Source organism: Vanellus vanellus (genome assembly GCF_965231255.1).
Source record: "Vanellus vanellus genome assembly, chromosome: 11".
Lineage (NCBI taxonomy): Eukaryota > Metazoa > Chordata > Aves > Charadriiformes > Charadriidae > Vanellus > Vanellus vanellus.
In genome coordinates, this window is record NC_138916.1 from 16499380 (window position 1) to 16568094 (window position 68715).

At 52.1% G+C, this 68715-nt stretch overlaps 4 protein-coding genes across 4 annotated transcripts in view; 2 read left to right on the plus strand and 2 right to left on the minus strand.

Annotated features, from left to right (window-relative positions):
• AEN (apoptosis enhancing nuclease) overlaps nt 1-2652 on the minus strand; it is a 2772-nt gene extending 120 nt beyond the window's left edge. Inside the window, exons 1-4 of the mRNA XM_082488739.1 lie at nt 2647-2652; nt 1499-2175; nt 1008-1208; nt 1-630 (exon numbers count right to left, since the gene is read on the minus strand). The exon at nt 1-630 is cut by the window's left edge and continues 120 nt beyond it. Of these exons, the coding sequence (XP_082344865.1) occupies nt 427-630; nt 1008-1208; nt 1499-2173 (1080 nt within the window). The 5' untranslated portion in view covers nt 2174-2175; nt 2647-2652 and the 3' untranslated portion in view covers nt 1-426. The remainder of the gene's footprint in view (nt 631-1007; nt 1209-1498; nt 2176-2646) is intronic.
• Nucleotides 2653-23783: 21131 nt separating this feature from the next.
• Nucleotides 23784-37327, plus strand: DET1 (DET1 partner of COP1 E3 ubiquitin ligase). Its single transcript, XM_082488989.1, has 5 exons — nt 23784-23837; nt 24629-25741; nt 28746-28936; nt 30582-30773; nt 34561-37327. The coding sequence occupies exons 2-5, from the start codon at nt 24659-24661 to the stop codon at nt 34748-34750; spliced, it is 1656 nt and encodes a 551-aa protein (XP_082345115.1). The 5' UTR covers nt 23784-23837; nt 24629-24658; the 3' UTR covers nt 34751-37327.
• Nucleotides 37328-46491: 9164 nt separating this feature from the next.
• Nucleotides 46492-50530, minus strand: MRPS11 (mitochondrial ribosomal protein S11). The gene is made up of 6 exons (XM_082489087.1): nt 50466-50530; nt 50129-50248; nt 49810-49899; nt 48811-48940; nt 47305-47370; nt 46492-46862 (listed from the first exon to the last, which is right to left on the minus strand). The coding sequence occupies exons 1-6, from the start codon at nt 50507-50509 to the stop codon at nt 46755-46757; spliced, it is 558 nt and encodes a 185-aa protein (XP_082345213.1). The 5' UTR covers nt 50510-50530; the 3' UTR covers nt 46492-46754.
• A 41-nt stretch (nt 50531-50571) lies between these two features.
• MRPL46 (mitochondrial ribosomal protein L46) lies at nt 50572-53392 on the plus strand (the record flags this gene model as incomplete). The annotated part of the gene is made up of 4 exons (XM_082489098.1): nt 50572-50781; nt 51221-51413; nt 51992-52165; nt 52861-53392. The coding sequence occupies 4 exons, from the start codon at nt 50572-50574 to the stop codon at nt 53109-53111; spliced, it is 828 nt and encodes a 275-aa protein (XP_082345224.1). The 3' UTR covers nt 53112-53392.
• Between the last annotated feature and the right edge of the window lie 15323 nt (nt 53393-68715).

A 68715-nucleotide genomic window follows, 5' to 3' on the forward strand; every position in this document is an offset into this window, starting at 1 on the left:
GGCCCTGGAGGGTTTGCAGCCTTTGGGCATCAGTAAGACACCTCAGTCCTCCCACGAGAACAATTGCCACTGGCCCACCACCACAGCCATCGCTAGCCCACAGGGGCGAGCTGTCACCAGGACCTTGCTTGTCTCCAAGCACCAAGTGACAGATGACCACGGTGTTGCCACAGCGTTTATTTCTGTGTGACAGCACAAGACCTGTGTTTTCGGGCGATGGCCAGTGTCCCAGTGCCACCATTTCTCCTTCCCCAAGCAGGGCTGGGGGCATCTGACTCCTCTGCACTGCTGTCTGCAGCGGGGCCGGGTGCCGGGCAGAGCGTGTGGGGCACAAGCCCCAGGGAAGGAGGTCGGCAGCCACCTCCACCTGTGATAGCTGGAGGCATCAGGATGGCCCAAAATACACAGAGGAGACACCGTCCCCCATCACAGGCTGCTTGCCATCAGGTCCGTGGGCCAGTACCGGTCGTCCATGTACTGACTGCTGTCTGTGGTGGGGTCTGTGACAGGGCTGGGAGGCCGGGGGGGCAGGCTGCAGGCCAGCTCTGTCTCCCACTGCACCTCCACCAGTCTGTACAGCTCCATGGCAGTCTGAGCATCCTCCACCGATGAGTGCCCTCTGCAGCCAACCTGTGCAAAGGGGGAAAAGCCTCCTTAGAAAAGAGGGTTTGGCAAAAATCCAACAGGTCACCTTGTCTGCTTGCTGGGAAGGACACAAGTGCTGTGGGTTTTGGAGACAGCAAAGGTTCGATGCAACCCAGGAGATACATGCATCTCAAGCACTTTCTCGAGGGCACAGGTCATGTCCCTGCTTTACTGAGATGCTTTAATGGTCAGCTTGAGAGGTGTTGTGCTCCCCCAGCTTGACCATAGCTGGGAGCCCAGGACGAACAAGGTTCATCTCCATCTCATAGAGAGCACCCACGGAGATGGGGGGACCAGGCTGACCACATAGGCTCGCAGTAAACCCAGGAACTGCTCCCCATGTCAAGGTTCCTGGTGCTTACCTGGATCTTTTTCTGGAGCAGATGCCTGGCCAAGCTCTTGAGGGAGACACTGGCCCCGACGGGGAGCCCTGCCCTCTGGTTCAGCATGGGGATCCGGCTGGTGTCTCGGGTCCTGTCTTTCGGGTGGAAGTACTTCAGGGCTTGGAAGTCATTATGGATGGCGTGTCCTACCACAACCTTGTCTTTCAAGATCTTCAGGATCTGGAAGCGTCAGAAAGGGTTAGACAGGCAGTACAGCAAAACCAGCACCAATAAAGCATAAAATATATAATTTTGTGTTAAATTCAGTTTCTTCAGTTCTAGTTTTTTAAGTTCCCAGAATGAAGCAGTAACAAGTAACAACCCACTGCATGGCTTTCGAGGGTCCCTGTCCTGTGCTTGTCTCTGCCTCAGAGTAGCTCAGCACAGGCCACCAAATATCCCAATTTGCGGTCAGCAGATAACACTGACTTTTTAAAATTTGTTTTTTAAATTTCTCTCTTTTTCCTCACCTCCGCCTGAGCAGTCTTGAAGGGAATTGCGTTCTTCATGTGCTGCTTGGTGATGCCACTCCAGCGTGTCCGGTAGTCCACGATGGGGAGCTCAGGCTGGACGTACTTGTCATAGATGACATCCCCCTCATAGTTCACCACGGAGCACCGCGCCAGCTCGCTCAGCCTGCCCTGAGGACCGGTGCCCACCATCTCGCAGTCGATGGCCACGTACTTGCCCGGGCGCAGGAGTGGGGAGGATGTCCCCACTCCCTTGGAGCTGCCATTCCCCTTGGACAGCAGCACAGAGTGATGCCTGGCTATGCTGTCCGGAGAAGTGGATGGGGACAGGGATGAGGAGACAACCTGTTTGGGCTTAGGGACCTTCCTGCAGCATGGTGCTGTGGTGCCACCTGCCTTGGTGAGTGTGCTGCATGTCTCTGGCCGCACCACGGGGGTCTGGCTGTCCAGGCCATGGCGGGGGCTCAGCAGCCCCTTCTGCTCCAGCAGTGCCCGGCGTTCCATGAACCGCTGGTGCTTACGGCTCTTCTTCTTGCTGCGACCCTGCGGTGTGCTGGGACCCTCCGGGGGCTGAGCACCACTCCCTGTAGCGGGGCCATGGGTGCTCTGCGGGGTGGGTGCAGAGACCCTCGGGGCAGGCAGCAGCGGGGTCATCTGTCCTTTGCCAGGAGGCATCCCTGCTGGAGTGGGCACAGGGGGGCATGAGTGCCATGCAGCCCTCAGGGCCTCCTGTCAAAAGGGACCCAAACAACCCATGACAACCCCCCCGCTCCCGCGGTGTGTGCAGGCACGGGCACCCCAAGCAGGAGCTATGAGGCAGTGGAAGGGGGGACACGGACACATTGTCACACCCTGTCCCCACGCCCTTGCCCCCTCGTTGCCCGGCCCCCACCTGCCCCATTCCGATCCCAGGGCCCTGCCACCCCCTTACCGATCCGCATCCTCCTGCCCACCCCACTGCTCCCCCCCCGCCTGCCCCATTACGTACCCCCCAGGGCCCTATCCGCTCATTACCCGGGCCTTCTCTGCCTCACTCACGGTCACAGACCCCTGCCCACCCCACCACCGGCCCCCAAGCCTCTGCCCGCCCCATTGCCCACCCCTAGGCCCCTGCGCGCCCCCAGCCCCCCGGTTGCCTGCGGACCCACCGCTGCCGGCCCGGACCCGGCGCGGCTCCCACGTGTCTCGCCCGGAAGCCGCCGCGCTCACATGCCCGGGCAAGTCCCGCCGTGGCCACGCCCCCCCGCCTCCCCATTGGCTGCGTGGGAGGGACTATTTGCATGTGGAGGGGCGGTACCCGCAGCCGCAGCGCGGATAGGGCGGGGCTGGCACCGCCTCGCTATAAGGCGCCCCGGGTATAGCGTGGGGGCGTGCTGGCTCCAGGCCCAGGCCCAGGCCCAGGCCCAGGCCCAGGCCCAGGCGCTCCTCAGGGTTTCCAGCCTGTCCCACCTCTTGCCCTGATGTGTGGGGACCTGTCTGGGTGGTGGGTTTGCAGTGGGGATGCACACCAGGGTACCCAGCTGCCATGCCCTGGAGCTCCTGGTGACTCTGTGGGCATCCCTGCTTCCCTTGCAGCCCCTCAGGCTGCTCGCTGGGCCAGCACCACTCGGGTGGGGTGAGGTGGCACAGCATGGGGTTTGCATTCTCCAGGTTCTCCCACGGTGCTCCACAGGGTCGTGGAGGGTCAGCTCTGTCTGGGACATGGGTGCAGAATGGGTTTCAGACCAGCCTCTCATTGCTTCGCTCTCGAGGCTCACAAAAGCAACGGCAAAGGTGGTCAGAAGCAGAGAAGGACCACAGGCAGCCCCAGCCACCACCAGCTTGTCTCCGGTGTCTTTAGCATCGCTGGAGAGGCCGTGCACCCTAGGGCAGACTGTGACTTGTTGTGGTGGGATGAGCCATACAACAACAAAATCACTAGTCTTCCAGAGGGAGCCAGGCACTGCGTGTGTCCTTGTCCCACGGGGGCTCCGTGCTGAGCATCACCCTCTCTCTGCCACTGGGGGGGCTTGTGGGGATGCAGGACAAGTGTTTTCACCCTCCATCATTCCCCCTTTTCACTACCCATTAGCTTCTTCAGCCTGGTCAGAAAAAAAAAAAAAAAGATTTAGATCACCCTGTGATTTAATTTTTTTTCTATTTCTTTTACGTTTTTCTTCCAGCTAGTAAACCTCTTCCTTAAATCTGTTGCTCTGTGTTTTGCATCTATTGCTTCCGTCCCTGCTGTTCAGCTAATTAGTTCCTCCTAATGACAGTAGCTCAAGTGTCCCACAATAACTTGCTAGGGAGCCCTGGCAGGTCTGTATGTAGCAATTTCTACTCGTTTCTGTTATTTTTGGTGAAAGTGTGCAGCACAGCTCTCAGGGATGGTTCATTTGGGTTTCCTGGGGGCTCTTTGCCCTGTTTTTCTCCCCCTAAGAAGGGTGTGAGCTGATTGTCATTGCAGGAGTGGGAGCAAACTCAGGCCCCGGCGTGAGAGAAATGGGCTTGTGTTGCCTGTGGCATTTCTCTGCCAGATCGGGTGGGTGAGGAGATGCCATCTCCAGCTGGTCTTCTCTCTCATGCCCCACAGTGGAAAGGGAGATTCAAGCGCCTCGACCATTTGGTGCTTATCGATGGATGTGGTTGATGGCTTCTCCCCAGCCACATCACTGTTGCGCTCATGGGTCTGATCAGTCTTGGCTCATCCATAACAAACCCCTCCACCTCCCCTCATCTTTGTTCGTTGACACCTTCTTTCCCAGGCTGTATGTTTTGCAAGAGGCACGTGATTCCCCTTGGCAGTGTGAAATTTTAGCTGCACCCTCGTGATTACAAAGAAACTTTGACAGGAGAAATAATGGGCACATGGGGAGGAAGGGAAAAAGCTTTTTTCTGGTTTCCCAGGGCCATGATAGCCCAGGCTGCAAGGCAACAGTGGTGTCATTTTTCTGCCCTATTCCAGATGCAAGGATGGAGGTGGAAAAAAGTCAAAATAGCTTTAAATGGGTCCATCTGTGTACTGTGGCCTCCTCTGGTCCTGCTGACCTCTGGGTTATCAGTAGATGGTGCTCACATGGTAGATAGTCCTCCCTTTGTTAGAAGCCTTGTGCCCAACAGGGATGCCACTCATCTCTGCAAGGTCCTGAGGCCTCGCCAGCGAGGGAGCGTTTGGCACCAGATGGCAGAAATCCCATTTGGATTTGGCAGACGAGCCGGGAGCTGAGATGAAGGCAGAGCGCGCCAGAGCCCGGGAGAGGTTTCTGCAGTGTTTGCACAATTTGAAATAATAACGAAATCTGTAAAACTCTGGGTAGAGCACGACTAGAATAACAGGCTAAATTTGTCGGATGAATAATTTACTAGAAGTGATTGGCCCCGCTCCAAGCGAGACGAGCACCAGCCTGATCTCCGGCTGAGCAGCCTGGGTGGCTCTGTCCTCAGCTGGGAGCTGGTCCCTCTCCTGCCGCCTGGGCACTGCTCCTGCAATAAAAGCTGGTGTCCAGCTGAGGTGCCTGTCCCCAGGTCATTGCTGCCTGGGGCTGCAGGGCTTCTTGTAGATCTTGTGGTCCCCCTTGTCTGCGGTTTATTTTCAAGGCACTGCTTTGCAGAGCAGAGGTGGTGGCAGCGGGTGTCTGTCACCAGCTCCAGGCTCACAGACTCACCCATCCTCTGCCTCTTTCCCCTCTCCAGCCAATTCTCCGTCCTCAGCCATGGTGCTAAGCGGATGGAGGAACAGAGACATCTTGACATTTGGGATGGGAAGGGAGATGAAGTCCCAGCACTGGGAGGAGATGGCGGCTGCGGCAGCGGCAGCCAATTAATGTGATCATGTTTATGAATGCGGATCAGTAATTCCAGGTAAACTCCCCGAGAGCAGTGCCACGGGTGAACAAAGCCGCCTGCCCGCCTGGGAGCCCATCAGCGGACAGCGGTCCCTGACAGCGCCAGCATGTTCCTGCTGTGACTCTAAACCGCTTCATTTCCTGGCCCCAGCCTGGACACGTCTCATTTTGTCCCATATTACCACAATGCTGGAGCTTATGCTCATCTTTGCGGGGCTGGTTGCACCTGTGTCCCCCTCTCTGTCCCCTCCATGCCATCATAGATGGCTGGTGGGAATGAGGAGGTCAGGGATAAGTTGGAGAAGGCAGCAAGGACCTAGCTTTGCCTCTATAGGTGATGAGGGACTGCGTCACTGTCCTGGGCTTTGCTAGCTGCATGAGTCCTGCCTGTCACCCACTCATGGGTTGGGGCACCCCACCAGGGCTCCCTTGAGCTGCTCCCATTGCTCCAAATAGGACTGCGGCAGGGCTGGTTTGTGTCCCCCACCATCTAGAAGATCAAACAGAAGCTGGGGAGCTACAGAAGCAGATTGGGGCAGTGGCCAGCCCCTTGCTGGACCTGGTTTCTTTCCTTCAGGGAAAGAAAGTCTCATCATGAAGGGAGCACCTGGAAACACTACTACCATCCTTTGCTGCAAGGGACTGGCTTGGGTGGCCAGTGCTGCCTGGCTGCAGATGCCACCAGCTGCTGGTCTGAGGTCACCAGTGTGAGGACATCAGAACAGATAGGCACTGAGGTGCTCCCTGGCCTTTGCCATGGTGGGTCTCAGAGTGCTGCAGCCCTATTGCTCTGTAGCAGAGGTCCAGCATAGGGTGTCCCCCCAGGACCTCTACTTTGCCATGCCTCAGTCCCCTCTGAAGAGGGCAAAGTGTTTCATCCTCCAATGCTCGGCCAGTCCGTGGCTTCTCTGCTCTGCTCGTGCTCAACCACCTCAAACCTGAAGGGCAGGAAGGCAAGAAGTCTGTGGACATTAACATTGGCTGCAGAAGCCAAGGGTTTTTGCAACTCCCATCAGCGAGGACCTTAGTGAAGAAATGAGGAGACTCCATAGGGTCTTGATCAATGAGTGCTTTCCTCGTTCCTGCTTTACACCCCTGATGCTTCAGTAGTAGCTGCTCTTTGAGTTCTTCATCCTGAGCCAACTCATGCAAAACCTCCAGGCAGACTGTACCCCTCCTTGCTAAGGACACGGACGGATTAGGTATGACAGTGCCCACCCAGCCTTGAACACTACTCAGTGCTGAAAAGTCCTGTTTGGAAGGCAGAAAACCTTTTCCTTTCCGTTGGAGCACCAACAATCTTCCTCTGACTCCTCCTTCACCACTCCGTGGGAATTCCCTGTATCCCTCCAACACGGACAGACCTCCTCCTCAACCATGTCCCGGCAGGTGCCAGTGCTCCAGGGATGCTGCTGAGGATAAGGAGGGATGCTCCCAAAGAAGGAGGTGAGGGCAGATGATGCTGCCATACGGCTCCCCCCTCACTCCCCGCTTTCTGGCTCACCCCCAGGAGAGCAGTAAGCAATTACGGGCCACACAGAAGCTTCATTATCGCCCTGTCGTGGCCTCATTTGACGAGACGTTTTATTGCCAAACTTATTAAAAGTGAAACGTGCGGTTTCTGCGCAGCAATTTCCTGTCTGCAGCGATAAGCCGGGCTCTGCCCGCTGTGTAATAAACAGTTATTTTTATGTATGGCTCTGGCTGGGGTGGCGAGGAGGAGAGTGGGCCCGGCTCGTGTTAATTGCGATGGTTAATGAGATCTATTTTGGGAGCGATGTGTGAGGAGGTGTGCGCCCTCCCCCTGCCACCGCTCTGCGGTGGAGGTGGCCTCCGGTGGCTTTGTGCTCTGGGTGCTGGCAGCAGGGACTGGGCAGGGTCTCCTCCCCGGGGTGCATGGGGGCAACGTGTCTGGAGAGGGTTAATCCAAAACCCCCGTGACTGCCCCATCTCACCCTTTTGTCACAGCCGGGAGCAAATGAGGGACCTGCTGTGCACCCCCACGGCATGAGACCCCCTCCCCTGCAAGGGCTGTCCCCGAGCCCCGCTGTTCCCACCCCTGCGTGATGCTGGAGGGAGCCCCCAAACCCTGAGGCTTCACTACAGCCTCCCTAAATCTTCCTGTCTGTCTGAGAACCACCCCGTGTGCTGCGGCATTTGCCGGCGATGCTGGTGGCCAAAGCCTGGGGCATCCAACATGTCACCTCCCCACGGTCCCTCCTGCAGCAGGCGAGTGCGGGAGCGGCGACAGCAGGAGCAATACATTCAAAAAGGCACACTAATGTCACAGAAAACCTGTGTCACCGCTGGGCTGGGACCAGCAAAAATCTGATAAATATCAGCAAAGCTGATAAATATCGTTTCATTTGGTCAGAAACAAAATGTCCTCATTAGGTGTGCAGTCTGTATTTTGCTTTAATTATATCTTTTTAATACGCATTAAAGGGAAACAGCTTTTTTAAATGCAACATGTCAAAACTGCACTTACAAAAATCCTGACTGCATTTTTTTCTCCATACCTGGCCAAAGCTATTAGTTGAACTCAACCTAAAACTGCGTAACTTTTCCCAATAAACAATTTGTCAGAAAAATTCCTCTTGGCTCCGGGAGACCTGTTAGTTATTTGTCAGCAGTCAAAACCCTGTTGGGTATTTCCCATCTGACTTCTTTTCTTAACAGCGCCTTTATTGGTCTGGGAATTAACAGTGGAAGATGTGATGCTTGCTATTCATTGCAGTCATCCCAAATGCCACTCATCTCATCAGACCACAACTCCGCAAAGTAAAAGCCCCTCTCCTTTCTCCAATGCACCTTTTTTTTTTTTTTTTGGCAACTGTGGGTTATTTTACCCCCAATTTGCTCCTTGCATCCTCCCGACCCCGCAGTGTGCACTGCTGTCCCTGGGCTTGGAGCCACATTGGGTCCCCCCATCCCTGTCCCCCTCATCCCCGTCCCTGCTGCCCATCTAAGCCTCTCGCTGGGTAAACTCCCTCTGTCGCCAGCCCGGGCCCTCGTTAATTTGTATTGCAGCGTGTGTCGCGGGCTGACGTGTAATTAGAGCTCCTGAAGCCTGTCTCATGCTGTAATTGCCATGACAGGGGCCACAGCATATCCGCTTGTTAATTAGTAAACCACAATATCCCGGGGGCTCGTTGAGAGCTGCCTTAATTGTATTTCAGCTGGAACAGAGGGATAATTACCCTTCGCTAGCGCTGCCACTTTTTAATTCTTTAAAAAAAAAAAAAAAAGAAAGAAAAACCCAAACTGAGGTCCTCCTCCTCTCGATGACTGCTGTCTCTCCCCTTGGCCATGGAGGGACCTGGTTTTGTCCCAGGGTTGAAGGGGAAGGGCCGTGGAGCTCATCAGCATGTGGATGGAATGCCAAGAGCTTTGCATGGCAACACCCTCTTGGTCCATCCTTCAAACTGGTGGTGGCTGAGCTGCCCCTGCTCAGAGGGTGCTTCTGTGTCCCTGCACATGCGACTCCACTGGGAACCCCATTTGTGGGTGCAGGTTGGCTGCTGGGAATCCTGTTTGGCAGGAATCCCATCTTGGCCGGTGGACAGCCCCCGAGCATCACCAAGGGGCCCTTCCTGGACTCCTGGCATGGTTGGCTTGGAGGAGCAGCCTTTGTCCAGGGAGGAGCGAGCCAAGGTCTCCAGGATCCCCACCAGCCAGAGGGGCTGAAGTCCCCTTGAAATGCAAGCGGGAGAAGTGGGAGCTGTCACGGGCTGCAGGGAGGAGGCTGTGGATCTAGCAGGGCTTGGTGTAACTGTTGCTGCCACAAGTGCTCTTATCTTTCACATCCCCAACACACTTGGACCACCAGTGTTGACTGGGACCTCAGAGCGCTCGGTACTGGAGGTCTCTACTCTAGCAAACCCCATAGCAGCAGGGCCCCAGCCCGCTTGGCTTTGATGGACCCCAGAGGTGGATCATCTTCCTTCTCAATTTCCTTCTTGGCAAACCTCACCTCACTGGGCAACTGGGAGTCTTCTGGGACCTGGTTAAAAGTTTTCCCTCCATGGGAGGGATGTTCCTGCAGGGTATGAGTGTGTCTGTGTCTCTTGTAGTGGTCATGCGGGGACCGCGGATCTTGGGTGTGAGATGAAGGAGATGCTGAGGCTCAGCATCACCCGTCTGCAGGCACGGCAGGCTCCAGAGCCTCTCTGCACAGCACCACAGGGGAGCTATTAGGTGGTCCAGGATCTTGGGAGAAGGTTAACCTGGGAAGCAATGCTAATACATGACATCCATCCCCTTTCCTGTGCTTCTCCCCAAACCGACACAAAGAGCTTGGCTGCCATCAGCCCTGCTGATTCCTGCTGTTCAAAAAATTGTGTAATGGACAACTGGCCTTCAGGAGTCAGTTTGTGAATTGGTTTAAATAACAGGCCTGGCTCTCTCCTGGGAAGCTACATGGAGTTGAGGCTTGAAGAAAAGATCAGTACGGCAGCTCCAAGCACTAGCAAGAAGAAATAACTGAAGCAAAGAGCCTTGAACATAATTACAGCCTAAGAGCTGTGGTGGGAACTAGGCGACCCTGAACCCATCTCCCAGACTTTAGTGCAATCAACAGATTGACACTGCTGGGTCCTGAAGGCTGGTTTTTGGAAGCCACACACTGGGGCTAAATGCCAGAGCAGGCAGAGAAGCAGCACAGGTGCCCGTTCCAAAGGTTGGAGCTAGGAAAGTGTCTCAAATGGCATGGAAGAACCAGATGGAGGCAACCACTGGAACGCTCCGCACGTAATTGAGGGCACCTTCAAGGGTGAGCACGAGGTGGCTGCCCACCTCCAGGATGCTCTCCGCTGCTGCCATGCAAGTCACTGTCATTAGAGCTGGGAATGGGGTTTATAGCTGAGTAACCACAACAACTTTGCACAAATTAAACAACACACTACAGGTTAATTACATTTCTTACAGCTGCCTCCATTAACTTAGCCCTGTCATCTGCTGTCAGAAGTGGATGGAGCCCCTTTGAAATTCACAGGCATTGTCACTCGGAGGTGTGAATGGCTAAACCTCTCCTTGGGCAACCACAGCAGTGTGGGTATGGGTGGGAGATGCCACCCTCTCTGCTTGGAACCTCCTTGGTGCAGCAGATGAGACCAGGTGGAGATGCAGTTGTCCTCCACCAGCGCTGGATTTCCCCAGCTGGCTTTTCAAACCCACCTTCTCATAAGATGATCTTTAAGAAAAAGAGGTATTTTTGCAGCAGAGTTGCTCTCTCATGATTCCATGGGGTGCGGTGTGAATACAAATAAACAAAAGAACCCCTTTCGACAACATCTGAGAAAGCAGCTTCATATTTTTAAACCAATTTCCTTCGACCGTGTCAGGGCCTGTTTTGTGTTTGCTAGACAATTATGTGGCTAATGAGGACAGCCACGGTTACATCAGGCGGGATTAGGAAGAATAAGGCTACAAATGTTGCAGTGGTTAAGACAACCACTAACTAATGGGGGCTTGGAGGGCATGCCCCAGGGGCAGGCGGCTCCTGGCAGGGCTCCTGGTGCTGGTCGGAAGGAGCTGGAGCCGGCAGCGGGCAGCAGGCAGTGGGCAGGCTGGCCAGAAGGTGAGGGAGACTCCTGGTCCCTGCATGGCAGCTGTGCCCTTGGGAAATGAGAAAGTTTGACGGCAATTAGGAATATTTAGGGAAAGCCATGCCGAGTGCACGACCCTGAGGTCGTCCCATGGAGGCAGAGACGTGAGCCCACCGACCGCAGGAGGCACCAGCCCTTTGGGGCTCAGCAAAATGGGTTCAAAAGCAACGGGGGAACTGAACCTTGCGGCTGAGATCACTTAGAAACTGGTATTTTAGCTGAAGCCTTTCTGTCCAAAGTTTCTTATGGTCAGCATGGTGCCTTGTGCAGCGTTTCTGCAGGGCTACGGCTGTCTCCAACCCCTCTGAAGAGGGCGAGGAAGGAAAGCAGAGACAATGCCTGGTGCTGCAGGGAGACGCTGCTCCCCGGTTCATCCGGGGAGACACGAGCAGCCAACCATGGCCTTCAGGTGCCCTCCTCCCAGCCGCCTCTCTGGCCGCCTGCTCCACCACGTGCTGGTTCTCCCATCAGTCAGCCGTCCTGACTCTCCCGTGCCCATCAGACAGCTGTGCTGGTGCTCTCCGGAGGTGCCATAAGTCATGTTCAATGAATTCCTACAACCACAGCATCCCGCACCATTCCACTGGGAGAGCAGCCTGGCTGGCCGTGCTGCTGCCCAGAGAGATTTTGCTTTTTCACCTGAAGACCATCCTCCTCCTGAACACTATCCCACATTTTGTCTGCATCTTCAAAAGCCTCTCTGCTAAAGCAAACCAGGACGGGTTCCCCTGCAGATGGATGGATGCACAGCCACAACTGCTGCAGAGGTGCAGCCACATGTCCATCTTAAGACCTGATGGTCTTAAGGAGACCATCCAGACACAACAACTGAGATGTCAACCACCCTTAAACCACATTTCTGTGCCAGCACTCCAATGTACCTTCAGGTGAGGTGCAGTCACAGCAGGGCACAGAGCTGAGCATCTCATCCTCGTATCCCCCTTCCTCCCCTGTCAGCACCATCATGGAGCTCCTGCCTTTCCTCCTCGGCATGTGGGCTTGTGACAGCTGGGCACAGCCACCCTCCAAGGCTGGAGGAAGCCCCTGTCCCTTCTCAGCCTTCCTGCTGGAGAGCAAAGGCAGGTGGTGAGGACTCTGCAGAAGGGGAGCAGTCAGCTCCTTGCTCTTCCTCTCACCCTTTCTGTTGCCATTTTGCTGCCATTTGCAGGTTCTCCAGCATTTAGTCTCAATGGTTAGTCTCGGTGTCCAGCTGGCCACCGCCTCATGCCAAGGTCCAGTGGTCAAGGAGAAGCAAGCACAGCTCATGGAGACACCCTAAACCCTCTTGCTGACTCTGCTCCCTGCCTGGTCCTGGGGCCCCAGCCCAACCCCAGGCTGTTGCTACTAGCCGCAGACCTCGGTGCTGCAAGGACCCTGCTTGTCCCGTCACTGTCCCTGCTGTGGCCACCCTGCCTGTGCTTGCCACCCGCCTTCCTGGAAGAAGATGCCACGTGTACTGAAGAGCCTCCCTTGAGCACAGCCACTGAATTGCACTCCGGATGACTAATTTGCGCCCTAATTGGTGCGGAAATGAATGCCAGAAAGCGCTGGAATACCGAGAAGTGAAGCTCTCCATCTTGGCTTCCTTCAGGGAAATGGTCTTAATTAAGAGTCTGTCTTGCAAAGAGAGATAATTTCCAGCTACGTGTTGAAACAGGAGCCAGGATGGAGGCTGTGGCTGAGACCAGTGTCTTCTCCTTGCTGGGTCCACTTGGCCGTTGCAGAGCGAGGCCAGATCTGGTGGCAGGTTCCTCAGATCTCTGCATTTCTGAGGCTTGGCCAACACTGCCTTGACCTGCAGAACATCCCTATGGCCCTTGCACCTCCATTAATGCTCCTCAGCTCCAAGTGCACCTTCCCCTTTTTGTCCACACATCAGGCCCCATCAGCAGCAGCTCCCATCAGAAGTGGTCGCATTAGTTGCAGGAGGCCATTTTACCAGCCCAGGCTGTAGCGGCTCCAGTGGTGTTGACTCCATGCCTACGATCTCCACCAGTATTTGCATTATGGTTGTTCAAACTTCATATCACTCATTGATTAACCTTGGGCTCTACTTTGGGGCTTTTCCCTGGTATGTTTCCTCCGGACAAGCAATTGCATCCCCTCTCCCTATGGTGGCTTGTCCTGGTCATCCCACACATCTGGCACCTCTTCCTGCCCTGGCCGATGGGAGCACGTCAGGAGCGGTTGCACCTGGCAAGCAAACAGGAATGGCCTCATGTTGCTTTGCTGGGCATGCTGGACCCCACGCCACTGTGCCAGAACCACGGGAGACACCCGGCAAGCCCTGGCACTGGTGGGAAGGGGACTCGGGGGGGGATACAGGCTGCCATGGAGAGCTGCTGGACCTGGCGCCACTGCCTTCATAGCACGGCTGGCATTGAGACGCCCCAGCCCCTTCCCCTTCCCCATGGCCTCGCCGTGCACAGCTGTTCCCTTAGAAATAGCTGTTGCCATGGTTTTTCCAAAGAAAACACATCTCTCCCCCCCTTCCCCACCACCACCACTCCCCACCGCCTTAACCTTGTGACAGCAGTGATGACGTGGCTCCCTGAGAAAGGCCACTTCACGTAACTATGGTAACAATTAGCTTTCTCTTGATTTTACCTCGGGGGGGATGCTAGGGAGAGGGACCCAGAGCTGCTCTCCTGGAGTGGGTGCTTCCCCCGGCCTCAAGCCCGGAGCTGTGGCTGGCACGAGCCAGCTCACCACTGCAGCATCCTGGGCAGATGCCTCACTCGGACGTAGAGATGTCTGCAATCCCCCTTTATCTTGGGTGGCAGGGACATGCCCTCCATGTCCTTTACAGCAGGATGTGCCCCAGGACCCTATGCGAGCCCTAGGCATCTCAGCAGGGTTCCGCTGGCTCCTCGAAGCGCAGCGGCCAGTGTGGGGAGCTGGTGGGGGGAGCATCCCTCAGGCACGGGGAACGGTGGGAGCATCTGCATCTCCCAGGCGCATCCCAGAAGCGTGGGGGAAGGCAGGGGGGAAGCAGGCAGGTGTGCTGGAGAAGGGTTGGGAGCCAGCTGGGATTTCAGCGCTGGGACTGGGGGCACGTTGGGGGCATCTGTAGCCTGGACAAGTGGTCTGCAATGGTGCCTCCGCTCCCAGCAGCAGGCGGGTAAACACGGTGCGAAGCCGCTCGTTGGGTACATCAGAGTCACAGCTGCCGACTGCAGCGACTAAAATAAGCGTTTGCCTGCTTTTTATTCCTCTGAGCCCAGCAGAGCCCACTCAGCACCAGGAGCGGAGCTGGAGTCTATTCTTAGCTCTGCAGGGAAGGGAGCGGGAGTCCCTGTGCTGCTGCCACGCGGGGCTGGGGGCTGCCGGCTCCCATCCCCTCTGGTCTCCAGGAGCCTGGCCTGGCCCCAGGGGGACATTGAGGTGGGAGGGACTGTGCCCTGATCAGGACAAAGTCCTATGTTTTGGCCAAGGAGGATTTGGGGAGACAGTGGGAGGGAGGGATGCCCTAGCACCTCTCTCAGCATCGCTGCAGGATTCGGCATCCCTGGCGAGCGGCTGCAATGCAGGCGGCTTGGGAAAAGGGGTCCCCGCTCTTGCAGAGCTGCTTTTCTGCCTGGACATGGGGGGGATTGGGGGACCTCAAGTCACAGCTCCTGCTGCCTCCGGGGGGGGAAATTTAAGGGAAGTTAAAGGGTCTGAGCTGAGAGTCACCCCTCGCCCCATGCTGTGCTGGGATCGGACCTTCTTTGCCCAGCCCAGTGCTTCCCAGCGGTTTCGACATGTGCTGCAGATCATGGTGGCGGGGAAGCCACCATCCACCAGCATCACACCATCCCCACATTGCACTGGGGGTCCTGCTCCAAAAGGTGGGGAGACTCAGTGTGAACCCCACACCGGTCCAGGAGAACAGCGGGCACAATGCAGGGACAAAAACACCCACGGTCAGGCACGCTGCGGCCAGCCCAGCGCTCAGCTCTGCTCTCCATCCCAGTCCGGCGAGGATAAGGGCAGGATGGGGGGCAGGCAGAGATGCAGCCGTGCACGGGGGCTGGGGGGAAGAAGCCCTGCCTCCATAGCAACAGGTACTTGCCACGTAATGGAGTCCTTTCCGCTCGGCCTCTGCAGCCGCCAGCCTTATTCGCATGGCCATAAATAATTCAATTTTCTCATTCACACACATGAATGCTGCGGGCCGGGGCTCCGGGTGCGCTCAGCCTCCATCTGTCCGGGGGAAAAGGGGGAGGCAGGGCCTGATAATAGACTCCAGCATTTGTTTAACATGGATGAGTGTGGCCAGATGGCCTGGGGATGGGAGGTGGGGACGGGGAGGTGGGAGGTGAGGGATGCTCTGGGGTGCTCCTAGAACCCTGAGCCTCCCCTGGATGAGGAGGGGAGGAGAGCAGGGGACCAGTGTGGCGGATGAGCCCTGGCACCTCCAAATCAGTGTCTCCCTTGGAGATGCGGACTTTTGGGCTGGGAGTGGGTTAGGTGGGCTCAGGCAGCCCTTCTTTGCACCGTGTTGTTGGTGCCTTTCCGACAGGGAAGAAGGGAAGGGGAAAGTGCTGCACTGTGCTTAGGATTGCCCCGATCCCCAGTGAAATCCTGTCTCAGCATCAGCTGGGAGCAGGGGAGTCAATCCGGAACGAAGATAATTTGGCAGGAGATGCTGAACGCGAAGCAGCAAGGAGTGCTGCTGCTCACCGCCCCGTCCCGCACTGCCAGGCAAGGGCCAGCAGCCCCCAAAACGACCCGAGAAAATAACAGCCCTGGCAATGGAGAGACATGTTGCAGCTCGCTAGCGCAATTAGCAGGCTCTGGGCCACCCCCTGGCAGGGGTGCAGCGGGCCTGGCAGGAGAAAACAAGGGAATTAGCGGGGTTAAGAGGCTGCGCTTGAAAAGCCTGCGCGTCGCTGCCGAGGAGCCGGCGCCTGCTGTGTGCACACGCCGAGCTTGGCTGGGAGGTGAGGGATGCTGGCTACTGCCCGGTGGTATCAGTTCCTTGCCTTCCCCCTGCCTTGGCTTGGGCACAATCCAGCCCAAAGCGTGGCGTGAAAGCCAGCACCTTCATCCCTTCTCGGTGTTTGACCAGAGGGAGCCATCGCTCCGGCACACGGCGACAACCTGAGCCTTGGTGGGCTCAGACCCCACCGAGAACATACAGACCAGGGAGGAGCCTTGGAGGTGGAATTGGTCACTTCACTTTAACTCTGCCTCTCATGGGCAGAATGTTGGGGTCATCACCACCAGAGGAAGGTCCCAAACTCGTTCACCACCTGGAGAAATCCCCGTTGGAGACCCCATCCCTGCTTAAGGCAGTGGCAAGCAGACTCTGAGCCTTGAGCTCAGGTGCCGTCTCAAATTGAAGCCTACAAAGCCGGCAAAGGGAATTCGGATGCTGCCAGAAGGAGGGTCAAGAGAGGAGCCCACGCTCCAGCAGCAATATCTGTCACCAACGTTGGAAGAATTTCCCCTGTGGGAATGGGGGGAGGTGGAATCGCCTGCCGGGGGGGAGCTGGGAGCGTAACCGGCTCGCACGCTGGTGTTCCCCAGCGCCGCGACGTATTTGGGTACAACACGTGTGTATGTATGTATATTTGGGTGCCTTCACACACAGGCATGAATTCTCTTCTGGTTACATGGTCTTGCAGGATTTTGAAGCAGTAAAGAATATCAGCTAGATAGTGCATCCCTGGACCACCATAGCTCATCCCTGGACCATCAGACACGACCAGCCACTACTCCACAACTCCTCCCGCATGCTGTACATCCCCTGCCTGCTCCGTGTGTCTGTCCGCATGGACCAGAGCCGGACCCCACGCCCTGGGTCTGCTCAGCTGGATTCGCAGCTTTTAGCCCCACTGGAACAACAGGCAGCCCTCAGCTGTGCCCATCTAGTATTAAATTAACTCCTTTCTGTAGCTGCTTCTCAAGCAGCCCCTGCCCCATGCAGAGCGCAGGGAGGGGATGAGCCCAACCGCATGTCTGGTAGCCAACCCCCCTGGCAGCTCTCCGCCACGGACCCCGCAACCCCTCCGAGCATCGCCCCGGGAGCTGCGCACAGAGCATCAGCCTCAGCCTCCCCAAAGCACTCCCAAAACAAGGTGGGTCCAGCCAGGGCTGCCCTGTGCCATGCTGGGGCATGGAGCACAGCTGGAGCCCCCCAGCTTACCGGCTGCACCCGCAGGGTGCACGCACGGCAGCGAGGGGGGCAAAGGCGGCAGAGCATCACGGTGGACCATGGGGTGCTCCCCACAAATCTCTCAGGCCACGAGGTGGGAGGTACAGGCTGTGCCCTTGCGCTTCAGCTGCTGCCGGGTGGGTAAATGCCAAGGCCACCCAGACAGAGATTTCCACCTATCAGACAATTTGCATTTTACCCTTTCCACCCAAAACCCAGGCCCAGCCCAAACCCTCTGCATCTTTTGAGGGATGGACAGAAGAAATTTGCCACTGTTTATTCTTTCAGCTCCCAGCACTGGAGGAGCGGGATGCGGAGACCCCAGCTCCAAGCAGGCTCCTCTCTCCCAGGGTGTCAGGGGCAGCTGCATCCTTGTGTGTGCCCAGGTCCTCAAGGATGGACCACAGAGTTGCTGGAGCATGGTCCCCTTCACTGCCTGCCCCATGTCCCCATGCCATATGCCCCTGGGAAGGCTGCAGAGCCAGCCCAGGTTACTAGCCATGGGGTTTGCTCCAGTTGCCTTGCTCCCATCACGACCACCCCTGTGCAACCAGTGGGTCTGTAGCTACTGGGAGTCCATGCAGGCTCCAGTGGCTGTGGATTTGCAGGCAGCTATGGGCTCAGGAAGATCCACAAGGGCTGCCCAGTGGGAGCTGACGGAGAGTTTGGCGACTTGCCTGGTCACTGTTGGGGTATGTCCTGTGGGAAGGGACATAGCCTTCCTCTCACCAGGAACACACATACCAGTCCCTACATGCGCATCTCCACCCGGCTCTTCTCCAAGCCTCTCCCAGGTCCTTTTTCTACCCCACTCCCTGCCCACACATCTGAGTGACACCGAATGGAGGCACTTACCTGCCACTCGCCCCATCAGAGATGGAAGGACAGTGGGACAAAGCCCTGGGGACCAGGTAGAGATGGCCCTTCTCCCTTCAAGATGAGGAGGGCAGCTCCTCTCCCCCTGCCCCTGCCCGCTCCTACAAGGTACACCACAGCTCCTGGCATCACCCATGACTCTTGGCATCACCCACAGCTCCTGGCAGCACCCATGGCCCCTCAGGGCTTGGCCATGCTGTGTTTCAGGTACCCGGCATGGTACCATCTCTGAGGGTCCCCTTGATGAGGACTACAGCAGGGACAAGGACATGCTCAAGGCATATGCCCAAAGCAAAGCGGGTGCCCAGCCAAGGGGTTGGAAGGGGTGGGCATCTTCCAAGGTGGTCCAGCTGGCAGGGGATGAAAACCTTGTAGATCCCCACATCTCAGTGCTACCCCCGGGTGGGAGCATCCCAGCCCCTTTATGCAAGCAAGGACCTGCCACCCTAGGGGTTTTGTTGTCCCGGGGGTTGTCCTGTCTTCTGGAATAATCCCAGTGTCCTGCCTGGATGGGGTGTGGGGAAGCTGGCAGCGTCCCAGTGGAGGACAGAAGTGACTGGTCCCAGCTTGGGGTGCCCCATCTGGGGTTTGGATTCCCTGGGAGACCCCAGCAGGGTCCAGCTCACCGGGGTCCCCGGGTGGGACAGGGGGTCACGGAGCGCAGCCTTACCTTGGAGGAACCTCTACGGGGAAAGGATGCTGGACCTGACTTGGGCCAGCCCGGTCCCGGAGAGCTGCGGTAGCAGAAGCAGGGGATGCGGGGATGGGGTGGGATGGATGGGATGGGATGGATGCGATGGGATGGGATGGATGCGATGGGATGGGATGGGATTGGCTGGGCTGGATGGGTGAGATGGGTGGGCTGGGGTGGGTGGGATGGATGGATGGGTGGGTGGGTGGGTGGTCTGGGGGGCTGCAGGTCCCTCCGTTCTCAGGTGCGGAGACAAAAGCCAGGGCTCCTGTTGCAGCTGCAGACTGTCTCTTTAAACCCCTCACCAGCCCACAGGTGGCCCTGTCACCACCGTGGTCATCCATGACGTCATCGGGAGGGAGGGAAGGGGAGGAGGAGGAGGGGGGGGGAGAAGCGCGATTCCCTTCCACAGCAAAAGTCCCCGAGCACCCATGGCAACGGATTGCAAATGTCACTGCGCATCAGCCGGGAGGAGGCTGCCGGGCTGGCCCCCCCAATGGTGACACGGGGGGGGCGGGGGGAACACAGGACTGTCACGCCACGGGTGGCATGGGGGTACACAGAGTTGTCATATCACAGGTGGCATGGGGGGGACACAGGGCTATCACCCCCACGGGTGACATGGGGGTAAAAGGGCTGTCACGCCACGGGTGGCACAAGGAGGGACAGGGCTGTCACCCTCTGGGTGGCAGAGGGGGGAAAGGGCTGTCAACCTGTGATGGGTGCGTGGGAGGGTATAGGGCTGTCACCCCGTGGGTGGCACGGGGGGTGGACAGGGCTGTCACCCACATGGGTGGCACAGGGGGGACAGGGCTGTCATCCTGTGGTGGGTGCGTGGGAAGGGACAGGGCTGTCACCCTACACAGGGAGCTGGCTGTGGGCTCAGATGGTGGGCAGGTCCAGCTCTCACCATGGAATGTGCAGCAGCCGGGTGTCCCCCCCAAGCCTGGACACCCTGCTGCAGGGGTGGGTCCTGCTGTTCCCCTACCCAGGAGGTTGCTGGTCTCTATGCTTAGGGGATCCCCGTTAGGCAGTGGTGGCACCCAGCCATCCCCATGGGCGCCCCGGGGGGACCAGGCACCCCAGTGAGCCCCCAGGTCCTGCCGCTGGGGTCCTACCTGGGCTCTGCCCCTGCAACGGGGCATTTTGCAAAACCCAGGAGAGCTTCAGAAGGTGTTTAAAGCAGATCTTGCCTTCAAGCAGAGACAAGACAACCCTGGGAGCGAGAAAAGGGGGGCCCAGTCCTGCACCCAGAGATGCCAGACCCACAGACCACATCCCGGTGGTGGTGATCCCATTAACAGCCTCCAAAACTCACCCAGTTCCACTTCAAACAGAGCCTCTGGCACCAGCTAGAACCAGAGCAAGGGATGCTTTGATGGCAAAGAAAGGTTTCCTTAGTGCCTTGAAGTTCCACGGTGTTGTAACCTGCAAACTTGGCTTTGACAGAGCCTGATCCCTGTGAGACTTGCCCAGTGTGGGGAGAGAGGCCGCAGGTCCCGTGGGGTTTCTGTGGGGCTGGGGAGCCACAAGTCCCAGACATGGTGGACAGGACCTTTTCATCCCCTTTATAAAACCACGTGCAAGTGTGTACATGGATCCCTATGCGAGGAGAACCCAAAACCCTGTAGACATGAATAAAGTCACCCCCCAGGCTTGGGAAGAACGAAATATCGAATTCCATCCTTTTCTTGGAAAAATGAGAGATGTCCAAGGTCTCCCTCTGCTCCCTTTGCTCTATTCTCATGCCAACAAGAGTTTCCCCAGCTGAAGTTTGTCGCTGCCATCTCTAGGATGCTTCACCCTAAAAAAAAAAACCCATAGAAAGCCGGTTCCCACAGAGCAGCTGGACTTATCCCTGCACACACCGCAGGTCAGGGAGGACCAAGGCACCACCCAGGGCTGAAGCGTTCCTCCTCGTGCCGGGCTCTCGTGCAAACTTCACCCTCCTTTTTTATAAAAAAGAATTAATTGTTTCATTTTTTTTCCCCCCACCCTCAGCACAATGGGGAAGTTGTCAGCAACCGAGCTCAGCGGCTGCAGGAGGGGGATGGCGATGCTCAGGACCTGGAGGGTCTTCTTCCTCTGCAAGCCTCCCTGTGAGGAGATGGTCCAGCTTTTCCCTGCAGCTATTTCATGCTGGGGGTTGTACGTGGCTGGTGGGGGAAGGCAAGACGGGAGCAGCCCACCCCTGCCATCTCCCCAGCTCTGTCCTCCTTACACACCCTCTCTAATCCCAGGAAAGCAGCCTCAGGGTCCAGAGCAGGGAGGCTCTTGGTAAACAGCCAAAGCAAGAACAGCAGAAGGGTCCTTGCTTCAGGAACAGGAGAAATCATCCAAACCAGGCCAAATGGGCTGCAATTTATTTATTTACTTTTTTTTTTTTTTTTTTAATCCACCTGCTGGCTCTTGAGAAACAGGCTGGAGATGGCTGTGGCACTGGCAGGGCAGTGGTGGGGTTGGTGATGCCACTCAGGCACTGGGGCTTGCTGCGAAGGCACAGAGCATCCCTCTCCTTGGCATGCTGCTAAAGCCTAGATAAAGGACTGTCCTCTCCGAGGAGGAATTCCTCGTTTCTGGAGGAAGGGACATGATGCTGTTTGGGGTGGGACAGGGGATTTGCGTAGGGGAGCAGCAGCAGCGGGGAGCTGAGAGCTGGACAAGGGATGAACTGGGCGATGGACACCCCTGAGCGCCCCAGCTGCCTGGCTGCAGGCTCCGATGGCAGGGCTCGTCTTTAAACACCCCTTCTTCCACCAAAACCAGCCCAATGAGACCCAAACCCATGGACCCACAGTGGCTCTGTGAAGATGGAGAAGCCCAGCAACCCCCTGGAGCAGTCCCCAGTAACCTCCATACCCATTCCCAGTAATCCCCATACCGTACCAGATCCTAGTAAGCCCCCCATGTACCAGCCCCCAGCAAACCCCATACCAGCCCCCAGCAACCCCCGTACCAGCGCTCTGGGCTCTGCTCTGGGGCTTGCTGTCTCCCCTGGCCTGGGGACATGTGGATGGGCAGCCCCCCTCCCCACCGTTCCCCAGCAGATGAGGATGGTGACAGCCTCGTGTCTCCCATCCCCACCAGCATCAGACCCCTGAGGGGTGGCACGAAACGCTGTGGAAGGTGGGAAATGGCAGCCAGTGAAACATCGCAGGAGCCCAGAGCCAACCAGGGGGAATTCGGCCCCACAACATCCCCCCCTCTGCCTCCCCCAGGGCCAAAATATGCGGGAACTAACTTTGCCCCCAGCCTTGTGCCTGCAATGAGTTTTATTGCACATGATGCAAACCCCTGCCGATGGGTGAAATTGATCTGGTGAGGGTCCCCTCAAACCCCTCCCCAGCACTGGGGGGGCTGCGGCCGTGGGAAGATTGCAGTGATGAAGTTATTAGCTCCGGAAGCACTAATTGCTGCCGTATTAATGGCTCTTTTGTCCGGCGAGCTGTCTTTCGGTGTATGTGTGCCGGGCGGGCGGTTGTTTTTCTGCCAGCTGCTGTGTGGTTGGATGCTCTTTGGTATTTAGTTTGATCCTATTAAGGTGGATCTCAATTAATTAGGCAGGAGGCAGAGAGACAAAGAGAGACGCCGGGGCCATTCATTTTGCTCTTGTCATCGCGCCTTCTGCAACCAGGAGGCAGTGGGGAGAGCGGGAAGGGGTATGGGATATAGCTGCTGGGTATGAAACCGCTGGGAGACGGGAACAGGGTGGGCAGGTGGGGTGCCAGTGGGGTCCCCCTGAAGGTCTCCCAGTCCCCCAGGGTCCCCTGCCCGCCGCCCGGCAGTGCCAGGCAGGCTGCCTTCCCCCATCCCCGCCAGAAGGCAGCTGGAGCCACTCAAGTCCCATCCCCTGGGACAGTGGGGTCCCGCTCCACCCCGCTGCCGATGGGACCCTAAAGCATCCCCCAAAACACACGGAGGATCCCTGGGAATTTCAACAGCGAGAGCTTTGGCGCAGCAGGAGCATCCCTTCTCCTTCCCGGTGTGACGCTGGCTGGGTACCGCTGCTGCATCCTTGTGTGGCCACCCACGCCAGGGGCAGGGGTGCGCCTCGGTGGGCTCTCCAGCACCCTGGTTTGACCATCCTGCCCCGCGCCCCCTGCTCCCAGCTCCTGCACCCGCCGGTGGAGTGGCTCCAAGTGCCGGCATGGTGGCTCGGCCTCGGCGAGAGGCCGGCAAATGGATCTCAAGGGCCCCCCCCGACATTCCTTCTTCCTTCCCTTTGAAAGACAAGTGCCCCTTGGAGCTGCCCTCGCCGCCTCGGCCGCTAATGCACGGGGCGAGAGGGGGGATGCTGCTAAAAGCCTGGGCGAGCAAAAAGCTTTCAAGCCACTTGGAAAGTCCAAAGGGGTGCCCGGGGGTGACCCCAATCTCTGCCGCCGATGCCGGGGTTGATGTGTTGGGGTGGAACCCCAATACGCTGGGTGGCAGCAGGTGTGATGTCCCCTGGGGTGTCCCCGTGCGGGGGCTCGGGGTGCAGCGGATGCCTGGGGATGGAGGGGTGTGGGGTGCTCAAGGCATGAGGGGTTTGGGGGATGTTTGGGGTGCGGGTGTGGGGGTGCAGGGCGGCGCAGGGGGCCTGGGGATGGTTGGATGGGGGTGCAGGATGGGTGAAGGGGGTGAAACGGTGAAAGGGGTGCCCGAGGTGCGGGGAGAGGGGGGGAAGGATGGGTGCAGGAGTGCTGGGATAGGGTGTGCGGGGTGCAGGGAGGGTGCAGGGGGGGTGCAGGTTGCAGGGGGTGCAGGGGGACGCAGGGGGGGTACAGGGGGATGCAGGGGGGTATAGGGGGATGCAGGGGGGTATAGGGGTGCAGGGGGGGTGCAGGTTGCAGGGGGTGCAGGGGGACGCAGGGGGGTGCGGGGGGGTGCAGGGAGGGTGCAGGGGGACTCAGGGGGGGTACAAGGGGATGCAGGGGGGTGCGGGGGGGTGCAGGGGGGGTTGCAGGTTTCAGGGCATGAAGGCTGTGCCCGGGCGCGCCCGGTAGCTCTCCCCCCCCCCCCCCTCCGCCAGGGGGCGCTGCTCCCCCGCGCTGACGACAGTCTGGCCCACCTCGCTGGTTCGGCGGCCGGAAGCGGAAGTTGGGGGCGTGACACCCTCCTACCGCCCCCGTCGTGGTGCGTCGTGGTGCGGTGGCGGAAAGATGGCGGCGGCCATAGAGTGAGCGGCGGCGGCGGCGGGACCCAGCGCCGGGCCCGAGCGGTGAGCGTAGCCGCGGCCTCCTCCCGCCCCGCACCCGGCCTCCCCGCGCGGCCCCCCCGGGTCCTTGCCCGGCTAGGAGGCCACTGCGGCCCCCGGTTCCGCCGTCTTCCCTCACCCTCCGGGCCAGCAGAAAAGTAGCTGGGGGCCCCGCTCCCGACGGCAGGCGGGCCCGCAGCCTCCCCTAGGCTTCCCCTGGAGCTCAGTGTCCCCCCACAACCGCCGAGTACCCGGGGCCCCCTCGGCAGGCAGGTCCATAGGCCTCCCGGCGACGCCTCCTGTGCCCCCCTGCCCTAGCTCTCTCCATTCTTTCGAAGCTGCTGTTCTGCACCTTCCTGTCAGCGGGAAGGTCTACGGATTATCCCTGCTTCCCCTCACTCCCTCTCGGCTGGCTGGGGGCTCGCTCCACTCCCTTGTGTTCCACCTGTGCCTGGCCCCCTCCTTTGCTCCCTCCATCCCCTCCCGGTACCTGCCTGTGTCTCCCTCATCAGCAGACAGGCCTGCAGATCCCATCACCCCTTGGCGCACTGAAGTTCCATCTGGGTTCCCATGTTTTCCCTGGGTACCTCCCACTGATGTTTCTGTCCCCGTTTCTCCAGCTCTCTCTCCCTCGTCTCCTCCTCTGTCATCTTCCCCCTTTCCAAAGGCATGTCTGCACTCTTCAGCTGACCCCCCTGCTCCCGGGGTTGCTATGGGGCTTTTCCCCACCCCATCCTTGCAAGCGGCTCCTTTAGTACCCTGAATTCTCCCCTTGTCTCTGTGTGGTCCCATGGCATGTATGTGCTCCCTCTCAGGCAGGGTGAAGATGAAGTAGAGCTCTGACCATGGACCATGACGCCCCCACAATCAGGCCCCGCCGCATCCAGAACCAGAATGTCATCCACCGCCTGGAGCGCCGCCGGATCAGCTCAGGCAAAGCTGGCACCCACTGGCACCAAGTCCGTGTCTTCCACCAGAACGTCTTCCCCAACTTCACTGTGGTCAATGTGGAGAAACCACCCTGCTTCTTGCGCAAGTTCTCCCCTGATGGCCGCTACTTCATCGCCTTCTCCTCTGACCAGACCTCTCTGGAGATCTATGAGTATCAAGGCTGCCAGGCAGCGGAAGACCTCCTGCAAGGCTACGAGGGAGAGATCCTGGCCAACGGCAATGACCAAAGATCTGTCAACATCCGGGGGCGGCTTTTTGAACGCTTCTTTGTCCTGCTCCATATCACCAATGTGGCCTCCAACGGGGAGCACTTGAACCGCGAGTGCAGCTTGTTCACTGACGACTGTCGGTATGTGATCGTCGGCTCTGCTGCGTACCTGCCCGAGGAGCCTCACCCTCCCTTCTTCGAGGTTTACCGCAACAGCGAGTCGGTGACCCCTAATCCCCGGTCCCCCTTGGAGGATTATTCCTTGCATATCATAGACCTCCACACGGGCAGACTCTGTGATACACGGACTTTCAAATGTGACAAAGTCATCCTGTCTCACAACCAGGGGCTGTACCTCTATAAGAACATCTTGGCCATTCTCTCTGTGCAGCAACAGACTATTCATGTCTTTCAGGTAACACCTGAGGGTACGTTCATTGACGTACGGACTATCGGCCGCTTCTGCTACGAGGACGATCTCCTGACCCTGTCTGCAGTGTACCCTGAGGTGCAGCGGGACACTCAGACAGGGATGGCCAATCCCTACAAAGAGCCCTTCATAAACTCTTTGAAGCACAGGCTGCTGGTGTACCTGTGGAGAAGGGCTGAGCAGGATGGAAGCGCAATAGCAAAAAGAAGGTTCTTCCAGTATTTTGATCAGTTGAGGCAGCTCCGCATGTGGAAAATGCAGCTTTTGGATGAGAACCATCTATTTATCAAATACACTAGTGAAGATGTGGTCACGCTGCGGGTGACGGATCCTTCCCAGGTACTGCCTGCCTCCTCAGGCTGCTCATTGCTTTGGGGCAAGTGCAGGTACAATGCTGTGAGCTGCGTTTCTTAGCTGAGCCTGTGAATGTTGTTTAGGATCCCTGGTACTTCATTCTTGTGTGAACATTTGACACCTCTCATACTGAATAACTTCCTTATCTTTTGCTCTCATAATTTCATTGCTTCCTTCTCAACTAAAAATGAGAGAGAAAAGATCTGATGTGGTTATTGAGTCCCCTTTCTCCAGGGATTGTTCCTTGTGCTTGTAGATGCTTTACAAGCCTGTTCTGCTCCCAAAATCCCAGCTGATATTTTTTTTTTTTTAGCTGCTGTTTCATGTAGTACACTTATATTGTAGAGGTAGTCTTTCCTTTTTCTCATGTATCTTCAAGCATGTTTTTCAAATATAATAGTCTTCATTTTTTCCCAGTAGAATTACCTTTTCTATCCTGCCTACGTACTTACTCTTTCAAGCTTCTGTCAGAGATAGTATTTATGATCTCTCCAAATTGGAGTAGCAGCTCTTAAATCTAGCTAATGTGCCAATTGCTTGTCCTTTCAGCTTAGTACTAAAGAAGTCGAATTAGAGCAAATGTAGCTCAGTCAGTGCTGAGTCCCTCCAGACATTACACCATCCCACAAGTTGATTGTTTCTTTTCACTACTGTTAGAGCGGTGGTCAGGTTTTGAGCTCTGTGAAACGGAGAAAGATATTATTTTAATCTGTTCTATTCCTTTAATCTGCTTGGGTTTTATTCTGTTGTAAGTATTTAGCAAGAATTTGCAATAAAACTACAGTGCTGCATATATGTCTGATTGTTCCCTAGATGTTTGTTTTTCTTTCATACCCTTCTCTTCCTCCCTATCTGCCAGATACAGGACTTAGATCATAGAAATTAACAGTAGTTCTTTGCGTTGCCTTAGTCTAATTTTTCCTGGAAGATGACTGGTTTGTTTTATTTTTATGTGAAGTTTGTCTGGGGGAATTACTTTGGGAAGGAATAGGTGAGGCTTAATCCAATGAATTTTACCCATTTGTGTAAAATTGAGTGGCTGTCTCGAACACATTAAAGCTTTGTGGCAGTGGCCTGCAGCGTTCTGCCTGTTGCTGTATCTGGAATGGTGCTCCTGACCCCGATGTAAATGTTTGTGGTAGGCTTGGCTCCGCTCTCTGCTGTGGTTACCAAGGCTTTTGTGGCTGGTTTCTGCAGCATGCTTTTGACTCGCTTCACCCGAGGGTTACTTTAAGATGCAGGTTGTGGTTTGTTTGCGGCTTTCCTCAGGCGGTGTGTTTTCTGCTGGAGGAAAAGTATCTCATTTCTCAGTTTTTTCAGGAGATAATTCCAGGTGTGGAGCAGTCTCTGCAGACCTGCCTGAATGTAGGCTTTGTGTTAGGGCATCCTGAAGAAAACTTGGCGCACAAAATAACTAAAACTCTGATTTTTCTTTCATCTATCAGAGATGAATGTGAGGTTTCATCCAATTTCAGGCTCCTCTCTTCTTGGCTTCTCTGCCAAGAAGGTTGAGGAAGTCACTGTTCATGCTTGTGGGTTGCTTGTATATTGTCAGGGTCTGCACTGAATCCTTCAAGATTTTTAATTGTGTGCTGTGTGTATGTAGCTTGGGGGTTTTTGTTGTTCTAGGCTTGTGTTGATAGACTTGCCATCTTTGCTGCATGGTTTCTGTCACACTTGACTTCTACCACCTGTGCTGTGACCATGTTTTTGCCTGTGTTACAGCTGCTGCTAAAAAGCAGTGAGGGTAGTTTCTGTGGTCAAGGGCATTCTGTAGATGTGTCTGTGTGTTAACTTGGCAAAGGAACTTTTTTGTTCAAGGTTGGAGGATACTCGCTGCGGTCTTCAATGATGTAAATAGTTTTTCCTTCTGCTGTCTCCTCTTATTTTCTCTCTGCTCCAACCCTGTATTTCAGAAGGGCTTCCCTTTCCTCAGGCAGTAGTCTAGTGAGTAACCTCATCTAGCGCACTTCATTTTGACATGTGGGGGCTGGATTGTATTATCACAATTTATTTTGGGGCTGTAAAACAAACAAACCTTGTGATATTTGCAGGTGGGTGGGGTGAGCAGAGTGCCTGCCGTCATCCCTGAGCATTGTTTGGGAGCGGGAGGTGAAGCATTTAGAAAGCGCCTTTATTGACAGAAGATTTAAGCAGATATGTGCATATACCACGGGAATTAGTTACCTCTGAAGTAGGGGCAGGTTCCTACTTTGGGGTGCTGGGGTGTTAGCGCTCCTGTCTCTAATGAAAGCTACCTCAAACCAGGACATCATCTGCCCCTTCCCAATGGGATAGGAATGTCCACTCCCTTCGATGTAGCTGCGCTCACACAATGTCACCTTTTTCCCAATTTCTTGCTTGTTTCTGCCATGAAACACTGCCATTGCCAATCCACAGCGCGGTGCCTGGGCCTTCTTGCAGGTGAATGTCGGCTTTAACAAGAAGTCGTTAGTGTCTTTCAGATTTTCATTTCTGTGCCGGCAGGGTACCTGGAGGGCACAACTTTTTGTGGGCAGTGGTGTAGTGCACAGTACACTAAAAAGGCTGGTCTCTGTGTGATGGAAATATTAAGAAGGGGAAGAAAATAATGCCTCTACACAAAGGAAAGAATAATTTGTGGCCAGCTAGCACTGGATTTAAAATCATTTTGTCAGCAGGAATGAAAATTAATTTTGGCACTTTAGAAAGCATTTTGGATTTGGTGGAGGGCAAAGAGGAAGAGAAAACAGAAATATTGACGTCTGGTTTGAGTTGAAAAATTGGAAGCCCATTAAGTTTTCTTCATAAATAGTCACAGTTAAGAGGTGGATGGTTTGGTACCCGTTGAGGCATTTGAATAGCAGAATGGATTAGTGTGAGCATGTGGGATTCTCCTACACTGCAGAGAAATTTGGATAGGGTCTATGGTGTCATGCAGGGAGAAGGAAGGGACAGCTTCCCCACCTGTGCTTTCCTGGGTAACCGCTGCCTCTGCCTTTCTCTCCAGCCTTCGTTCTTCGTCGTGTACAACATGGTGACTACAGAAGTTATTGCCGTATTTGAGAATACGTCCGATGAGCTGCTGGAGCTATTTGAGAACTTCTGTGACCTCTTCAGGAATGCAACCCTGCACAGTGAGGCGGTCCAGTTCCCCTGCTCAGCTTCCAGTAACAACTTTGCCAGGCAGATCCAGCGCCGGTGAGCCATTCGGAGCATGCTTTATACCGTATAGACACACGCTCGTCCCCGTCAGCTGAAGGCTAGTATCAAATAACGGTGGCAACCCCGAGAAAACCAGTTCCTTTAGTAGCGGGGTGGTGCAAGGATCTGGTGTGTACATGGTTCATCTTGCAGCCTCATGCATCTGATTTTTATATTCCACAGCACCTGTCTTGTTACAGGAAGCAACAAAGCAGTGGCAATCCAGTGCTTAGAAGAAGGAAAAGGAATTTGATGGGAAAGATGTTTCTGGATTTCCTTGAGTAATAACTCCTCTTGAGGTTATTAAAGTGTTATTGCCCAGTAGCTTAGGTCCCTGAAGATAAGATTTGTCAAGATGCTATCATCTAATTGGACGTATTTCGCCAAGTGGTGTTTTCTGAATCAAGCTGGGTTCTGTAGCATTTTCTCCAACATCAGTCAAAATCTTGTGGTTCTTATCACACTGTACTAGGAGAAAGGAAACTTGTCTGCCTAGACCTGTTGTGAAAGCTGAGCCAAAATATCAAAATAACTTGTGTTTCTAGAATGTGCTTTAACAGTCAGATGTGGTTTTAATGAGGCTGAGTGTGTTATTTCTCTTGGAATATATTTTTATATGACTCAGGGTCTTTTGTTCTTCCTGTGACTTGTTTCACATCATCCAAAGTACTTGGAAATCACTTATGAGCATGAAGCTTCTGTTGATTTTGGGTTGATGTCACGTAAGTAAGAGGAAGTTGACAGTGTCTCTAACTTTCTAGAGCTGCCTGTCTGGAAATCCATAGTGCTTAGTGGGAAAGAGAATGAGCGAGCTCACTGCAGACACCTGAAGAACAACTCCCACCTTGTGTAGTAGAGAGGAGAATCTTTTCATCCCCTTAGCTACAGGGGGCCTGTAACAGGAGTGTTTAACTTGCATAGCAAAGTATAATAGAGCATAATCCACAGTGAGGTGGCTTTTGGCTGAGTCTTTCTGGTCAAATGGAAATGTTTTACTCTCCTTGATACGTGGCATTCATGCAGCTGATCTGACTGTTCTTGCGCATGGAAAGCTCAAATTTTACTTAAAGAAAAATCCAGCCTGGGGTAACTCTCTACCAGGAAGAACTTTCAGCTCACTGTAGTTTCTCAAGAGCTATAGGCTTCTCATCAAGGTCCTTCCTCATCTAAGGTTTCTCTCTTTATGCATTTGAAACAGCAGCTAGGGAGGGAGATCGTCAAGTCAACATTAAGGGCTCAACTGTTACTGTGAAACCCTCTGGCTTTTGCTTATGCTGTTTCCAGGCTTCATGGTAAAACTTGGATGGATTGATAAGCTGTTAATCCATCTCTCCCTGTTTCTGATCCTGTTCATTTCCTGTACCGCAGGGCAGCTGGGGCCAGACCTTGTGGGTAGGCACGGTCTTGTCCTTCTGTCACTTTGGACTTTCAGAGCAGAAACAGTAATGATGAGGGAGGATAAAAAGGTCACCAGAACTGGTTGATGCTTGAATTGCTATGATGCATCTGTGGAAATAAGCTGTTTTAGTTCTTACACTGCTGCTGGTTTTCTTTCCCTATCAGTTTTCCTCCTTAGTTTATTTAAGCTGTGCTGTTCACCTGTGGCCTTTGTGAGTAAAACCTCTTTCTTGGTTTGCTACAGGTTCAAAGACACTATCGTGAATGCCAAGTATGGAGGGCACACGGAGGCTGTGCGGAGGCTGCTGGGCCAGCTCCCGATCAGCGCCCAGTCGTACAGTGGCAGCCCGTACCTCGACCTCTCCCTTTTCAGCTATGATGACAAATGGGTGTCAGTCATGGAGCGGCCCAAGACCTGTGGTGATCACCCTATAAGGTATGGAAGAGGCCAAGAAGCTGTGTGTGAGGAGAGCAGTGCGAGAGTAACTCTAAATCTGCCATGTGGCATCAAATGTGCAGAAAAGGCAGTAGACCAAGGCCTTTTTCTCTTATGACATCCTTTCACCAGAGGGTTTATTTCAGTGGTCCCACAAAGCTTGGCCTCTCTCCTTGTGCTAACTGTTTTATCTTGTATGTGTGGGAGGGCTCTTTGGGTCTTCTTGCTGAGCTGCTCTGGGGGTTTGGGTGGCAAAGCCTGAGTCTTTTCCATATGAATGCTCTTGTTCCTCCTCCTCTTCTTGCAGTCCTGCCTTTGTGTTTGGGCTGCAGAGTGATATGTTTCTGGATGCCTGCTTTCCTCTGTTGGAAGGATCCCTTTTGAGCACGTGGTTTTAGCTGGCAAGGATGTTCTGGTTTGTTCTGTGAATAAAATAGCAGCTGGGTTAGGTGTTATTCAGAGTGCTTGTGGTATTGATTTAGCTATTTTCAGACTTTCCTTGTTTACAGTTCTCACCCTGGGAGCTGTACTCCTCTTCATACTCCGCTTCTTTCTGTGATCTATAGGAAATTTGTTTCTGTAGTAGGAGTTTTAGTCAGATGTAAGGGCCATTCTGTGTCTTTTCTGTCTGAGTCTTTGATGCTGGCAGAAGGACTAAATCTGAGCTTGGGAATAAGGAGGTTTGCAATGCTTCTTGCAGAAACACCAGGACTATTTATTTTTATTGGTGGCAGCCATGGCTGCAAGTAGTAGTGGTTAAAAATGCAACATCTCTAGCCTGAAAGGCTCAAAGAGGCTGAGTTCTCCAGGCAGAATAGTCTTTCCACTTATAGCGCTGTAAAAGCAAACCTATCCTCTGAAAACAAAGAGAGCCTTCAATGCCTAAGTGCTTTGTTTAGTGACTGCCCACATGTTGGGGGCTCAGGCAGCCTAGGGAGGCCATTCTGGCGGGTTTCCCAACTTTATTTTCATCAATGCATTCTCAAAAAGTGGTTTCATGTCTCCCCTGGCCCTGACTCAGGTGGCGGGGAACCTCTGATTATTCCAGTGCTCTCAATTCCCAAATTATGTATATTTAATTGATTTTTCTGCCTGTATGATTTGGTTTGATCTCCAGCTCCCATGTTATCTGCAGAGAAAAGCCTGCCCTTTCCCCCTTGTCATGCTTGACGTTGGGAAAACTTGCAGGGCGGCAGTTGTCTGCCAGCGCCAACCTGCGTATGGCTCCCGCAGACAAAAGGGAGCAAAACCGCAGTCATTTGCTGCGGTTACGTCTTTGTAGTAAACAAAGCGAAGTGCCACCTTCCCTCCCTCCCATGAGCAAACCGGCATTTCAGAGCCAGAGCTTTTAAAGCTTAAAGCTCTGCAGAGTCAATTAGGACTTGAATAGGGCCTGGGAGCAGTGGGGCTCCTGGTTTTTGGTAAGTAAGCAGAAGAGGAGGCGCTAACCTTAACCATTCAGTAGCTGAAATAGTGCTGCTGTTTTTCTCACATGCAAAACAAAGGGATTAATAAAATAATGCTGCTGCCTGTTGTGGTTAGAGGACTTGGAAATGAGGGGCCACGGGATTTGTAATGTAAGTCCTATAATTGGCTGGAGTGCAAAACCCTTCAGCGGCTCAGGGTGTTATAATCTGCGTGCAGTTTCCTGGCACGATGTGCGAGACAGGAAGGCCTCCATACCTTTTACACATGGGTTTCAGTGCCTCTGTGCACCGTGTCCTTTTAACCCTTAGTGCCTTTCTGCATCCCAGAAGGTTCATCTCTCTTCTCTGGCTACTCGAGAGACCAGGGTTTGTTTGCTCTCAAGAGGAAAGGACTTTAGGTTCCCCATCACTGTCATCTTCCAGTATCCTTTTAGGAGGCTTGAAGAGATACTCACTGGGTGAAATGATGGCACTTGTGAGAAAGAGGCTTTAACACAGCCATACCTATAGTAGGGGGTCTCTAAAATCCATCTAGATGGCTAATAAGGAGCCATTTAACCAAAAAATTGGTCTGCAGATAAATCTTCCATTTTCATACAATTTGAAAAGGCTGGTCTTGCTGTTTCTGTTGACATACAATTTTATATTGCAGTGCCTAATTTATCCCCAGAGTGAGAGCCCATGGAAATGGCCTCTGATTGCAGAGCACTTTTAAAAATAGATTTAAAAATACCAAACTGAGCACATCTTTGAGATTACAGGGAGCTTCATCTTGAGTAGTAAATTATTGTGAATTGGGGAGAGAGAGGAGCAGACGGGGGACTGGGTTTTATTTAAAGAATGACCCTCTGCATACCCAGCCTTGCGTAGGAGGGAAAGGGCTTTTTGAAAAGCCAAATACCAAGATTGTGACTCTCTTGCTGGGTTCTTGTGTGCAATTTTCAGGCAGAGCTGGCTGGCACTTTGATTCAGAGGAAGGGAGAGGAGAGTGGCCCTCCAGGAAGAACATGAGGTTCTCAATAGGCTGTGTTGTTAAAATGTGGAGTATGTCTGCTCCTGAAACAGCATCGCCTGTATCTGTCATCACCCGTTCTTCCAGGCTGAGAGCTGAGTGCCTCGTATTGCTGGCGGGGGGGAAATGTGCTCTGAGATTAAAAGCATTCTCTGAGTTAAAACCAGAGGAAAATGCAAAATACCCACATGTACTAAGTGATGGTGGAAAAGGAAAGAGCTGGGAGGCAAAATGGCGATTCTGTGCCTGAAACTGAAAGAGCAGAGAAAATCATCTAAGGAGCTGAGACAACTTCAGGGTGAGGACTTGAGTTAGAGCCCAGCTGCTTTGTGAAGTTACCACATCCAGAAACCTCCACCACCACATCCCAGAAACCCGCACCGAAGTCTTGGGGAGGGTGGGGTCATCACAGGGAGTCCCCTGTTCTTGCAGTAGCACAGAACAGTGGTGTTACCTGGGCTTATGTCGGTTACAGAGAATATGCAGAGAAGGTTCAAGAAGCAAAGAGCTTCTTAGACTCACCTGTTTCTTCAGCACTGTTTACCTTATCCCCTTGGCACTGTTTGCTTTGTGCCGAGGCTGTGTTGCAGAGCTCACCTGTTTGGAGACACAAATGAGCTTGACCCACAGGCAGGTTTGTGGGTGACAGCAGAAGGATGCAAGGTTTTCCTTGACCTCTTCTCTTGCTGTGATTGCTGAATGCAACCCACCAGGTACTTTCTGCCCAGCCTATCTTGTTAGTGCTTTTGTGGTGGAAATCTAAAAGGAACTACAAAGCCTTGCTTGAGCTGTAAAGTACAACTTGGTGCCTTTGAGCAGAATTGGATCCAGCTGTTTATCTTCCTCGGCTAAATGGGGATATAATGAGGCACAGGAGCAGCAGCATAAAGCCTGCTTGGTGGCAGCAGCAGGAGAGGAAAGGAGTGGCGTTACACTCAGAGCGAAGGCCATTGCTAAGGGAAGTGAGCTCGGTTCTGTACAGTGTATCAGCCTTAGGGATCAAGGGGAGCAGCTTGCATTAAGAGAGGATGGAGAGCCAGCACAGGTGAGGTCTGGACCAGACTTATTTCCCTCTTGTGAAGTCAGCTACGTCCGCCAAAATGACAGGCGGAGTTCTCTCGCTGATGATACTAAAACGAAGTTAAGCTTTGCTTTTCTAGACAGTGGAAAACTAGCTGCCCTGGGAGGGGCTTTCCTGTATAGCCAAGAGGCAGACACCCAGTTAAGGACCTCCTGCCCCTGAGGGAGTACCAGAGATTGAACAAGGCACTTGTCTCTATGTGTGAAGAGCCCAGATGGCAAAGTCAATAGCCGGGAACAGCCATAATTGACTTATTCTTCCTTTCAGATTTTACGCTCGTGATTCTGGCCTCCTGAAGTTTGAGATCCAGGCGGGACTCCTGGGGCGACCCATCAATCACACAGTGCGACGCCTGGTTGCGTTCACCTTCCATCCCTTCGAACCCTTTGCCATCTCGGTGCAGCGCACTAACGCAGAGTATGTGGTTAACTTCCACATGAGGCACAGCTGCACGTAGTATGACATGTAGCCACGGTGGCTGTTCTTCTTGGGTCTGGGCCTCTGCCACAGATGCACCAAAGCCAGACACTTGCGTGTTCTAGGAAACCAAACCGTCACTCATGTCAAGAAACCTGACCTGGGAACTCCTCTACCAGCCGGCATCTTGTGGGAACCTCAGCTGTGGAAAGCTGATCCAGTCAAGTTAGGACTGTGACTGTTTCTTCTGACCCTGCTTGTACTGCGAAGGTCCCCGCTGCATTAAGTGCTGCTGTCATTCGCTGTTCCTGTTGATGAACAAAGCGTAGCTGAGGTTCCTTTCCTGGTTTCCCAGAGGCATGTCCGTTTTCTCTCCTGTTGTAGGTCTCAGGATGGAAAAGATGGAGCTTTGCAACACGTTTGTGGAGTGCTCCCTTCTGCACTGGCATTCTCCTACCTTGTTGAGACAAACAGCCTGTTGTAGAGGGAGTGGATGGGAGCCATGGGGAGTGCTTAGAAATGCAGCCACCCATGTTTGTATCTTCAGTATTACCAGGGAAATGAAATCCTGTTCTCATCCACACCATCTACTCACTTGATTTTCATATGCAAGAGGTCAGGAAAAAAATATGTGGGAAATCACTGCAATTGAGAGACATAAGGTGTGTTCCTGACTCTTATGCAAGTTGCTTAATCTTTGTGCCTTAGTATCTGTAAAAGCTCCTGAGTGAAAGGTAGTATGTTAATACCAGAAAGCTGGGGCAGCTGGCTATGTCTCTAATGCATGAGGAGGTGGGCACAGAAGCAAGATGGGTGGCTGGGATGGGTCTGGGGAGCAACGGCAGCTCCTTGATTACATCAGATGGACTTTTCTGCAGCATGGGGGTGAATCCTCACGGCCATCTGCAGGTTCTGCTTCTGAGGGGAAGGGAGACCCAGCTGCTGGCACCCTCCTGCGTGTTGGAGTACAAGCGTGGAGAATTAGTAGCACTTGGGTTTGCTCAGAAAGGAGGGAAGAGACCTGAATTAATGTGCATTGCTGCAGGTTTGCAATTAAGAGATGAGCTTGTTGACTTAGGTTGCTTACCTATCCCTGTTAGATACGCTGTTCTCTGTGAGAACCTGATTTGCTATTCCCAGGCTTCAAAGCATAGCTGGCTGGTGTGTCGATGCTGACTGGAGCACTGTGGTGTTTATACTGCTGGTAAAATAAGCTCCTGGGTGTAATATTACCTGCCACTATGGGCTGGTGAGGATGCTGGCCTGCCCTTCTCTCTCAAAAAAAAAAAAAAAAAAAAAAAAAAGGAGATTTTGGTTGTAGGCCAACATTTGGGTTTTTCTGCACACAGGCTGGTGTATGACTGTGTGCTGCCAGGCAGTGCAACCGTGCCAGGCAGTGCAACAGGGAGCATTAAAAAAGTGGTGCTTATACACAGGAGACCCTCTACTTCAAAGGACCCTGTGGGTGTCTTGTTTGGACCAAACTGAGCTGTGGGTGATACGTTGTGGCCGCATGTCTGTGAAGAAAAGTATCAAAGTCATACATTCATTTTTCATGGTAATGCATAGGAAAATGACTGTGTGGGTGCCTGCTTAGAGGATGAATAGCGGACCTCATAATGGAGGGTGCCCTGAGGTCCTTGAATCAGCCTTTACTCTCTGTCTCATGGTACTTCTCTCCTCTCTTGGCCTTGCTAAACATATTTCTTTCACTGCTCTTTTCCTGGTGTTTGCACTGTTGGATTCTCAGGTCTGTCAGGAGCGACTTCAGGTCAGAAGACTGCTAATAGAGGAGGTGTCAGGCCACACGTGCTTTAACTCCAGGTTCCTCGCCATCTAATAACACTATTTGTCAAGGTTTTAGGTTTTTATCCTGTGTTCTGTTCCTCAAACATTCAATTAAAGCTCCAAGTGGAGAATCATTTGCACACAGTAGATCATGGATTTACCTCCTTCTGCACCACTCTCACATTTGTTCACGCTTCCAGTATGAGACTACTTCCCCCCCCCCCCCCCAAGCTCTCAGCTGCTTCATCCAAGATTGGGTTTACTCCTTGGCGTCACAGCCTCAGGAGGTCAGTGCTTACTAAAATAGCTGTCAGATCTCCATTTAGACTTTTTTTTCACTGGCAAAAATATAAACCGCTTCAGCATTTTTGCAGTCAGGGCTTTTGCCAAACTCAGGCTGTCCTGTGTGAATCAGAGAGCATGGCACGGATTGTTGGACTTGGGGCTGAGTGACCAGAGGTCTGTTCTTAGCTCTGCTATTAAATTGTTCTGTGACTGGGGGCAAATCTCTTCCTGTTCCAGCTGGTGTTTTCTTCTCCGTAAATGAGGCCAAAAACATATTTTCAGCTTTTGTAAAACACTTTGAGATTCGTGGATAAAAAGTGCTAGATAAGTGCTAAGTATTTTCTTATTATGTTTGCAGACAAAACCGATTGATCATTCTGGGTACTAATTGCCTTGGAGTAGCATAGCAGATCCTCTGGTCTTGGCTGCTGCATTTTATATCTACAACAGAGTTAATTTTATTACAGAAATGTATTGAAAGAAAAGTCTCTCATGCTTGAAATTTTGATTCTTTTATTTAAGAAACAAAAAGTGTGTGTGTGGTGGGGAGGGTGGGAGTAAAGGGGAGATATTTTCTACCTGATATTTTTCCTAGGCTAGGATGAACATTTCTTAGCAACACAAGACAAAAATGGAATAAACATAATTTGCTTTAAGAGCCTGATTTATTGTCTTTGTCTTCCAAAAATCTTAATGGTGCAGACAGGAATCCCTTTGCCAAGAAGAGACAGCAGGGGTGTGCCTTGGACTATGCAGGCATATTGCATGTGAGTTTGCTGCCTCTTCCTGGCACCTGGAATACCAGTGTGTTCAAGGATGGTCCTACCTGAGGCATTTCGGTAGTTACTGCACATTTCTCAAATTCTTGTTTACATGAGCTAATGCTGGGGGATGAATACTTGGCCTTCAGTTACATTTTCCTTTTGGTATATTATTACTAGCCCAACTTGTATTCAGAAAGTCTTCCTTTAGCATGTCTAACCTTGTGGTCATTTTCTGCTGATGCTCCATGATCGTGGATGGAAGCTGAACACCACACCTTGCCTGGCAGAAGAGCCATCACCTACCCACTGCTTTTAGGTTGGGCTACGGCACTTGGATCTTCCGTTGCATGCTGCTCCCAGCCACGATGCAGCTTTGCAGAACATTGTGGCTGAGAACATGTGGATGGGACCTTCCCAAAGTCTGGGATCCCATTATAATCTACTGCTGCTCTGTAACAACCTAGCAGCCTCCCTGTTTATGTTAGTTCCTCTAAGCATCTGCATCTTGGGCATGAAAGCCACTTTCCTCTGAACCCTTCCTCCATTTTCGTGTGTGCAATTCTCTGATGCTTTCCTTTGGAGACCGTGAGCATATCAGAAAGCTCTTGAGCCTGTGGCTTTTCAGATAGGCACTAAGTGACAAGGAGATGCTTGACTTGGAAACCACGTTTGACTGGCAGCAGAATCCCATCTTTTGTTACTTCTTGTGCTGCCTTTGCTTTAAAAAAAAAAGGAAAGTAGCAAAAGCAGGACACTTGCAATATTTCTTACATAAACTGCATTAGACAGCTAACCACAGAAATCCCATTAGAATCAAACCTATGTATCCATTAATGGTGTGTCCCTACTAAAGAATCCTTTCAATTAACCTTCCAGCACTGAGTGGCTGGCCCTGATTTATCTCCCTAATGTTCTCAGTGTACCTATAAGACCTTCCTTTTGCTCAGGTGCTGGTGTCTGTTATGCTTCCCTTGGTCCTTTTTGACCCAGCTAGAAGGATCAGATTTCTGATGCTTTAAGAAGTCTCTGTCTTTCTTGTTTGTGTCCTCCGTTTTGCCACTTTTCTGCCAGCTTTTCCTGCAGGATCTCTCAAGGCTGTGGACAGAGGAGATGATGAAGGCTGGATGGCAATGGGACATGTGGACCTCTGACAGCTTTCATCCTTGTGTGAACCCATATCAGATAGGTGCACAATGTGGAGCAAATAGATGGTCCTGTGGGCAAGCAAGAGGACAGGATTTTGTGGGTTTGCTTTTGCTTTGCTTTCTGAGTTTCAGAGCCCAGGTCGCTGATGTGCCTGAATCCTTGTGCTTCCCTGTCTTATTATATGGTTGTAGAAGATTTTCTGGCCAAATACTCCTCAGGAGGGAGGGAATGGTGAAAGGGTTTTTTTTTTTTTTTTTTTCCTTGCTCTGGGGCTGCGGGGGACGTGGGCTGAGCTGTGCAAAGTCAGTCATTGTAGCAGTAACAGCCTGGCACTACCTGCCCACCAGGCTGACTGCTCATCAGGCAGCAGCGTCTCCTGCTAGAGCCGTTTGCTGGCTAAGGTCTGATTTGCCTTTTTTTCTCTTGGGGAAGAGCTGTACTTACTGCTTAAGGAAATGAGTGTGCAGAAAAATACCGATGTGGGAAAAACCCTGAATTGCACATTCTTTTCCTGATGTTTTGACATAAAAATGCCGCGCTGGTTTTAGACTAGCAATCTGGAAACCAGTAATTCGTGGGCGACTACCATGGTCCTGCAGGTGAGGAGAGCTGAAAAGGGGCACAGTGCTCCTAGTCCCAGCCGTTTAGGGCCGTGCTGCAGCATCTGGGTAACGTGTTGGCCCTTGCTTGGTTAACAGGGAGTCAAGGACATTGTACGAGCCTACAGGCTTTGCTGCATTTGTGCAGAGGTAATTTTTTACCTTGTCTCTTGTTTCTTTCCTCCCAGAAGTCAAATCCTTTCCTAGGGCACCTTCTAGCTGTTGCAGTTTGCTAGCAGGGTGATTGCTGTCCCCGGTTTTGCAAGGATGCCGAGTGCACCTGAACATTTGAGGAGGGTTTTAGAGGAGCATGGCAGGGAGATGCTTGGCGGGTGCCCTGGGCCCTTGGCAGGCCAGAGGGAGGAGGACCGCAGGGAGAGATGCCTCCCAGAGGAGCTTTCTTAGAAGAGGAGCAGCACAGCACTTGGCCACTGTGGAAGACAATCCTATTTATATATAGGAAGAAAATTCTATAGGCACTGGAAAGTTGGAGGTAATACTACAAAGCCCCCAGCATTTTCTGCATTCTGCGTTGTCAAACTGGAGCCTTTGGAGGAGTTTATTTTCTGTGGGTGACAGAACTAGTTTGAATTCAGCCTTTTTAAAGCCAGGAGCACGCTACTTCTGCTCTCCATGGCTGTTGTCCTCTTTCTTTCTCCCCAGCAGCTTTGCAACGTGCTTGAGTGGGGGTCAAAGCAGCCCTGGCTTTGCCTGGAGGACTCCCTGAGCCCCTGCTCTTGGCAATGCACTATCATCCCCTTCTGAAAACTGCTCTTGCACAGGTTCATCCTCTCATCTGCCAGTGTCCTTTCTCCATGCAGGTGTGTTGCGACAGCCTCAGGTAGGGAGGCAGAGTGGTACCAGAGAGAGTTGGGTGGCCCACCAACCTGTCTCCATCCCAGTGCCTGATGAACTGGGTGGACGCTTCTGGTTACCTTGGATGGGGCTGGTGAGGATGCACTGGCGGTGTTGGCATCCAACCCTGGGCCTGAGCCCTGCTGGAGGACAACCATGGGACCAGCTGTCTCGGCTGTGTGAGGAGATCTGGGGGGGTGGGAGCTGGGTGGGCAGCAGGGAGGCCCCACCAGAGCCAGCTGGCCACTGATCGACGTGATTTAAGGGTGTTAATAAGAGCAGCAGGCAGCACTGCATCCCTCCGAGTGCCAGCTCGCTGCCGCCGAGCTGGTTATTTGATAGCTCCTTGGTGCTCCTCAAAGGCGTAAAATGGAGCGATGCCGGATTAGATGTACCCGCTGCCCTTGGCAAGCGCCTGGGAGATACGGTCCTCACTCTCCCACCTCCGGCCTGCGGGCGCCCAGCGCCATCACCATGGCAACGGGGAGAAACAGCCGTCCGCATAGAAACGGCCTTGCTGCACCCAGCAACCGATTTGAGGGGAAAAATGGTTCAAATGGTGAGTTTGGAGAGGTGAGGGGCACTGGCACCTCTGCGGTGACTGGTGGGGAGCCCTGGCCCGCTCCACTGGGCTGAACCCACATCCTGTGGGATCGTGCAGCATCGGCACCGTCCCCACTGTGGGATGACCCCATCGCAGAGCCAGTGCCTGCTCTCGTGTCTCTGGCTGTGAAGGATGGTCTTCATTGCTGCTGCCCTATTTTTTGGGGCTGGTCCCGAGGTCAGGGTAAGGTCCAGATTAGCTGTGCTGATACCGGCGGCAGCGTAGCTAGGTCACTGGTTCAGCCCTGACCGGTGAGTCCTTAATGCTAGCAAAATTCCCCTTTGTAAGGGAGAAGGGGCAGCTGGCAGCCAAACAAGGTCTCCTGTAACATAGGGAGACAAATGTCGTGTTGACAGGGCGATTGTGCAGTGCAGCCCGTCTGGCTTTGGGCAGCAAAGTCTGAGTTAATCTCTCCTCGTCCTGCCTCCTACCCCTTATTCCCCAGACAATGGCTCTGCCCACGCTGTCTTCTTTCCCAGAGAGGGCTCAGATTCGAAGAAGATGTCGGCGCTGACCCGCTGGCTCCAATAAGGGCTGGGGAGAGCAGCCCTGCTGCACGGCTGCTCGAGACCCAGAAAGGTTTGTCCCAGTTTCACACTGGCCCTTTGGTGAGAGCGCTACCGCTCTTGGCTGCAGGATCAGTAGGAAGGGGATCTTCCCAGCCGGCTGCACTGCTTCTCTTGCAGGGGTTTCAGTAAACAGGGCTGGTTTTACAACCACGTCCAAGGGCGAATCGTTTCAGAGCATCTCCCAGCGCTGGAGCAGGCTGCTTCCCGGCTGTTGGCATTACAAAGAAGCCCAGAGGGTTGGCCTGTCTGAAGTCATTTGCATTCCTTGGTTGGTTTGACCCTGGCAGCTCAGGAAACTGATAATTTACTTCTGTAGATTTGGCAGGAGCAAAATGAAAGGCAGCATCTAGGTCTTGGCAAGGGGCTGCGCGAGAGCCATGGTGGGCAATTAGGAGAGCAAGTTGTTTGCCTGCAGGCTGGTGCGTGAAGAGGCGAGAGTTGTATTTCTCCACCTCATCTTGGGACCTGCTGAAAGCGCTGGAGATTAGTGGCTGAGGGATGAAATACGTGTTTTTCTCCTGCCTGGGGCCCCAAGTTTTATTTGTTACCTGGAGTCCTGCATGCGGTGGGAAGCCTGGTCTGCTTCTGCACGGAGGAGCAGGCAGAGGGAGAAAGGACCAAAAGCTGGAATCTTCAGTGATGTGGCCGGGAGGGTACGGTGGATGTCAATCCCAGCCACTCTGATTTAGATTTTCGCTTTGCAAATGAATCGTTGAGCGGTGAGGCACAGAGGAGACATTTCAGAGCCAGGTTGGAATGGGAAGGAAGGTTTTGAGCACTGTCATTGCTGCTTGGAGAGGCTTTGGAGGAGTTTCTGAATATAGCTTTGGGATGGTCTTTGTGCCTTCTCTAAACTGGTGAAGTGAAAGCCCCAAAGAGCTGGTCATGCTGGCAGGGAGGGCTCCCGAGCAGGGCCACCCCGTGCTTCTGCCATGGAGGTCTGATGGGGAGAACAGCAAAGGAGAGTGCACCTAGCCTGGTCCTGAATCACACCTGCTGTGGGAGAGCTCTTCCCTGTATCCTCCTAATCTGTGCTGACTCTTGGACCACCAGATGGGAGATTTTAGCCTTAAGAAAGGGTTTACTTAATGTTGTGTTTTCACTTTCTGCATTTTTGTCTCTGTGTTCTCTCCCTTTCCAGACCCGCCTTTTCGTTGCCCGCATCCTCACTTAGCATTCAGCCCCTCACACCCAAACCTTTCTCCCTTCCTCCTCCTTTCTCCAGAAAAACAAGCTGTGAAGCTGCTGTCGGGAGCAGCTATCCCAAGTGATGGCTGTTAGGGTTCCGTAGCTGCTGGGAGGTTTGGGTCCAGGTCTCAGATCTGTACACAGCCTCCAACTCTCTGTAGTTATGGGCGTAGGAAGACAGTTAAGAACTTCAGAGAAAGGAAAGGACCCTGCCAGGTGGCACTGGTGCAGGAGGAGCCTGGAGAGCACAGCAGGAGGAGGCGTGAGTGGTTTCAAAAAAAGGGAATAGCATTGAGGCTTGGCTCCCTTCTGCACCTCCCCAAGAGGACCATGCAGCCCCGCTTCACCATCAGGGTGGGAACTGGGATGCTATTAGGCAGTTCATTAGTAAAACCTCTGAGCAGTTCCCACTGCTGTTGAGTACCCATTAATGCCTCTTGAGGGGAGAGGAGAACATTGGAAAAGCACAAAAACAATCTGAGGGTCCTTGATCTCTTTTTGGTCTGCGAGGTCATGGGCTGAGGTTGGAGGGGCAGCTGGGAGGGGAAGGGGGGCCAGGCAGGGATGCCAGGCATGAGAGCAGCACCGTGATTATCTGTCGAAGTCTGAGTGCAGAGGCATAACCTGACTTGAACTGTTACTTCTCAAAAGCTCCTGAGGGGTGATTTTGGGTTATAAACATCTACTCACTGACCCGCTTTGTGCACATCTGGAGCCAGGTATTCCCGCACCAGAGGAAAAAACAGCAAAACCTGCGCAGATGTCCCGAACAGCTGCAGCCGGGCTGCGGTAAACCACCCCTGCTGCTACAGTTTATTAGTGCTGCAGGGTCTGTCCCCTTCTCCTTGCTTGCTTGTGTATACAGTCAGCTGTTAAAGGACACTGACATCACTTAATTAATGGTTTAATTGAATCCCACAAAGGGATCGAAATTGGCTGCCTGACTCTTGTCACCGAGATGCTCACATAAGAAATAGTAAATCACCAATTCAGCAGATAAAGCTGCAGCTCTAGGTAGAAAGTCCTTGTTGCCGGGGATAGGGAAATAATTCCTCTTTGCAGAATAATATACTCTTAGGGAGAAGGCTGGGGGCTATTTTTCCAAGCCACCAAGAGCCATCCCTGTCCAAGGGAAGGGTAACTGGGTTAGGCTAACTCCCCAAGGTGGTATGGCCTTCATTAAGGGGTAAACAGACCTGAGGTAGCATTTTATGTGCGTCTGTCTTGTGTTTCACCCCCTATGTGATAGAGAAAGGTCGAGGTGGTATTTTAAAACAGAGTGCAAAACCCCAGAAAGACCAGGGTTGAACCACAATGAAGCTTTGTGGTCAGTAGCAGCTTCTGAGCTTGTTTCCAGCAAAAGGGCTGCTTTGAGAGGAGGGAATCAAAAGTTAGGAGGGAGTGGAGAGAAAAATGTCCCAAAGCAATGGGGAAGCCCAAAGAGAGAGGATGTGACCCTAATGAGGGTGCTTATGCTGTGGCCGTGCCACTGACAAGTGAAGTAATTGTTGCTCAGGAGGAATGTGAGCCAGCAGAAACCAGTATTCCACCCAGGTGCCAAGAAAAGTAATTAGAACTGGTAAACACCAGTGGCTGACTAAAACCAGGCCCTTAATTAACAGTTTCATCTGAAGGGTAAGGAAATCATTAAGTGCTATTGGTGTCTATTAATTCCCTGCAAGATGAACAACAACAGAGTTTTAAGACTTCTTTCACTGTACAGCATGTGCAGGAAGGAGCAACTGAGCCCTTGCACGAGCTGGGAGAGCTTGCTTTGTGCAGCGGTGCTCTCCCACTTCCCTGATGACTGCCCCAGCGGCCCGGGATGTGCTGCGGAATCAACAGCTCAGACTGAGCGTTTAGGTAGGACATGGCTTTGGGGCTGCTCCATCAGGGCAGGAGAGAAGGTGGGTGGAAAAATGTGACTTCAGCAAAAAGCTGTGCAACTGAAGCACTGTGCGGGAGAGCTCAGGGAGGGTATGCAGAGCTGGGGGTTTGGAAGATAAATACTCATGATACTATACAGATCCAGCCACTGAACCGTCAGCCTCTTCTGTCCAGCTCAGAGAGTGCTATATAAATATCAGTTGGAGGAAGGAGGAGGGATAGGTACCAGAACTAGGGATGGCAGACAGGGACATAAAACTTCCCACTGTGCAAGCACTGGTGGTGTAGTGGTAGACTTCATAAAATGTTCACAAACGCTCAGAAACCAAGAGTGTTAAGGAGTGGCCTTTACAAAGGGCACAGCCTTGATTCTAAGTCTGGATAAGACAAAGATTTATTCTCGTCGCTTTCTGACTCTCGAGTCATCCACCTACTCTTCCCTTACCTACTCTTCCCTGAATTTCAGAAGGACAGCAAATCTCCCAATCTTATTTTTCAATTTGTTCTATCATCTTTATCTGACGTGGGCACTTCTGCTGTACTGATGCAACGAGCAGCATGTGGTCGAGAAGGGCAGTGTTTGCTTTTCTCAGGGTGGACTGGTGGTGCTCCTCCTTTCTCAGGGCTGGTCACCACACTTGGCACAGAAACCAGTCCAGCCTTGCTGTAGGACACACCAGTGTCCACACATGCCTTCCCCAGCTAGCTGCCCGATACTCATAGCGTTAATCTTTGCAGTTTATAGCTGACCTGGTACCTTCTCCATCAAAAGAGGAATATGAAGTCACTAGAAGCTCAGCCATATTTCTGGAACGAGGGGGAAGCTCTTCTAGTGTGTCAAACACCTATGGAAGAACCTCTCTTCCTCACTGTCAAATCTGTGACAGCTCAAGGAACTTCCCTTTAAGATAACCTACCCTCTATTCAAATTCAGACAGTGGAGTAAGGTAGGGGATTCATCCGAGTCTTGTTTTCTTCTTTTCTGTCAAATCCAACTCAACAGGCTCTTCTCAGCAGACTGATTTCTTTCAAAACCTGCCGTATGCCATTCAGCCCCATGAAGGAGGTTCACTGCCTTGTTGCCATGGTATCCTTTCTCTAAAGAGGAATAGTTAATTATGCAATTTAAGAAACTAAGGAGAAACGACAAAGAGGAATAATAGAAAGGAAGATTCTGGGTTGGTGATAGAACTGCTGGCTGTACCAAAATACGCTGTTTACAGGTGAAACATTTGCCCAGTGTTTGCTGTATACAGCCAGGGCTTCTCTGGCAGCGTGGATTTCAAGGAGCTGCCCTTTGCTTGGCAGTGTGCCTCTCCCATCCAGGAAATCAATCCTGTGTCAGTTACTGCTGTTACCTCCCTGGTTAACGCTTCAGAGAGCCTCAGACGTATTTGCTTGGCAGAAATTCTCTCTGGATGGAGCTGGGACAGCAATAATGCATCACAGACCCATGACAAGCTCATGCTGCCTGTGGATATACAGAGGTACAGTTCAGGACTTAAGTGTTTTAAATCTCCTTGGCAGCATTTCATTGTTCCTCAGGCCTACTAACCCCCTGCTTGCCCTACCCAACACCTCAGAAAATCCAGTTTGTGGTGCACACAGCAGGACCAAAGAGACAGCAAGCATCAAAACTGGCAAGACCCCAGCCCCTTTAGAAGGACTGGCATTTTCTATTTGCCAGTAGCGCTGCCAGGCCAGCTACAGCTTGGGTGAAACAAAGCACCACAACAGATCTTTGCCAGTAATGGATCCAGACTACAGTGCTCCATGCTGTGCAAAGAGGGAGAGTTGCCTCTCGCACGGCACTCTGAGCTCTGCAAGCTAGGGGGAAGGGAGAGAGTTACCCCATACCTTGTTCCCAAATGTCTGCAGCGAGAGAAAGAGGGAAGGAAGATGATGTGACCCCATGCAGTTGTTTACTACAGATGACTGGAAGGAGATCTGTTTTGGTACAGACCTCAAGCTCCCCTTCCACCTAACAAGGTCAATAATAGCATCAAGGGCTAGACTAGAGCGACATACGGTGGTAAGAGGAAGAGAGCAGTCAAGAGGCAATAATAATCCAAAATGCTTCTGGGAACACAGCAGGAATGGCTGTCAAAAGACCAACATTTTAATCAACAAACTTTGTACACAAGAGGCTTCCCACTAAGGAAGTACACATATTCCTGCTTTTACCACCAGCTTCTACCACCTGGGCTTTTAAGGCCCAGGATGGTCTCTCTTCTTCAAGCTTCCCTCAGAAAGCATTTCCAGGGAGGGTGGATTTCCAGAATCTGTCACAGGAGCAACATTCAACCCAGTCACTGTTGCATGAACTGATGTTGAATGCAGTGTGGCTTCCGTTCTCCTCTCACATTCGCCTGGCTTTCCGTGGGCGGCAGCCATTGTGTGGAACTGGGGTGTTGTCGGTGATGGAGATGACCTCCAGACCCCCCATAGTCAAACCCTTGATGGCAGCCTGGAAGAACAAGACAGCAGATGACACACTGTTATCAACACACTGAATAGCAGAGAAGGAAAAAACCTCAGAGAACAGTTTGGTCCCCTGTCCAAAAATCAACTTGTTCAATAGTTCTACTTTGTAATGATCTTATAAGTAATGCATATCAGAAAACACAGTTTAAATCTATCTGCTCCAGTCCTTTCATCAGAGTTCCCATCAATTTTCCTACTTTAGTTGGAAGAAATCCCAAATACAGCTTTTATTCTGCCTCCAAAGTCAAATTACTCTACAATTCCAATTATTCTAAAATTTCATTACTAGGCACTTGAGTGATGAATTCTTTACATTACCTTCACAAAACCAAAGTTAACAGATGTAGTCATAAGACCACCCTGAATTTAAAAAACCTGAATGATGCCTGAAAAAGAAAAATATGAAAAGAAACTCTGACACCTACTTTGCGTCCTGGTCCCAGTCCTTTCACCATGACTCGTACATGTAATACACCCTTCCCACGCGCTTTCTGTGAAAAGAACAACAGGTTAGTGTTCTCTTTGATATAACTAATGCTGGTCTGGATCCCCTGGAGTCTTTTCATTCTCTTTTGACCCACTATCATAGCATTCTTTAAGTAAAAATAAAGAGTAGGTAGTAATGGATACAGAAGACGAATATGGGGATTATTGCACAAAGACAGTAGGAGAAAAGGAGGCCTAGATACAGCCATGGCAGCTTCAAGAAAACTCCTGTGGTAGGCTGTCAACTCTGCAAACAGAGAAAGCTTTAACATCAAACTATCTGTGACCTAAAGCCAGGGCAGAAAATGACATATCCATGGATACGTGACTGAACTGGCAAGGGACTAACAAGGACTAACTCAAAGCTGTTTTCCCTTCTCTAATGTAGTGACTTCTCTCCTGTGACCAGTGGATTCCTTCTAGAGGGTAAATGAGAAAAGCAGGCAAGCTTTGTATTTGCTGTGCAGGAGTCCACACCTTCACTGCAAAAAGTCTAGGAGCCTGCAAATTGAAACTGAAAAACACCTGCTGTAAAGCATAGCTGTGCTGCCACCAAGTGGATGGAGCTCTGCTGGGCCTCTCGCTTTCCATGTTACAGTGCAATTAATGTACTAACAACTTTAACAGCGACAGAATAAATCTGGCCAAGCGCAGCTATGCAGCTATTATGAGGTGCTGATGAGCACAGATTAATAGTGAAGATGTTCTTATAGTCCTCTGAGTCAACCACAATAAACTGTTGGCCAGCAGTGGCACCAAACACCTCTGACATGAAAGGCTGGAGTGAGTTCTGCCTAATTTAAGATGAGGATTATCAGTTTAACCTCACCTCATTCTGCAGTAATGAGGGCCATGACACAGCCAGCCTCATCTTCTCCTGCCACCTGGACACCCACATGTTTTTTTAGGAACAATTACAGTAAACTGTATGCAGCTGGAAACTACACGTGCAAGGACATCACCTTCTCTGACTGGAACTGCTGTCAGCAGTTCAATTCTCCTGTGGCAGAGAGCAAATATAAAACATTCAGCCAGTAATTACAGCCACTTCTTGGTCCCCTACAGTGCAAAAATTGAACTGCTGCTGATTCAGGGCTATATTTCCAAAATGGCTGAAAGATGTTCACTTAGAAAAAAGGAGCTATGCAAACTGGAGCCAGAAAAGGATATGCTCCAAGTTACATTTCCCAATCACAACTTGCACAGCTAAGTTCACTCTCTGGGCATTTCCAACTGCTGTTTTGAACTGACTTTGTCTGTGTGAAGATGCACACTGTGTCAGATGAAGCTAGGGAAACCATCAGCAAACAGCAGTCTGCTGCTTGAGCGCTAAGCAACAGAGCTCTGGACTGCTGCTGCCCACGAGTGAGGTATGTACCCAGGTAGTGGGGGGATGCAGTCAGCGCTGCCCTCTGGGAGGGTGAGAATCATCACTGCGGACTCACCACGGCTGCTGCTATGGCTGCAGTCTGTGCCGCGATGGCAGTTCCCTTCTTGGCATTCTGGAAGCCTTCTGTGCCACAGGACGTACGGGCAAACGGCCTGTTGTCAAAGCTGACCACTTGGATGTGGGTGCTACAGAAAGACAGGGGCAGAAGAAAGAAGCAAGCTAGAATAAAGCTTTGTTCTCCAGTTTCTTCTCATTCATCTTACTGGTGTGGCTTGCTACAAGACTCCTGTCTCCCTTCTCCAAACCATCCTAACTCAGCACTTCCTTTCAGGGGATCCCACTTACATGAACCCACTGCAGATACCTCCCAGCAGTGACCTGGTCGACCCTAGAGAACCTTGAGAGAGGCAGGAAAACCTCTCTAGATAAGGTATACTTTATTCAGGTGTCCCTCAGATACTGCTTAGCTGTTTCAGGCTCACCTCTCACTGTGAGCATTTTACTTCTTCTGTTTATTTAAAAAATGTACAAAACATTTATAGAACTTGAAAGAGCTTTAAGAAACAGTAAAATATCACACTAGGGATCATTAATGAAACACAACGTCTCATAGAGAATGACAATTTTTTCAACAGCGGCACAGCAACAGTGCTAGAACTAAGGAAGTAACCTGCCATTAAAGCCGTCAGCATCTAATTATTCACATCAGAATGCAGTCAAAACGTGTAATAACAACCTTATTGCTATTAAAGACACTATAAGCACAGTTACGCTTCCTGAACAGTACTAAGGTTTGGATTCAGTATTATCTTCCCAGTCCTGGACATCACTCCCCTGGCTTTTTTCCTTTGAGCCTTTTGATCAAGATGATGACTGGCCAAAGCCTGGGTATCACAGAATCACAGAATTATCAGAGTTGGAAGGGACCTCTAGAGATCATCTAGTCCAACTCCCCTGCTAAAGCAGGATTGCCTAGAGCACATTACTCAGGACTGGGTATGTTATAAGCTTTCATTTTGCATGAGAGCAGGAATGGAGCAGCTGATTTGCTTACTTGTTGTACGTAGCTTTGATGTGAGCTATTGGGATCTCTTCATAGATCTTTCCATCCCATCTCATGGAGTTCCTCTGCAGGATTAAAGGGCTGAGGAGCAAAACGAGAGTTATCGAGCATTCTCTCTTTAAACTTTGCAAAGTTTTATTTCATATTGGCAAAGAAAGAAGGGATCAAGTCTCTGAAACACACAAGCTGCGTTTGTGATTGAGTCAAGTCACTTCCTTTCCTTCCTCGGCTGAAAAACCACCGAAGGCGATAAAACCTCCCAGCACGCGGCAAATAGCAGAGCTCTCCCGGCGCGGCCTGGCCCTCTCACCTCAGGTCGGTCGCGCTCTGGTTCTCTGCCTCCTTCGCGGCCGCGGCCGCCGCCCCCGCAAGGTCCTGCAGCCTCTGGGGGCCGGTGCGTAGGCCACGGCACAGGGCGGCAGCACAGCTCCTGCGGGAAAGAAACGGTGAGGATACCGGGGCCTCCCCCGGACGCTGGTTGGGGGGGGAAGCGCGCCGCAGGCCCGAAGGGGGTCGGGCTCAGCGGGGCCTCCCGTGCCGGCCACCATCGCGGGGAGAGGGATCTGCAGCGAGCAGCCCAGAGCAAAGGGGTCCTGGCTCGGTCCCCCTCCCCCTCACCGGGGCCCGCTCCCGCCGCCGCAGCTCACCCCCAGGCCGCTCTGAGCAGCCGTTGCCAGGCGACCGCGCTCATGGCGGCTCCCGTAGCGCGCCCGGAGAGGTCGCCGCAAAGCACCATGGGAGCCAGGAGGAAAGATGGCGCCGTGCGCCGCGGTGCATTATGGGCCGCGCGGCAGCGTAATGGCGGCGCCCAGGCAGCCAGCGGCGTGTTGGGGTCGGTGGTTTTGTACCGCTGCCGCGCCTCGGCCGTGGCGGCTCTTCGGGGCGATGTGCCTGCTGAGGCTTCCCCGCATCACGCAGCCCCTCGAGAAGGAGGAGGAAGAGATGGTGGCCCTCATGGGGCAGGTAGAGGGGGGTGCTGGGGGTGTGCTGACAGGAAAATGGCCTCCTCAGGCCTGGAGGGGAGAGCACCCTACGGGGCTGGCAGCCGCGGCCAGTCCTGGGGGGATGACAGGCCGAGGTCTGGGAGGAGCTGATGGCCCTGTACAGTCAGGCTGGGGGCACCTCGGGCATTGTTGCTCTCCACCATGAAGCGATACAGAGTGCTCCATTTGCAGTTTGCTCCTTGCACCAGGTATCGTGGGTCTTGGTAGCGCTCCCGTGGTCTTCCTCAGTGCTGTTGCTGTTTCTGATAGAGACTGTTGCTGCCAGCATAAAAGTCCTGCTCAAGCTCAGAGAAATTTGCATCATCTTGCATTTATTGTGATAGAAATAACTTAATTTTGCTTGCCAAGTCCAGGCTGTAGTGCTAGTGCCTTAACAATTTTCTGCCTTGCTCTTCTAGATAGAGCTGGAGAAAAGCCACTATTCAGATCATGAAATCCGCAAGCTGGAGGAGGAGGAGCAGCTCAGGAGGAGGAAGGAAAGCATGTACGATGAGGATGAAGCACCCGGCAAAACGGTCATCATGGCTCAAGACCTGGAGGACAAGTGGGAACAGAAGTTACTGCAATTCAAAGCTGCTTCACGGATAACAGGTACAGGCTGAACTTTGTGGTGGGTGAGAACACTCTAATTGTCTGACAAACACAGCTGAGTGTAACTCAATGTAGGGAAAGAATTTGCTAAGCTGTTTTTGTTTTAAAGAGGGTCTTGACTCTTTGGCAGCACCGTTAGCACATGAGGAATTAGCTGGCTGATAAGGGAATCAGTGCTCCTATGCTGCAAAGTGCATGTTCACACAAATTTATTAGAGCAAAGCAGTGAAAATGGATGTTGTTTCCAGACGAGAAACCTCGGGTCGCTTGGTTCCTGAGCTTGCCTAGATTTCTTGTTGATTTTTGTCAAGCTGGAGATCCAGGCTGCTTGCTGTAAATTCTCTTTGGAAATGAAACTAATGGTAAAGTGCAGTTTAGCAGTGGATTCCAGCAGAATTCTGCATTGGCTTCCAGAGCGACTGAAACTATTTCTGTCTACATTTTTGTCTTGTTCCGTGTATCCGTGTTTGTGTATTATTGCTGGAAGGGTGTGAGACACGGAGGGTTGATGAATCAAGGGGATCAGAGCAGTGTTGCCAGGAGACTTTGTTTCCAGCAGGTCTTGTTTCTTTTGGCAGATGCTGATAAAAACAACAATCGAACATCATTGAACAGGAAGCTGGACAGTAACCTTATGCTTCTGGTGAAACAGAAAATCGGTAACCAGGAGCTGTGGCTCCTGCCTCAAGTGGAATGGCAGCCTGGAGAGACGCTGCGAAGCACAGCTGAGCGAGCCATGACTACATTTTTGGGTGTGTAGTTTGCTGTGTGCCTGCCCCTCCCTCCTCTTAGTCCCAGTGGTTTTCTTCCTGTGCTCTATCTGAGTGATATTTGCCATCTGTTGTAGTGAAATCACCTCCCGTCTGCTGGGAAAAGGGATCTTGTGGCAGAGGGACGGAGCTCAATGAGGGTGGGCTTTCTGGCAAGAGCCATGATCCTGGGTAATCAGCTCTAACTGTGCGCTGTTGCAGGGCAACTGCAGCGTGTGGGGGGCTGACTGGGCTGGCAGACTCTGAGTTGGGATCTCTGGCTGCCAGCAATGGTGGTGGTGCTGATACTGGCCCTCACGGTCTGATGTTGAAGCATCACCAGATGCCCCCTGAATGGTTTAGGCTTGCTCCAGGTATACGGCTTCTCTTTCCCTCTTGTCGCCCTGTAGCAGCTGTTGTGGCAGATGGGTGATAGCAAACCCCTGCTTTTCGGTGTGGTTGGTAAAGCTCTCTCACTCTGCTTCCTAGACTCCAGGACAAGTTTGTTTTTTTTTTTTTTTTATGAGAAAATGCTGACAATTAGCAATATTTCTGCTAAGAAGGAACAGTTGATCTGAACCAGATATACGGAGTGTCTTATGGTGTCTTTCTGTTACTACAGGAGAGCAGTTAATGTTACGTATATACTTATATGTTGTTTTCTGTTTTCTTTCTCTTGCGTTGCTGGGGTCTTGCAGGAGATCACATTCAAGCCAAAATCCTGGGGAATGCACCATATGGGATTTACAAGTATAAATTCCCCAGGGCCATCAGGACTGAGGATAACGTGGGAGCCAAAGTATTCTTCTTCAAAGCCTTCCTCCAAAGCAGTGATTTGTCCCAGACAGAGCTGAAGGAAGATTACCTGTGGGTCACAAAGGACGAGCTGGGAGATTATTTGAAGTCGGAATATCTGAAAAAAGTCAATCGATTCCTTCTGGACTTATAAGCAATAGGCTGTGCTCCAGCAAATGGGGAAGATGTGGGATGTGACTCCAGGGAGGAGCACAGCTGCTGCTTTGCATGGTCTGTTTGTATGAGATGTTAACTTAGGCTCTGGAGGATAATTTGCCTTTGCCTTATTTCCCAGTTCTCTTCACTGGGCCTGTACTAAATAAATATTAAAACTTATACTAGGAAGTGAAGCTCTCCTCAGGGAGTTCTTTGCTCTTGTTGAATCCTCCTCCACCTCTTCTGGAAATGCATGTTATGATCCTTTTCTCTCCCAAGTGTGCGATTCCCTGGGGCTGTGGTAGCCGGGAGGCTCACTTTCCTCACCAGACTCCTGTCATAGTCTAGAGCTCGAGTAGTTTCTTCTAAGCAATGGCTAATGCTTGTCTCTGGCACCTGCTTTTTAATAAGAGCAGCACTGGAGGGTTATCTGTGTGTCCAGGTGGGAACAGACCCTCCTGGACATGAGGCTGCCCCAGGTGGGTTTCTGGGGAGGTGGAAGCTGGGATAACAGTTTGTTAACGTTTAATCTGTGTTGGAGCTGCCTCTGGCGTGGTGGCCGTGGAGGACACAGATGCATGAGGAATAGGCAGCAGCTCAGTCTTTAGATGGGCACTGCTTTCCCACCCACACTGCTCTCCTCTTGAGCCTCAATCTGTAGCAACAGACACTGAAGGAGGGTAACACTGGATCAGCAGCTCTCTCTCTGGACTAAGAGGCTAATTTTTGCTTTCAAGGGAAGGCTGCTTATGGGAGCAGCCTCAAAGGCGGCTCCGGGGAGTTCTCAGCTCCCACTCCTGGTGTGTTAGGCCAGCACTGCTAACCCAGCCTAGCCGGGTCTGCCTCAAGTAGCCTGACCCTATTACCCCAATTTCTTTAGTAGAAGATCTATCCTGGGCTTATGTGGTGCTGTCTCACTTCTCTGGGCCTGATTCTGTTTCTTGGAGGTTTTTTTTCTGGTTGTAAATGTTGCTGTTTGGTAGTCAGAGCATTGGCTGGACCTTGCAGAGAATCAGCTTTCTTCTGCAGCAGGCAGAGAGGGAGGAAATAGCTGTCGTTAATCATCGGGAGAGAGTTCGGCCTCCAGAGGTGGAACTGGAGATTGCTATATATATTTTATCAATCCTTTGGGAGCTGTTGAGCTGCAGGCCTCAAATTAAAGCTATCCTTAATCACTCCACAAGCTATTGGGGTGGGGGGGGTAGCACAGCAGCCTTCTATTTTCTAACCCTGGGCAGTTTGGGAGCTGCAGGCTTGCCATAAATTACCAACAAAACAAAACTTGGTTTCCTGAAGCACCCTTGCAGGCCTGGCAAGGAGGCTGTGTCTGCATCAGAGAGAACTTGCAAAGAGGAAATAAATGTGGAGCAGAATATGTGCTTGAAAAACTGTGGATTTTTTGGCTTCTGTCTGAAGTCAGCACTGCTGAAGGGGAAACTATTGCATTCTCCAGGACTGAAAGCTCCTGTAGAGGGGACAGGTGAGTCCTTTCCCTCAGGCTGTGTCCCACCAGCCTGGGGGAGCATGGGTGCGCTCAGCTCGGGATTGGGCTTTTCTCTGCTGCCCTGTTTCAGGCTGTTGCTGGCTCTGTAGCACACAGCACCTGAACAGAACTTTGTGGGCACAGGCTTAGGACCTGTCCTTTGCCAAGGTCTCTGTCCCATTTCCCATGCCAAAGGCAGGTTTTGTGTTGCTGGAGGGAAACTTTCAAAGTATTTAAAATGCTGTTTAATCAGTGCTTATTTACTCTCAAGACCAGGAGCACGAAAGTGAGAAAAGGCTGTACTGAAAGCTTGCTGATCTTCAAACCTGAGAAGTTCTTATTCTCCTGCTTGCTCAAGCTACAAGTCTTTGGGCATTGTCTGTGCTGAGAGGTGTAGCTCCCTCCAGCAGTGGAAAGGTCAGAATCAACAGCCTCCTTCATTTTTTTAGAATCTTTTTCCTTGGGCTGAGGCCTTTGTTCTTACAGGTAGCAGGTGTGTGAGAAGCTTGGTCTTCTCTGGAAGCTGAAATTGTTATTTTCTTGTCACCTAAAACACAAATTCCTGCTTGCAGCCTGCATAGGAACAGCGCTGTTTGTTTTTTTTTTTTTTTTTCCTATAATTGATTTTATTTAAAACCCCTCAGCCAGTTGCTGCAAGCAGTCCCATATCCTGCAACATGGGTGCTTTTGCTCGGTTCTGTGTGCCCTCTTTCCCCTACCCCCAGCCTCAGTGAGAGGGAAGGCGGAAGGATATCATGCAGGTTTCCTAGGGGAGAGGATGGTTTGTATCTTCTCATCTCCTGTCTACTCCCAGAGGTGCTGTGGTAGATCACTGAGGCTGTTCTTTTCCTTTGAGAACTTGGTGGCTGCAGGCTGTCTTTCCACTCAGTGCAAATCTATGCCCGTTCTCCTTGCAGAGATGCAGAAGTCTGATCAGGCAGGCTGGTGGGATGTGTTTTGCTGGAAACTACTGAAAGGATAGCACAAAGCCTTAAAACCTTTTCTGAGAGTGCTTTTCTGTCTCCTGGAACAGAAGAAACCCATTGAGTTGTGTCTGGGAGGGCACTGGCATAGCCGCAGTGTGCCTTCTGCGGTCCAGCACAAGGAGCAGGGGGAGCATTTCACTCGTGTTGAGCGTGAAACACAAAACTCCCCTTGTAAATGTGACAGGGAACCGCATGAGTGTTTGCCTGGGTGTTGAGGGGGTCTGGAGCTTGTTTGCACCCAAAGCCTGGAGGGTATTTATCACCTTGGCAAAGGCTTCCTCTCATGAGATCTCTCTGTTAGCACCTGAAGCCGCAGCAAGTACCTGGGAAGGCACTGAGTTTGCTGTGGCTCTTTAGTGCAAGGCACAGTCAGATCAATCGAAGAGCTCTCCTGTGAAGTGTGCACCGGAGAGAGGTGTTTTGGAAGGGACCTGTGACTCTGCTTTGAGAGCAGCAATGTGGGGCTCATGTAAGAAGTCCAACGTAAGATCAGTGCTGCGGCTGCTGGGGCCGGTGTCTGAGTGTTATCTTCCCCTAACTGTGCGCATCAGGGAGGAAGCTGGAGAGCAGTCCGACTGTGGAGACTTTCTGCTCCTCAAAGCCACTTTCAGCACTGGACGCTTCCATTCATGAGGGTGGTACTCAAAAGCCAGATCCTTCCCCCGCTTCAAGGGGGAAGGATGCATATCAAGATGACCTTTCCCTGGTATGATGCAGTTCAGCAGCTGTTGCTAAAAGCCTCCAGGAGCAGAAACAAATGGAAGGATCAGTTGCAGTCTAATACACCAGCATCGAAGCCGTTGTTTAAACCACCATGTTAAAAGAGAGAGATGAAGGTTTTCCTTGTGACAAATTGATGCTTGCACTTCCCTCCAGCAAAGGAGAGATAACAAGTCCTAATAAAAGCACCTTTCAACTTCACAGGTACAGCTTTCCTCTACTTCCCCTAGTTGATATCCCTCCCTGTCTGCGGGAGTTTTGAAGATTGGTGCTGTCTAAGCAGAGTCCTGCTTGTGTGTTTTCTGATACGCTGCGAACTGCTCAGAACCGCACGCTTTCTCGCATAATAGGAAGCTGCTGTTTGTTGCTCCTCCCAGCTGGCTCCAAGCAACCAAAGGCTTCAACATTTGGAACATAAATACATGCAGAGCCAGGAGAGGCTGGTGGAGCCATGGGCTACACCACTTCCTGCTCTCTGAATACCTGCAAGAGGAGAGATGCTACTGCTCCCAAATACAGCTGTGAGCTTGTTAGAGCCGGGAGAGCTGCTCGGGTACAGGGAGCACCCTGTGGTGTCCCTCCCTGCCAGGGCAAGGGGTGGGCTGGCTCAGGGTAGGCAGGAGTTAGGCTATCCCAGCTGGAGCAGCCTGTGAGCTCACTCCCTGTCCCGGAGGATAAGGTGTCTCCAACAGCATCAGTCAATTTGCTTTTGTTCTGTTCAAGCTCCCATGCTTGTGTTGGAAGGGATCCGTCTCTTTGGAGGGAGTTTCTCTGGCAGCGCCCGGGGTATCTGCGAGCGTTGCCTGTCCCTGCTGTGCTCAGCAGCCTGTGGGAGAAGCAGCGTGGGGTGCTCTGCCTGTGGCAGCCCGGAGACCCAGCAGAATAAGGCGTGTAAAATCTGGTTGAGATCACCAGTGATAGGAGTGGATTCGGTCTCATCCTTCTGTTTTGAGGATGTCTTTTTCCTCCCTTTTCTTGTGAAACCATGCCTGTGTTTTGACACCACCAGCACACTGGAAGGATGCAGAGTGGGGCAGGCAGAAGGCAGCACTTGGGTGAATATCTGCAAAATTCTTAAAAACGAACATAAAAGAAGGGGAGGCTACTGGGAAACTTGAACTCAGGGAAAAATTCCTTCAGAAGCTTTGCTGATAATACCCAATCCTTAACACCGAGCCCTCAAAAAGCCAAGCCAGGAATTTGTGAGGTGAGTACAAAATGCTGACAGCAGGAAGCCCCTTCAGGTAGTTCTAGATACAGCTTTGCTGTGAAGGCTACTTTTCCCTAACAGATCTTGGGGGGGGTAGAGAATCCTTTGGCAGGACTTCACAGGCAATGCTCGGAGACCCAGCAGCATTCCTCAATCGAAATATGAAGGGTTATTCAGCAATATTGAAATGAAGCTTCTTCAAAACGTAGGCAAGGCAATAAAGCCTTTATGCAGTGTATACAAGGCTTTAGGAATCGCCATCACAGCCTACTCCAGGAGCAGGACAGTGTGCTGGCAGGAGCTGGCCCTTTACCTGGCTACCATGAACATCCAGTCGCATAATCACCCAGGGCAAAAGTTTTTGCAGCTTAAGCTCATCTCTGCTGGAGATTAAGGTGAGAGCTGATGTCGGAGGCAGATTGTCTTGCGTCTAAGGGCTGCTACCCCTCTCGAGCATCTGGGCAGAGCTGGGGACATCAGGGCATGAGGCACGGGCCAGCGCTGCCGCTGGGAGGATGGCAAAGCAACGTCAGGCGTGAGTGTGCGTTGCTGCTGGCCTGCTCCCACCATGTGCTGCCTGCCTGCTTTCTGCTCTCTCTCATCTATCAAAGTAATTATGCCCATTACATTTCTCCTTTCAGGTTTTACCCTCCCAAATGTTATTCCACAGCATTAAACCTGTGGGGGAAGTGAATTATTGGGGAAAGTAACTAGATATAATCCAGGTTTAATGGGCACATAGAAAAAGCACACTGGGTTGAGAGGGTGGCTCAGCCAACGTCCTGCTTCTGCAGGCAAATAGAAATTTATCTTGATGTGTGTATATATCTAGCTTCGTGATCTGTGAGCTCTTAATAATTGGTTTGGTGACCTGCCGGCAGTGTTCTCTCTCTGTAGAGCTTTCCCCAGTCCCTGGTTAATATAATGGGTCACAAATCCCATTTGCTTTTGAATTCTGAGTAATCCTTTTGTTAATGTCGCCTATTGCTTTTCTGGAAGCATTGAAGGAAATCGGAGCCACGTGCTAATCAGTGAATCTGGTTCTGCGTGTTTGTAAGCTGCTGCCCTGCCCTGCTTGCCTTTTGCAAACAACCAGTGCGGCCCGTCCGCGTCAGACCCAACTCGCCCCTCTGCAAAACAGCAATTGTTTCCCGAGCTGTGTGGTACTAGCAAATGGCACAGGCGGCGAATGTTGGGTGAGCTTGAGGAAAGCAGCGGGGTGTGTTGGGGAGCGGGCAGCCGAGTGATAAAGGGCTGGGTGAGGAGGGAGGCTGGGCGTTCGGGGTGGCTGATCCCACCAATACCCTGTGTGGAGGGGCAGTGGGTTCCCCGTTTCAGGGTGTGGGACGGGTGACTGCTGGAGGTGGTACCCATGCACACCCACTTTTCCACACCTGCTCCACCGCCGCTCACAGCTCAATGTCCAGTCTTGTCCCCTGTGCAGTACTGGGGGACATGGTGCAGCAGAAGGTACGCTTCCAGCAGGGTGCTGGAGGCTCCTGATCTAACAGGGGCTGGAGGCAGTGAGCAGGACGGATGCTACCTAACCCAGACCCTCCCATATTTCATACCTCTTAATCTTATATGCCTGGAAGCAGGACTGTGTTGAGCTGTAGCTGTCTTGCCTGCTTTCTTCTGCCTTTGTGGTTAGGTAGGTATCAGACTCCTTTCAGAGGGATGCTGACAGATGACCAGCCTCTAAATTGAGTATAGGTATACTCCTACTGAAGGGAGGGGAGGGAGAGCATCAGCCCCCCCGCCCCTCCCCAATTGCCTGAAGATCTGTAAAACACTCCAAATTACCTGATGTTGGTGCTGACCCAAAGGTTGCGAATGGCTTGTAGGGACCGTGTTCCTGCTGCAACATTTGTCCATGGATTAAACTGGGTGGGAAATTCCAGTAGTGTCTCCAAGCGCTGGAATATCTGAATCACGAAGTCAGTGTTTCTTGATTATTTTTGTTTGTTTCCTGATTTTCTGTAGGTTTTCAGTCTCCTGCACAGCTGACAAGCCTCACCCTTTGCTCCTTTCCCTCGTGCTTCCATTTGTCTCCCTATTTTTAGCCTGTCTGTGGCATTCTTCGTGCAATGCCTGTGTGCACTTCGTTGCTTGCAGCCACTGACGACAACGACGTGACCTTGAAGGTAACAGTGTGCGGTGAAGCAAGATGTGTTGTATTTAGTTAGCTTGTTGTAGCTGGGCATTGCGTTTGCAACCTGGGCAGACACAAAACATCACCTTCCCTTGCTCCTGGGCTGTTTTCCCTGACAGGTCCCGCCAGGATTTGGGCTGTTTGACTCTAAAACCCTCACCCTGGCCCTGGCCCAGAGCAAGGAGCACTGTGGGAAACTCCCCAGTGCTGGCAGCCTGATGCGCAAACGCTGCTGGCTCTAATTTATGAGCTAAATTCCCCCGAGGATGGAGGCGGATGTCGCTTGCTGCCCGTGAAGCAGCTCAGTGCTCGGCACTAGATGGCAGGCAGTGACTGGGAAATCCCATCCGTGGAGCTTTCCGTCCCTTTCCCCTTAAAATCACCTGCATAATTCTCGCACACTCCAGCGTGGGAGCCTGGAGTAAGGATCACCAATTTTTAACTGCTGTGCCCAAGCTTGGTGCCTTGCACGTTGAAGGATCCCAGCGATTGGCAGAGCGTCGTCTTTGTGCCACATGCGGCTTGACAAGTAACTGGAGGCTCGACAGGTAGCCGGAGGCTCAAAGGAGTCTCTAGGGCAGAGAAAACAGGCAGGGAGCAGGCAGGCAGCATCTGAGGATGGAGGGTGGGTGCTGAGGGCTGCCCAGGATGCTGTGCAGGGGTTAGGGTGGGATGGAGGTGCAGAAGGGATGCACACATATGGGGTGGGGTTAGGGGCAGAAAATGATTGTAGGTGTTTGACACAGGCAAGGAGAAGTCAAAGGTGGATTTCCTACGGCCCGGTTGTGCAGTGCTTGCTTTGGAGAGGGCAGAGAAGGTGTTTCCAGCGGTGTGCAGGTTTCAGCCGCATGCTGTCCCTCACCTTGCGAGAGGCAGTGCGGTTGCTGGATCCTGGCTGTGGGGCTCAGTTACCGGTGAGGGCCTGATGCTCTGCCCAGGGTGGCACAGCATGCCCTTGATTTCCTTGGGTTGGGCTTTGGGGGTTTATCCCCAAAAGTGGACATAAAAGTGGGTTTACCTAGAAGAGGGGATGAATCTCCCCCGCCCGACCCCAGTGATGCAGCACGGGGTCCTATGCACTGTTAGAGGGCAGGGGTGGCAAAATCCCTCCTTTACCCTCCCTTATTGGCCAGAGGTCTGAGTTCAAGGTGTCCCTGGGTCCTGCTATGCGCTGCTTCCAACCCTGTGAAGCTCAGGGCAAGACAGCACCTGTGGTGCCGGGTGCCTGGTTTTCCTCTTCCCAGGCACCGGCGCAGAGTGGCAGCCCCTGTGCCGCGCTCTGGGTGTTGTAGGTCCCCTGTAAGCACCTTCCAACAAAAAGGGGATTATCTATAGCTTGTTAGAGTCCTTGCAGGGAGGGAGAATAAGGCTCTTTGCTCTGAAACGTTCTCTTCCCTGGGATTACAAGATAATGCATATGAAACGACATTAGCTCAGCCAGGTTTATGGATTATTTGAAAATCAAATTCTTTTAATCTCATCCACCATCTGGCACCAGCATAACAGCCAGCAGCCAGCTGACTGCCGCTTCCACCCTGTCTGCATCGGAGCGACCGGAGTGCCAGAGATGGCAAACGGACACCAGCGTCCCTGGCCACCGCTCTGTGTCCTGGCACCAGTGCCCAGGCCAACCTTGTCCTGACGTCTTCCCGAGACAGCGTGGAGATAACACGTCTCTGAGGAACTGAGGGCTGTCCTTGGTGTGCACTGGGAATGAACAAACAGGCTGGGAACATCTCACTGCTTGTGCCTGTGTGACCATGAGACTCAAAGTCAGCAGCCAGAGGGGTCCCCAGGCCTCGGAGGGAGGTTAAGATCTGAGCAGGGGACCTGCCAATCTCGCTAACGTGATTTGCAATGATCTGGCTGGGCAGGGAGCGGCGAGGGCGCAGGAGCTCCTTGCAGGATGCTGATGCAGAGCTTTTTCCAAGGAGGTTGTGTTTCCTCTTGAATATTAATTGGGAGCTGCCAGGCTGCATCTGGGCTCTGTGATGGGGCTGGAGGCTCCTGTGACAGGGGAGCCAGTGACAAATCGTGCTGTTTGTGGGGGGCAATGTGAGCGGGAACACTGTCCCCAAGGAGCAGGGCAGGGTGGAAGAGCACGTTGGAGCTGTAGCATGGAGCGCTTGTGAAGCGTTGCCGTCAGCGGCACCACGGTGGCCATCCTGGCTCAGTCTCCTTGGCGTACCGGTCGGGGAACATACGAGACCAGTGAGCAGTCAGAGACCACCGTGGAAAGCTGGAGCCACCAGAATTGGGGACATGTGAGTGTGCCAGTGCTGCGTGCTGGGCACTCTGTGCGTACAGTTAGCACCTCCCTGGGGAGGGGACAAGATTAGGTGACAACCCGTCCTTCTCCCAGGAGTGAGCCAACCCTCCAACTGATTTTTCAGATGCGGAGCCAGCTGTACTGCAGAGCTGCTTGATTCTCATGTTTTCGGTTTCTTTGCTGAGCCTCAATAGGACCATCCATCTTCTCCTGTCTCCTCCAGGACACTTCTGCACCTACTATCAAGGAGTGCTATAGTCTCAGTACCCATTTAACATGAATAAAAAGCCTTCTGGGACAATATAGGTCACGTCATACAATTTAGCTCAAGTAGAGAAAAGGCCTTTATTGCTATGAATACATGAATACTTAAAATATATATATAATATTGGTTAACATTATGACACATAAGCATAATATATACATATAACACTGGGCTAACAGTCTATTCCTTGACTCCCTCTACAGAAGCTGTAGCTGTTCTGCCTGTCAGCTTTGTCCCAGCGGCTCTTTGTGGCCGGACTCACAATTTGCAGCGCTGCCCGCTTTTGCTTGGCTCTCAGCACAGAGAGCGGCTGTTACGGGCAGAGAGAGGCTGGGGAAGAAGGTCTGCAGTCACTCCTTGGTAGAGATCAGGATGCGAGAGGTGAGGATGCATCACCTCTGCCCACAGGTAAGGAATCACACATAGAGAGCCAGGTTGGTAGATGATGTACCATGCCACAATTCACTCCCATGATTTGTGTGCCCTGAAGACAGTTGTATGCAAGAGAAAAAAAGAAAAAACAAACAACAAGAAGAAAAACGAATAGCTTTAAAGAAAGGAAAGTGTCATTTCTATAGGTAATTAATTACTAATTATACAATCGCAGCATTGTCTGTATCATTAAAATTACTTGTTTTTTCAGTACATTGTAGTTTTATTTAAACAAATCCTTAGGGTTGTTTTTTTTTTCTCCTCCTTTGTAACATAGATCCATTTTTTTTATTAGTGCCAAAGAATAAATTAATTGTGTAATTAGTGACTATTACTCTGTCACTCCTGGAAGGGTTATTTCCAGGTTGTATGTATGCAGTGGCTGGGGAATGGTTATGAAATGCTGTTTGATACCAAGACTCCCTGGAAGTAGCTGTTGGGGGGGGGATGCTGGTCGAGGTGGGGATTTGGGCAGCTCTGGGTCACAGATGGCAAGAAGGGGGTGAAAAACTCTGCCAGGGCTGGGTGGAGAAGGCTGCCAAACACTGGCAGGTATCCCTTTGCTTAGATGCATACCTATGAGTAAATGTGTTTCGTTTTGATGCCAAAATGCCCTCTAGAAGTCATGCTCAGACCCTCCAGAAAGGAAGCGGTAGCCAAGCAGCGGCTGCTTCCATGTGCTTCCCCTGGTGCAGGTGAGGGAGAAACCCCAGGGTGGGATTTTCAAGCATGCTCCATCACAGTCGTCGTCACTGCAAGGGGCTGAGGGCTGCCGGGGATGGCAAGTCTCCCCCTGCCCCACAATGTGTATGCTACGCAGCAGATTCTACAAAGGAAAAGGGGAATTTAGCATGCAGCTAGTGATAGGGTCTTAATGGATCTGCACTTATTATTTGGGAAAGAAAGAATCAGGATTACAGGCTTATGAGAGATTAGCAAGCATGAACGTGTATTTCTGCATATACTGCTCCTTTTGTAAACCCATTGTGCCATTACGCTGATACGGAGTTATGCCATTACTAGCATGACATCAGTGTGTCAGACAGTCTTGATTATAAGATCCAGCAGCTGTACTAAGGAAAACAGGGCTTTCTCACCGGCCTGCTGATGCTCTCCTGTTTGTAGCTCGTGGTTTGGCTGGGAAACCACCTCGATATTCAGCAGTCATCAACACCACCACTAGGACAGGCACCTTGTGAGCATTGGCCCACAGTGGGGAGGATTTTGATCACCTCTTGAAGTGACCAAATCGAAGCTTTAAATGTTTCAGCTGCTCTCTCCTGGGGGTTTTAAAGCAGCAGAAGGAAAATGGGTGTATGAGGATCCTCGTGTGTCTGTGCACCCAGCTATAGTGGGAGAGGGAGATCTTGGACTGCTCAGAGGAGCTCAGGTCACTCTTGGATATAGGTGTAGGGGTCTTTCATTGTGGCTGAAACTGCATTTCTGGTTTTAGCTAAAGCACAAAAAGATCCTCATAAAGGTGGTGTGTCTATGGGCTTCAAGTACTGCATGCCCTCAAGGGCAGTAGCTTCGAGGTCTTGGCTCTTAAAGCCCTGGAGGTGCGTGAACTACCTGGAAATGTTAAGAAATGGGTGCAGATGTAGGCAGCTCCAAGAGCCTGCCTGTACCTCATAGGCTGCAAGTCTTGACCCCATGTGGCTGGCCACCCTGTCAGCAGGGTAATCGAAGCAAACTGAGACTTCGGGTTGTAGGTTTCCCGAGAGATGGTCTTTGTAAGCAGGGATGTGCTGAGCAGGAAACTGGGATGGAGGAGTGGGGAACTGAGTGGTTGTGAAACATCAGAGACTCTATGTGTGTGAGTGCAAATTTTGATTTTCACTAAATATATTCCTCTTTAATTTAAACCATTGTGGGTTTTTTTCCAAGGAAGTGTAATAATAAGAGCCCATGTGTTTCTAACTAAGTGGCAGCCTGTGCTTAGTAAACAATCCGAGGTCCAGTTTGGATGGGATCCCTGTGTTGATATTTCTGGGAATCAAATAAGAATTGAACTAAGGCAACTTGTTGCTGGAGCTGCCCAGAGCTGTTTGCTGCTTGAGCCACAGGGAGTGAGAGCCCCTGGAGCATCCGAGTCCGCAGGCAGCTCTGAGTGACAGCAAGAGGTCCCTGTGCTGCCCAGACCTGGCTCCTTTCCCTGCTCTCTGTCGGTCACCCATCACTGTACAGGACATCATCCCAGGAATGACCCCACCCCTGGGGGCAGCCAGCTCCATCCATGGGCTCCCCTTAGCTTTTACATCTCCTGCCTCTCTATTTTCCTTTGGGGGTGATTTCAGCAAGGACATTTGGCTTCTCCTGCCTCTGGGGTCCATAAAGGCTAGATGCATCCACCTAGGTGCATCCCACCTCCGCACCGGGATGGAGAGCATCCCTCTATGGCAGGCAGAGTGGGCAACCCTCTGCTGACGGGTGTGCTGGTCCCTTGGGAAGCCACTTCCATTTTACCTCGTCTTCTTGCTGCGGGTTCCCTCCCCATCCCACGTTCACCGATCTCCTGCAACACCACTTGTGTTGCTGACACTGGGCACTTTGGACTTGAACTGGGACCAGTTACCCTATTTATCCTGTCCTGGTGCTTTTAGTGTTTAGATCGTTTCTGAGTGTGAGATTTCAAAATCACTTGTAATATTTGAAAAACAATGTCGATTTTTCCCCCTCTCCATTCGAGTGTATATCTGTGGAGTTTTTGTTATTTCTTTCTTGTCCATGTTTAAAATTTCTTTTGGCCATAATTTCTTTTTGTGATGTAAGCGTTCTGACAAACTTGACCCTATGCTGCAAAGCAGTTCTGCATGAATGAACCAGGTAGGTCAAGCAATCTTCCTCTCTGGTTCCTTTCCCTGAAGAGAAAAGTGACCCTACAACCACAAACCTGGTACATAGAACCGCGTGCACGCAAGAGACCCTACAATAACAAACCAGCGCGCACACAGCCCTCTGCTGATGAGTGTTGACATGGTTTCAAACGCTCCTGCTGATGTGTCCTTTCTGAGGGCATCAGCGTCAGCAGTCCTTTTAGCTGTGAAACGAGGAGGATGACTCATGAACCATACAGACGCAAGTGGTGTCACTACCTCGATGGTCCATCAGGTTCCTAACCTGCGTCAGCAAAATGAGGGGTGAAGAAGAAAATGAGAGTGACAACCCAACCTGAATTTGAGGGGGAGAGGGCAAGTGATATGGAAAATGAAACTCCTGCTGAGCCCGTGTCCCCAATCCTTACCGGACACATGCTGCAGGGAGACCCAGCTCTGCAGACCTTCAGGCATGGACTGTCATTTATAGATACTGGAAACATTCACTCTTGACAGACTCTCCAACAGGCTCTAACTTCTTCCTCTGCTGATAGCCTGAGAGCATTTTCCCTGCCTCTCTCTGCAGAGGCTTTTGAGGGACTGATTCTTGCGGGCTGGTACCTCTGTCCTCACCAATTTGCCATGAATATTGGGTCTGCTGGTGCAAGAAACCCTCCTTAGGTCACAAGCCACAAGCAGACCAGAAGTGCTTAACAGTCCTGAAGCTGAGAAAGCAGATGAGAAGGCTGGTAGAAGCAAACTTAAGATGCTGTGAACCCCAGTTGTGATAACGGCTCTTTTTAGCTGAAGATGCTTAGAAACTGACATTTTCTGAAGAAATGAGAGTGAGGTCTTTGAAATAAACTAGGAAGAGATGTGTGGGATTTTTTTTTTTTTAATTTGGTTTGTTGTTTTGTTTGGTTTTTTTTTGTTTTTAAAAAAAAAGATGTTTCAGCCAATACAAGCAATTCGCATACCTGGGTGTCTCTCTCTGTTTGCAATTTACAATGGAGGAAAAAATGTTGAGAGACAAATAGCTTAGTTTGGGTCAAGGGACAACAAGACTGGACCATCACCCGCAGCTCAGGTGTGGCCTTCGTGGAGTGCTGAATGGGGGCGATGACGCAGCCCCGTTCCCACTGCAGGGTGCTGCCCCGTGTGTGCCTTGACAGCTCTCTCAGCTTCCCACAGCTGCAGGGACAGGAGACACTGAGATGCCAAGAGACGATCTCAGCTACTGCCTCTACCAGCAGCCCGGCACGCATCCCTGCTCAGCCTGGCAGCAGCTCCCAGTCCAGCCCACCCTCCCCGGCACGCGGAGCAGTCAGCATTGGCAGCCTCAGCACCCACCTACGTACCTGCATCCTTTAAGCTTTCTCTGTCCTTTCCTCCATCACCACCCAAAGCAGTGGGAAGCAGCCTGGAAAGCTGGTGGGACATATCTCCCCCAGATGCTCCGAGATAACAGCACTACCCCGAGAGTAAATCTGATATTGCATGTGAGACCTCTCCCAGCGGGCAGGCGAGTAATGAACTGGAGCTGTGCTGTAATGATTTTTAAAAAAAAGTGTTTTTTAAGGTTGGCTGTCGATGCCCCAGCTAGATCTTAAAAAGGGTTTCATTGTTCCTAGAGCAGAAATACAAGAGAGTGCTCTGCATCTATTTACTGTGCAGAAGGGTCAAAAATGGTTCTTCTCCCTCCTGGGTCCCTGCAGCTTCTCTAGCAGAATTAAAAGACACACGCGGAGCTTCAGCGCCAGGGTGAAGAAGAGAGGGAACAGAAGAGAAGAGCCCTCTGTTTCATCCCACCTGCTCTGTGATGGTGACTTGCCCCGAAGAGTCTCAGGAAAATCCTGTGTAAATGGAACATAAATGTTTTATGAATTCAGCCCTGGTGGAGTAAATTAAAGGGTCATTAATGGCCTCATTAAAGAGCTTTGCACTTTGTTCTGAATTATGAAAGCTATCATGCAATGTTAAACTAAATGGAGTTTTCAGCGAGATTTTAAAACTCTTTAACTAGTTCCCTCTCCCCCTCTGTCTCCCTCTATTCTCCCCCCTCCCCCCCTTTTTTTTTTTGTCTCTGAGAAATGTCTTTCGAGGGAGCCGCCCGTAGTGCTACAAACTACATTTCAATTATAAATCTTCTTATGCTCGACTAATTGCCCAGAATTTTTCTCGAGAGCTGCCTGAGGTTAATGCTGATGAAGAAAGAGCCCTTTTGTCTTTTCTTGAAATGGTGCCTCCCTCCCCCACCTCTGATGAGACGTCAAGCAGGGAATTACCTATAATGACACCCAGACGGGACGCGGAGAGCTGCCATGTGGGAAGAAAGACAAGTTTGCCATGGCTTTGCCTTAGTTTGCTGGGGAGAAGCCTTTGGCTCCTCCGACATCTCTTGCTGTAGCTCTTGGTGGACCCCAGCAGTGCTCCCCAGCTCTGGCTTCACCAGCAGCCCAGCACCGACCTCTCCCCTCGCTGGGAAATCAGCCGGTGCTCAGCGGGGTCAAGCAGGCATATCTGGGAAGCCCAGCCCGGACACCGTGGGCTTGATAGAGCCATGCGTTAAATTGAGCAGTGCTGTGTGATATGGTCCAGAGCCATCAACAGGGTTGCATGACAGTGCCTGTTGGGGAAGAGGAGCGGAGAAAGGGGTGAGGATCTGCTGGCGTGGTGTGTGTGCGCAGCTTTTTCCATCATAGAATGGTTTAGGTTGGAAGGGACTTCGAAGATCACCTAGTTCCAAGCCCCCTGCCGTAGGCAGGGACACCTCCTACTAGACCAAGTTGCTCAAAGCCCCATCCAGCCTGGCCTCGAACACCTCCAGCCCTTGTGCGCTTTAGCAGGCTGAAACAGCCTGTGCCAAAGGCTAGATCAAGTCTGTCTTTCTTCTCCACTTTGCTCATCTCCATCTAAGACCTCACCCTTAACAAGGTCCAGCAGAAACCAGGGCTGTAAGGATGTCTCTGAGAGCTGTAACCGCCAGTGAGCATCCTGGCTGCCGTCGCAGGGTCCTTGTCCCCTATCCCAGTCTTGGGGATGAGGAACGCTGAAACCTCTTCTGCAGTGTGGCAGTGACTCCACATAAAGGCCCATTTTATGCCTTTTTAAATGTTGCTATGGATAAACACTAATTGTCAGGCTGGTTTGGATCAGGCAGAAGGTTGGCTGAGACAGTGCATGCCCTGATGAGTTGCTTGCTGGCCATAGGGACTAGGTGTTGAGGGACCAGGTCCTACCACTACAACTGGGACAGAGGTGGAGGAGGT

Bases quoted from the DNA above. Each gene is read 5' to 3' on its own strand.
- DET1 (XM_082488989.1), top strand. From the start codon at position 24,659: ATGGACCATGACGCCCCCACAATCAGGCCCCGCCGCATCCAGAACCAG. The intron at 28,937-30,581 runs GTGAGCCATTCG...GGTTTGCTACAG, and splicing joins GCCAGGCAGATCCAGCGCCG to GTTCAAAGACACTATCGTGA. The intron at 30,774-34,560 runs GTATGGAAGAGG...TCTTCCTTTCAG, and splicing joins TGTGGTGATCACCCTATAAG to ATTTTACGCTCGTGATTCTG.
- MRPS11 (XM_082489087.1), bottom strand. From the start codon at position 50,509: ATGAGCGCGGTCGCCTGGCAACGGCTGCTCAGAGCGGCCTGGGG. The intron at 48,941-49,809 runs GTAAGCAAATCA...GTCTTTCTGTAG, and splicing joins ATCAAAGCTACGTACAACAA to CACCCACATCCAAGTGGTCA. The intron at 46,863-47,304 runs GTAGGTGTCAGA...TTGTTCTTCCAG, and splicing joins GACTGGGACCAGGACGCAAA to GCTGCCATCAAGGGTTTGAC.